The following is a 72,089-nucleotide window of genomic DNA, read 5'->3' on the forward strand; positions in this document are numbered from 1 at the left end:
TATTTACATAAGTATATGTGTTCTAAGATTTAAAATAATGTGATTATCTTTCAGATTAATTTAGGTGCTTTATTTATCAGATTTATTATTCCGTATACTTACAATTTCTTTTAAGATTTCTGTTTATAAACTTTTTATGACCTTTATATTTTTATAACTTTCTCAATTATTCTTAAGTATTCCTATTCTAATTTCCTTTCTTCCTTTATGTATTTTTCTTTATATTTCTTTTTATAATTTTTACTTCCTTAATTTTAGTTTTTCTTTACTTGTATAGACCCTCTCTAATTTTTATAATTTATACATACCTTTTGCAATTTACACATATTTTTTATAACTTATACATAACTTTTCAGCTTGTATACTTCACTTTTTTCCCTTTAACTCATGCCTTCTATTACATGAAAACTATAAATTTCTTCTAACTAGTTATGATGAAAGGTTTGTGCTACACAGGTTCCTTAATTTCCAGCTTCAGAGTAGTTGGAGTGGTGAGAAGTATGTCTTAGAGTCTATCTCTCCTCTAGTTGGCCTATTGTCCTTGCTTTGCTCATGTCTGTCTAATTGTCTATTATATTCCCCTCAAGGATCCTGGCTCTGAATTTTTTTAGGAAAAGGGGACATTGGTTTCTTCTGTAGTGACTTCGTGCTAAGGCAGGTTGAAGGTTTTTCTCAGAGCCACGAGATCCTTGCTCTGTCAGAGGGACCATGAGGCCTGAGTAGAGAAGGAGGTGGTAATCGTGCCTAGAGGTATTATTCCCTAGTTGTAAGTAGAGTTTGTAATCTGGTGGAGACAAACTGTGTTATAAAATTTAGTATTATTGTCAAAAGTTAGAACAGTTTCTAATAATTTCCTGTTGAAACAATTTTTCTCCCTAAAATCATCCTCATTTTTATTAAAAACTAATTTTCTTATTGTATTAAGTCTAGTTATAATTTGGCCTGATAGTTTGTATGAACACAACAAGAATAACAGTTGATCATATAGGCTATTTAAAAAATATGCTTTGCTGGAATCTTATGAGAAAGTTTACTCCCAGGGCAAAGAAGCCAAGCTACACAGTTGTCATCAGGCTTTGCCTGCAATATCTACAGAATTGGGGTGCATTCCTCAAGCTGAGGTCCCTACAGGTGTCTTGAGGTTTCTTTCATGCAATCTTTCAGGAAAGCAACCTTTGTTCCTTATCTGGAAAGACTGCCATGAACTACGTGACCAACCAAGGTACTAGAAATATTTATCTAAGGGGCTTATCAGCTTCAAAGTTAATCTTTATTCTTTAGAGCTTTCTGGTGACATCCAGAGTCCTGGCATGTCTTTTTTTCAGACATGACATTCCAACAAAATTTTGGTTAATTAATCCTATATATTAAAAGGCTAATATGCAAATTGTCCCCTCGACCAGGGTTTCGACCAGGAGTTCAACCAGGGGTGGGGCCAGCCCACCAACTGCCCTCGGCCCCTCCCCACAGCCGGCCCTGCCCTGATTGGCCCCCCACCCCGATAGGGGGCGGGGCTGGCTGGCTAACCACCTATGGCCCCTCCCCCCAGCCAGCCCAGCCCGATCAGCCCCAATCGGGGCAGGCCAGCCAAACCCCACTCATGCATGAATTTGTGCACTGGGCCTCTAGTAAAACTATAATTGGAAACTGACTTATGTCCTATTATGAAGAAATCAGATTCTTATTGGATTCATGCAAATAAACACATTTCCATGAGAATAATAATTACCAAAATTATAATTATTGTTAGTTTATTTAGTCCTATAATTAAATTCTTTTTCTTCTGATTTTTCTTGCTAGTATTTTTATAAATTTAGATACTTTATAGTGTAACATAAATGACATGGAATCTTGTCCTTTTTGTAAAACACAATATTCCACAATATTATAACTTACAATAATTAGTTATAAATGAAAGCATATTAGAATCTATTTAACATGCATATATAAATAGAATATAATTATTATTTCCTTATTTGATAGAGCTTTCCATATGCCTTAAGTATAAAATTTTCCTTCACAAGGAGAGAAAGCAAATCCTAACATTTAAACCCTGGGACAGCAGTTAAATATGTTATACTAGGGGCCCAATGCATGAAATTCATGCACTCGGGGGGGGGGAGTCCCTCAGCCTGGCCTGCACCCTCTTACAATCCAGGAGCCCTGCGATCGATCTCCCCACAGAGGAAGGCCCTGCCCACCCGCTGCAGCGCCACCAGCCAGGTAGCCTGGGCCTCCCTTTTTAAGGCAATCAATCGCAAGGCTCCGCGATTGACCGCCCCAAAGAAGGAGGCCCTGCCCACCTGGCCAGGGCTCCATGATGGATCACCCCCACAGAGGGAGGCCCTGCCCACCCACTGCAGCCCGCCGGTCAGTGGCCTGGGCATCCCTCTGCAGGGTGATCATGGGGTGATGGCCAGGCCCCTGACCAATTGCGTTGCATCCGCCTTGGCTGGCCTGGCACCAGTGGTTGTCATAGTGTGGTCATCCGGAAGGTCGTTCCACTGTTCAGCCATTTGGTCGATTTGCATATTACCCTTTTATTATTATAGATTATTATATGTTTCTAGAGGCCCAGTATGCGATTCATGCACAGGTGGGGTCCAGCCAGCTGGGCCCCAATCGGGGCGGATTAGGGCCAGGCCTGTTGGGAGGAGGAGATGGCAGGAGGTTGACCAGCTGGCCTGCCCCAATCAGGCCTATCAGGGATGGGCCGGCTAGGGGGAGGGGCTCCGGGCCAATTGGGGTGGTGGGGGCCCATCAGGGGCGGGGCCAGCTGAGGGGAGGGGCCATGGAGGTTGGCCAGCTGGCCCCACCTCTTGATTGGCCGGTTCGCTGGCCATGGCGGGCATCATAGCAACCTGTCGTTCCAGTCATTATGGTGTTCCGGTCACTGGCTTTTTATACATATAGATATTATTAAACAGTATTAAATAATCTATTCATTTAAAGTAATCAACTTCCTGATTATCAACTTCCTAAATAACATAATCATTTTAATCCTACCTAATGAAAGAGTAATATGCAAATTGACCATCACTCCAACACGCAAGATGGCTGCCCCCATGTGGTCAAAGATGGCTGCCCCCATGTGGACACAAGATGGCTGCCACAAGATGGCCAGCAGGGGAGGGTAGTTGGGAGGGACCAGGCCTTCAATGGAAGGCAGTTGGGAGCGATCAAGCCTGCAGGGGAGGGCAGTTAGGGGTGACCAGGCTGGCAGAGGAGGGAAGTTGGGGGTGACCGGGCCTGCAGGGAAGGGCAGTTGGGGGGGACCCAGGCCTGCAGGGGAGGGCAGTTAGGGGCAAACAGGCTGGCAGGGGAGCAGTTAGGCATCAATCAGGCTGGCAGGGGAGTGGTTAGGGGGTGATCAGGCTGGCAGGCAGAAGCGGTTAGGGGCAATCAGGAAGGCAGGCAGGCGAGCAGTTGGGAGCCAGCAGTCCTGGATTGTGAGAGGGATGTCCGACTGCCCATTTAGGCACAATCCTAGTATGATCAGGCCTAAATGGGCAGTCGGACATCCCTTTGAGGGGTCCCAGATTGGAAAGGGTGCAGGCTGGGCTGAGGGACACACCCCCCCATGCATGAATTTTGTGCACCGGGCCTCTAGTAATATATATAAAACCTTTGCTTCCTAGGCAAATACAGGGAAAACCTTTTTTTCCTTACTTTCAGAAATAGGCTTATTTTTCCAATGGAAAACATACTTACATTCTTAAGAAGCATAACAGAGCTAGTGAATTCCTTAGTTGAGAAACAGTTCCCTCGAACTTGGAAATCCCAAGTGGGTCCAATGACGTACTGAGCAGTTACTTTCATTTTCTTACTCTTCCTTTTAGAGGGTTTGGTCGCATTTCGTTGCGTTCTTCGGGCCTCACACAGGGGGCACCACTTGCCTCCTCACATGGGCCTCACTTTGCTGGGACTGACGGGCAGACCCTGATGACGGATGAATGATTACTCTGACACACATTTTTGTGAAAGAGAAGCTAAGGGGCTAGTTGGCATCAGGAGCCAAAAAAAAACCTCGATTATCTGCCTCCTTAGGTTTTTATTGTAACAACAGCTTGAACTAAAATTAACCTCAAGATACAATCAGCAGGTAAGTATTCTTGAGAAAGCACGCGTGTCCTTTAAGCAAGGACATGTCTAAGTAAATACCTGAGGGTTCAGACTTGTTTGGAAAAGGTAGGGGCTGCCACCTTTGTCAAGGTCCCCCCAGAGGCCCCTGACCTTTCTGAGAATCCTCCTTACAGACATTCCAACCAAGTCCCATGCTTCCCCACAAAAATTTAGTGTTTTCATTTTATTTATGTCACCATATTTTACTTTATCTCTCCCGTACAATATTCAGGCATAATTAGTGTTCTGGTTGTATTAACATCACTTTTTCTCTCAATTTCTTTTGCTTCATCTCTGACAAGTCAGCCAAAAATTAGCATTATAATTCTATTCACATTTCTTTTTTCACTTTCCTGTAATTCTTGTGTACTTCTCAATGCCATTTCCCTCATATGTCCCTTTAGTCACCTTTTCTTTTCTCTGCTCTCACTCTTCCATTCAACTCAGCTTACTGATTCTCCTACCAATCCGATGTTATCATCTAAAATACCATCACTTTTTTTTGCTAATAAATTTTCCTATACGGTTAACCTATTCCTAACAATCTTTATTTTTAAATGTACTTTTATAGATTTTAAAGAGGAAGGGAGAGGGAGAGACAGATAGAAACATCAATGATGAGAGAGAATCATTTATTGGCTCTCCTGAATGCCCATATCAGGAATTGGAAGATCAAGCCCACAACTAGGGCATGTGTCCTGACCAAGAATTGAAACATAACCTCCTGGTTCATAGGTCAATGCTCAACCATTGAACCACACCGGCTGGGCTCCCTAACAATATTTTGATCTTATCCTATATAATAAAACCCTAATATGCAAATCAACTGAATGGCAGAATGACCAGTTGCTATGATGCTCACTGACCATTAGGGGGCAGACGTTCAATGCAGGAGCTGCTCCTGGGGGCAGCTCCTGTGTTGAGCATCTGCCCCCAGAGAGGGAGGCAACCAGCGGCGGCTATTGGGGGGCAGGACCAGCCATCGGGCAATGCCAGGCCGCCAGCCAAGGTGGGTGCCAGCGGGGGCTCCCTGATCGCCCTGCCCACTGGTTGCCCCACAGATGGCCCTGATCTCTGGCCAGGCCTAGGGACCCTACCCTATATATTGGGAACAGTCTCTTAGATTTAAAAATTAAAACCTGGCAAGGCTACTCTAACACTGAAAAACCAGGATGATGCAGCGATGACATGCATGGACTCTGGCTCGCACATTTTGTGGTCAGCCCTGATTCTGACACTTATAACTATGTGACAAAGCCAATTTACTTAACTTCTCTCTGCTTCAGTTTTTCCACCCATAAGCTGGGGAAAATGGTACTACTGCCTCAGCAGGATCATGTTATGTACTATTTTTTATAATCAGGGCAAAAAAAAAATGTAGCTGCCCATATAACAGCAAGATGCCTTTCACCTGTATGAAAAGTATGGTCACTGATGCATGCAGTGTCCCGGATTTAGAGAGGGACTGCCAGTTTAGGCCTGACATCCCCCAAGGGGTCCTGGATTGCAAGAGAATGCAAGCTGGGCTGAGGGGCCCCATCCCTCCCCCCATTGCCCTGTGCACGAATTTCGTGCACCAGGCTTCTAGTTGCCATAATAAAAACCCAACTTCCTCCTGACCACACTGCTCCTATTAAGTGAAGGTTATTCCTATATCATGACATTCATGGTTTTGAGACTATGGTTCTTTGCCCCTCCTCTGAAGTTCACATGCTCTCGAAACATTACTCTCTCACCATCCACAACTCTACCTTTTGCTGACCTTCATATCACACTTTCACAGTGATTAAAGATTTGAGTACAGGGTTATGGATTATTTCTCTGTTATGAGTCTTATCATTTTGGGTTACCTTTATTGTCAAAATAGGGTAGTCATACAACACTAGTTTTTTTTTTTAAATATATTTTTATTGATTTCAGAGAGAAAGGGAGAGGGTGAGAGAGATAGAAACATCCATGATGAGAGAGAATCATTGGCTGCCTCCTGTACGCCCCATACTGGAGATAGCCCACAACTGGGGCACGTGCCCTGACCTGGAATCAAACTATGACCTCCTGGTTTATAGGTTGATGCTCAGCCACTGAGCCACACTGCCCAGGCAACACACTAGTTTTTAAATTCCTTGACACCCACCACTGCAGCTACACATTCCCATGGCCTCATACTAGATCTTCTTTTCACTCATAATGGCTCTACTCACATATTTCATACTATGACCAGTCCCAAAATCTTCCCACATCTCCTATTCTAATTCTCTTTGAACGTGTCCTTACAACTTCTAAAAAGAACTTGTCTTCTTGACCTCATCCCTCATCTAGTTTGTTAGCTCCTTGCTCATTTTGTTTTATCCTTTTCTTGTCCAGTTTGTTTATGAGGTCAGTTGTTTCAGTCACTTTCTCCTTAACATTCCTTCCACTCTATGACCTTATTACACAGCATCTCTTGTGCCAATTTCTGAATGTGGATCAACTCAACCATCTGCTTTTTCCGATCTGCTCTTGGGCAGCCAAGAAAATTGTGTAACTGTACTTTCTAATTTGCTGCATGATTTCTAACCTCAGCTAGTTGGCTCACATACCCATATCCTAAGTGGCTATGTCAGACATTTACTACTGTCTTCCAGTCACTACTCCACGCCATTTTCCTCTCTCCCAGATGATCAAGTCCTATGTTTTATTGCAAAAGTATAGGGCGATGTCTGAAGTCCATTACAGATCTCCTTTTCATTCTACACTCAGCAATCTTTTCTTCTTATCTCAGTGGATAACCAAAGTTTCCCAAAAGCAAACCTAGGATTTTGCTCCTTAGGTTTGTTTCAGAGGCCTCTCTTCTTTCCTCAATATTTCGCTATACTTCTTCTTCCTCGGAAAACATGCTCAGATTTTCTGCATTAAAAAAAAAAAAAGAAATATCCCTTAATACTGCCTTCCTACAAAACTACAGCTCTTTGATTTCCTTCATCCTCAACTTCCTGAAAGAGTCTGCTACCTTTACTATATTTCTTAAGTCCCATTCAAGCCTCAAGGTATTTGGCTTACATGATAACAAAGAACCTGTCTGTACTCAATAATGTTCATAGTGGCCTCCTAACTGTTAATCCCAATGGCTTTTTAAAAGTTCTTTCCTATTTGAACTCTCTAGTATATTGGATATTGTTCACCACAACCTACTTGAATAGAAATCCTCCCTTCCCTTGGATTACATGACACCATTATCTTCTGATTTTATGCTTCCTCTCTCCCCTTGCTTTGTCAGCCTCTTGAATGCATCTCTTAACCTGCCTGTTTCTTTAAATATTCAACTTCCTACTGTTTCTTGACAACTTTCCACACATTCTCTTAGAAAATATCATCTACTCTGATGACTTTTTAAAAAATACATACTTCAGTAGTTTAAGTATACTTTCATTGTTGTGTGACAGATCTTCAGAACTTTTTTTTTTAATCTTTCATGACTTAAACTCTATACCCTTTAAATAACAAGACCCCATTTTCCCTTCCCTCGGCCCTTGCAACCACCATCCTACTTTCTGTTTCTATAAATTTGACTACTCTATATATCTCATGTAAGTGGGATCATACAGTATTTTTCTTTTTGTGACCAGTTCACTTCGCCTAGCATAATGTCCTCAAGGTTTACTCATGTTGCACGTAACAGGATTTCCCTTTATTTCTAAGGCTGAATAATATTCCCCTGTACGCATATACATTTTGTTTTCATAATTTTTGGATGGACATTTGGGCTATGTCCACTACTTGGCTATTGTGAATAATGCTGCTATAAACATGAGTGTGCAAATATCTCTTTGAGATCCTGCCTTCAATTCTTTTGGCTATATACCCAGAAGTGGAATTGCTAGATCATATGGTAGTTCCATTATTAATTTTTGAGGAACAACCATACTATTAACTTCGGTGACTTTTGCTACCACATATATGCAGCTAACTTCCAAATCTATATTCCCTGCCCCAATCTCTATATCTCCTGAACTATATAAAGATATGGACTTATAAACAAAGGAACATATTTCATCTTTCTATTTCCTGTTTCCTAGTACTGGGCGTATACTTGATTCTAAATAAATTCTTATTTAAAGACTGTGTCTTTTCAATTCTGGCTGTGTCTAATAAAGAACTCCTAGGAGAGCTAAAGTCCAATATTTTTTTCTATTAATTATTGTAGAAAATTACAACAGGATGAATCACTGTTGTGAACTTAATAGTAGCCACCTTGCAATATACTTATCTGTTTGCTTATAATGTCTACCACTGCTTTGCACATATTAGGTAGTAAGTATCTGGTTAATTAAATAATCTCAAATATTAATTAAGCTGAGAGTAGCAATGGCCCAAATTGAAATGCTTGCATGATTTTTCTTATTTCTAAATTAGAATATCAAGGAAAAAAGAGGAGAAAATAAGAAGTTAATATGTCTTTACTATACTTCTACACATATTTTAGGATAAATGATAATTATGGGATATATACTGATGAACTTTATTCTGATAATATGACTTCAATAAATAAGAATCTGCCAACAACAAATTTTTTGGAAAAGTTTAGCAAATTTATAATACCACCGAAAAGAAAAATGTTTTTAAAAAAATCTTTGAGGATACCCATCATTATTATTTATGAGATGACAGAAAGAACACCGAGTAACACTTAAGATAATATTCTGAAATCATCTTGAAACTAAAATTAGGCTCAGTTTTATAATGGAAAAAACCACTAACAAAAACCAAGGTGATTGAAGGCACAGAATTTAATCATTACTTAAGACAATAAGACTATCTTGCTAGTAAATACAGCTTTAAAACTTGCAGTAACTTCTGCCAACTCAGAACCCTGAGAAAATAAGTCACTTTCTTTATAGTAGGGGGAAGAAGAAAAAAGGATATTATCAACAATGTAAAAGGAATGCAGAGTGGCAATGGCTCCAAGTGGACCTGGCAGACTATGAACACTGGGATCACCAAGGAAACATGGAGCTATGGAATGGCAAAGGGCTGAGTGAAATGTCTGAAGCTCATTCTAACTTTTAAAAAACCGAAATCTAAGCTTTTAAAATTCTAAGTTTTTAAAAACCAAATGAAAACTCATGAGATGCAGAAAGAATTTAGTTATTTTGAAGAGTAACTCACAAGCTGGTTGAATTAAAAGAGACAATTGTAGCTTACATGAATACAAACCTAAACATTTTTTTCCAGTTCTTCTGATTAAAGTTTAAACAACTCCTTCTAATTTACAGGGTTCAGTTTTCAGAGTTCCACAAAATGATCGTGCTGAGCAGGATCTTAGAACTGTCAAGTACAAATCCCCCCCTTTTGGGATGAATCCTGGAGGGTTTGAGATAACATACGGTAGTATAACCCACAATCCATGGGGAAAACTGAAACTACAACAGAGGCCTCTTGACACTTGGTTCAGTTCTCAGATGCTAAAAGTGCCTGTTAAAATGCAGGTTTTCAGGCCCCTTCTCAGAAATTCCGATTCAGTAGGTCAAGGGTAAAATGCAGGAATACAATCTTTATGTGGAGGGCAACTATCTATGATGCAGTAAAAAGCAAATGTCAGAACATTTTCAACATCTGGCTTACGAAAGATAAGTATGCATATAATGAAAATAAATCAAAGCCATGAGAACTATCTGAATGCAATCAGGAGAGAGGATAACCCAGGCACTGAACAAACTAAACTCTGAAGATGATTACATCTACTCATGGGGCTGCACAGTAAGTTAAAAGTGCCTTGTCTGGCCGACGTGACTTAGCAGTGGAGCATCAACCCAGGAACCGGTTTGATTCCTGGTCAGGGCACATGCCCAGGTGGTGAGCTCTTGCAGGAGGCAGCTGATCGATGATGTTTCTCTCTCATCAGTGTTTCTATTTCTCCATTCCTCTCCCTTCCTCTCTCTAAAAATCAATAAAAATATTCTTAAAAGAAGTGCCTGGAGTACAGAGTGTGTCTTAGTTTATCTATGTTAGTACAAAACCAAGTGAAGAGTATCTCAAAGTTGGATCCAAGGATGGCATTTTTGCTAGCATGGTCAGACATTCACTAAAAATCTCCTACAATTTCAGACTAAAAAAAGTCTGCTATTACTTTACCAACCTCAACTGTTTATGACAGTATTAGCTAATGGTTCTCAGATACTGTTAGATAGGGTGTGGTGCATTTTCAACATACATTGCTCTTTTCACATTCAGATAAAAAGCTGATGCAATAGGTCAAATTTTATTAAGCTTAAGAAAAAAATGCTGGCTAACTCAATACAAATAATTCATTCAATGGAAAAGCCCAGTAAAAGGAAGTAGGGTCATATTTATCACGAAGTTGACTATTTGTGATGCAGCCCACAGAATTGCTTTATTTTGTATTAAATATAGAGGAATCTAATAGAGCTTGTTTCATAAAAATTCAGATTTACAAATAACATAAAGACATTTTTATCTGGTTCACAAGGTTTGTTTTACAAAGGACTCAGTTCAGGTTTTCTTAGATGAAGTGGTTTTTCCCTTCTGTATTTTAAGAATGACTTGTCTTCTATATACCTTTTTAAGGTACAGAGCTATTACATAAAAATTATACTGTATTAGAAAGATACTATAAAGTGAACCTTAAGATAACATAAAGTGACTATCCTATTTAATAAAGAGCTAATATGCTAATTAGACCAAATGGCAGAACGACTGCCTGGACGACCTTCTGGATGAATCCAGGGCTGAGAGGGCCAAGCCCCTTGCACAAATTTCGTGCATCGGACCTCAAGTTCTAATATAATAAAACAGAACCAGCAATGCCCACATTTGTGTTGAATAACAAAAACCTGTTTTAGTTTGTTTCTAACTTTCCTGGTGCTATCTATTGTATTAAAGCAAGGGGTAGGTGTATAAAACTTGCTTCCTGCACATTCCAACTTCTCTTTATTTCTAACAGCAAAGAAATCTATATGTGAAGACTGGTATAACCGAATCAAAGTTAAGGGTACTCTGGCCACTGACATATCTCCATATTAACTCGGATAATACTTAGAGAATTATTGAGCGTGGATAACATACACAGTGCTATGGGAGTACCGTGGATGATAAAAAAATTATACTATCTATATATTGTCTCTGCTTAATATTATTTACTAGAGGCCTGGTGTACGAAATTCATGCATAGGGGTGTGTGTCCCTCAGCCCAGCCTGCACCCTCTCCAATCTGGGACATCCCTCTCACAATCTAAGGCCTGCTGGCTCCCAACTGCTCGCCTGCCTGCCTTCCGGATTGCCCCTAACTGCTTCTGCCTGCCAGCCTGATCACCCCCTAACCACTCCCCTGCCAGCTTGATTGATGCCTAACTGCTCCCCTGCCAGCCTGTTTGCCCCTAATGGCCCTCCCCTGCAGGCCTGATCACCCCTAACTGCCCTCCCCTGCAGGCTTGATCACCCCTAACTGCTCTCCCCTGCAGGCCTGGTTCCCCCCCCCCCCAACTGCCCTTCCCTGCAGGCCTGGTCGCACCCAACTTCCCTCCTCTGCCGGCCTAGTCACCCCTAACTGCCCTTCCCTGCAGGCTTGATCGCCCCCAACTGCCCTCCCTTGCAGGCCTGGTCCCTCCCAACTGCCCTCCCCTGCTGGCCTGATCGCCCACAACTGCCCTCCCTTGCAGGCCTGGTCGCTCCCAACTGTCCTCCCCTGCTGGCCATCTTGTGTCCACATGGGGGCAGGATCTTTGACCACATGGGGGCAGCCATCTTGTGTGTTGGAGTGATGGTCAATTTGCATATTACTCTTTTATTAGATAGGATAATATAGCAGTCAAGATACACAAACATAAAAAAATTAAAGCTGAAAATGAAGTTCTCAGTCTCATTGCAAGTGTCAAGAATGGGACAACCACAGTACTGAGGAAGTTAGAAGCAGGAGAAGTTACTGTGGGGTCAGAAGAGATTGACTTGAGTTAGATACTGAATGATGATGGATTTAGAGGAGAGCAGAGGGCAACTTAGGCAGAGGCATGATCTAAGGAAAATATGAAGAGCTATATTGGAGAATATCTACGGGGAGTAGTGGGAGAAAGGGTTACAAAGTAGAGCTGTGATACCAGCATTAGAAGTCTGGCCTTCCTTTTGAGTAACAGTGATTCTGGAATTCTGGTGTACACAAGAATCACCTGGGGGAGACTGGTGACTAGATAGGTTTTTAACTCTGGAGATTCTAATTCAGTAAGTTTGGGATGGTCCCAGAAAAGTGCATTTGCTTAAACTGTTAGGCTCCTCAGGGGACTCCTGTAGAGGTGGTTCACTGGCATACTTTGAGACACACTGCCCTAAAGCAAAAGAGTAAGAGTCTTTATTTCTATAACTTGAAATATTACCCCAACTCCCCTTAATCTCAAAAACACCTAACTGTGGCCCTAGCTGGTTTGGCTCAGTGGATAGAGCGTCAGCCTGAGAACTGAAAGGTCCCAGGTTCGATTCCGGTCAAGGGCACATGCCCAGGTTGTGGGCTCGATCCCCAGTGGGGGACTTGCAGGAGGCAGCAGATCCATGATTCTCTCTCATCATGGATGTTTCTATTTCTCTCTCCCTCTTCCTTCCTCTCTGAATCAATAAAAATATATTTAAAACAAAACAAAACAAACAAACAAACAAAAAACAAACAAACAAAAAAACACCTAACTGCGGAGCCCAGAGATCTCTCCTCAGTCTTTGTGTTATGCAGTCTTTCTTCAGTATTTGGCACTGACTTTGTGACTGCTTACATCTTGAAAACAATCTTCTGTTAACAATGCATTTTTCTGGTTCTTTCTGCCTCTGATATCTACTATAGTAGTTCCCCCTTATCTGTGGGAGATATGTTCCAAGACCCGCAGTGGATGCCTGAAAGTTCAAAAACACTGTTCTTCCCCCTATGCATACATCCTGTAATAAAGTTTAATTTATAAATTAGGCACAGTAAGAGAGTAATAACAGCTAACAATAAAATAGAACAATTATAACATATACTGTAATAAAAGTTAAGTGAATGTGGTCTCTTCCTTTCTCTATCTGATAACTGATTTGATAACAGAGATGAAGGGTTATTCGAGATGGCTACTAAGTGACTAAGGGACAGGTAATGTATACAGCTTAGATATGCTGGACAAAGGATGATTTATGTTGCAGGTGGGATAAAGTGGGATGGCACGAGATTTCATCACACTAAGATTTCACCACATTAAGAATGGCACGCAATTTAAAACTTACAGATTGCTTACTTATGAAAATTCCATTTAATGTTGTTGGCCTGTAGTTGGTTGTGGGTAACTGAAACAGTGGACAGTGAAACAGTGGACTGTGAATAAGGGGGGCTACTGTAGTGACCTTCAGCCTCTGATTACTAGTATGTTGCCCTTTCCTTACGTTTTCTCAAAAGTCTGACTTTGGTCTTCTACAGTTTTCTCTGCAGGATTTCATTCACTCCTGGAGTGTGAAGAACCTTTATGCCAACCTCAGAAGTTTAGACTTTGCCCTGAAGATAAAAAAAAAAAAAAGATTTATAAGTTTCTGAACAGTAGAATATCATAGGGAAAGGAATGTTCTAGGAATATTACCTTGAAGATTGTCTGTAAGAAAGAATTAGAGATAGGAGAAATAGGAGGAAGAATAATTAGGGGATTATCAAAATGGACATTTAAAGTCATCACGGTGTCACTTCAAATGAAAATGTTAGTTTTCTAGTTTTTCAGAAACTAGTCTTATTTCAGTAAATTAATAGGTAAGGACTCTGAGATCTATTCTTTTATCATGTGGGCTTTTAAAAATATTTTTCTTGATTTTCTTGAGAGAAAGGGAGAGAGATAGAAACATCAATGATGAGAGAAAATCATTGATTGGTTGCCTCCTGCACGCACCCTACTCAGGATGGAGCCTGCAACCCAGTCATGTGCCATGACCAGGATTTCATAGGTCGAGGCTTAACCACTGAACCACACCAGCCGGGCATGTGGATTTTTCCCCTCCCCGCCCCAATTTAATTATATCAGTTCCTCTACAATGTTAATCAGAGTAAAAATTTGGCATGTCATCATTCTTTTATAATACCAACATGAGTTCTTATTCTCTAAAGCAAGTGGCACAGGATTCTATAGTATTTTATCCTTATATTTGAAGAGTTTCATATTTTCATTATGGAGTCAATGAATCATCACAATACAGGCATTATTTATGGATGGCAAACTTTCTTTAGTCTTGAACTAATGAACGAATGGTAAAAATATGTTTGATTTTAGTTTGTATGAGTATATTCAAGATATTAAAACCATACTCATTGGTAGTCTGTCTTATACACAGTATTTTCTATAATTAAATCTATTAAGTCTCTAAATGGATAGATAACATAGCAATGAGAAATAAATTGTATTCTAATTGAAAATTTCTAGAATCTTAGAAAACCAGTGGCAGAAGGCATCTAAATTAGGTGCAACCCTACCATCTTTATTTTAAAATTATAGGTGGTTTTTTTAGATAAAGTTCCTTTATTTTATTTTTTGCAGTTTTAAACAAATTCATTGAATTTTTGGGGATAACATTGGTTTGTAAAACCATACAGGTTTCAAGTGTACAATTCAATAAAACATCATCTGCACACTGCATTGTGCGCCCATTGCCCCACGCAAAGTCTCTTTCAGTCCCTATTTTCCCACCCTTTGCCCACCTCCACCAAGCCCCCAGCTCCCTTCTCTCTGGCTATCACTACACTGTTGTCTGTGTCTGTGGGTTATATATATATTTTTGGTTATTCCCTTCACCTTCTTTCATCCAGTCCCCCCTACCCAGCTCCCCTCTGACAGCTGTCAGTCTGTTCTGTGCTTCCATGTCTTTTGACCTATTTTGTTGGTCAGTTTATTTTGTTCATTAGATTCCAAATATAAGTGAGATCATATTTGTCTTTTTCTGACTGGCTTATTTCACTTAGCATAATAATCTCCAGGTCCATCAATGCTGTTGCAAAAGCTATGGTGGCCCTTTTAAGGCTGCATAGTATTCCATTATGTAGATGTACCACAGTTTTTTAATCTACTCATCTACTAATGGGAACTTGGGCTATTTCCAGATCTTGGCTATTGTAAATAATGCTCCAATGAACATAGGAGTGGATATATTATTTCAAATTAGTGTTTTGGGATTCTTAGGATATATTCCCAGAAGTGGGATCATTGGGTCAAAAGGCAGTTCCATTTTAAATTTTTTTAGGAAACGCCATACTGTTTTCCACAGTGGCTGCACCAATCTGTATTCCCACCTACAGTGCATGAGGGTTCCCTTTTCTCCACATCCTCAACAGCACTTGTTTGTTGATTTATCTATGATAGTCATTCTGGCAGATGTGAGGTGATATCTCATTGTGGTTTTAATTTTCATCTCTCTGATGATTAGAGATGTTGAGTGTCTATTCATCTTTTTGGAGAAATGTTTATTCAGGTCATTTGCTCGCTTTTAATTGGATTGTTTGTCTTCCTGTTGTTGAGTTGTATAAATTCTTTATATATTTTGGAGATTAACCCCTTATCAGGTGTATTGTTGGCAAATATGTTCTCCCATTCAGTGGGTTCTCTTTTCATTTTGTTGATAGTTTCCTTTGTTGTGCAAAAGCTTTTTAATTTGATATAGTCCCATTTGTTTATTTTTCCTCTGTGTCCCTTACCTGAGGAGATATATTGGCAAAAAATATTGCTACAAGATGTTTGAGATTTTACTGCCTATGTTTTCTTCTAGGATTTTTGTGGTTTCATGACTTATATTTGCCTTCTATCCATTTTGAGTTTATTCTTGTGTATGGTGCAAGTTGGTGGTCTAATTCATTTTTTTTTTTTTTTGCATGTATCTGTCCAATTTTCCCAATTCAATGTCTTGAAGCGACTGTCTTTACTCCGTTGTATGCTCTTGCCTCCTTTGTCAAAATATTCATTGACCATAAAATCATGTGTTTATTTCTGGGCTCTATGCTCTCTCCCATTGAACTATATGCCTGTTCTTATGCCAGTACCAGGCTCCGTGTAACCGAGTATGGCAGAATGGCCTCCCAGCAGTCGGGACCTGCTGGTGCACTCCTCAGGCTGGTGCTGTAACTACAGGAGTGCTCATCCCTGGGAAGGTGGTGTCTGGGTCTCCCAGGCAACTGAATCCCCACTGACCTTCACCAACCGATGCTTTTCGGGCTCCTCTTCCTCCCTCTGTTGCTCTGAATTGGGGGTCCCTGTATGGGGTTGAGACCCCATGCTCAGGGGAAGGGGGCGTTTTACAGCCAATATCCTTCCAGCTCTTCAGCTGCCACACCGGGGCTTGGCGGCTAGCCCTTCCCTATCTCCGCCCTTCTTACCAGTCTCTATCCTTGGATAGGATATTCCGGTTCAGCTAGGCTTCAGTTAGTTATTCAGGTTGATTGCTCTGTAATTTAGTTGTAAATCTCGTTTGGGGCCAGGAGCGGGTGAGTGTAGCTTCCACCTACTCGGTAGACATCTTGGAATCCTTCTAAAATTATAGTTGACATACAATATTATATTAGTTTCAGGTGCACAATATTGTGGTAATATTGTGATTGTTCACGATAAGTTTAGTACATGCCTGACACCATACATAGTTATTACAATTTATTGTCTATATTCCATCCTTGTCTTATTCCATAACTCTGCCACCTAATTTAGAAAATAAACCAATTTATTGGCTATTCTTTATCAAATGACCAATACTGAGAGATGCTAAACTTTTATCAAGATCAATTTCAATAATTCTTACCAGAAAAACCAGGAAAATAGAAATTATTACTCCCTATTGTGTGATCTTGAGAAAATTATTTAAGCATTGTCTTCGTTTCTACAGCACTATCCTCATTATATACTGGGAAGATAAAATGAGATATTTATCGAAGGTTTTTAGAAGAGCTACAGAAAACCAAGGTCTAATTATTTTCATATCCACGATTTCTCTTGCCATTTGCCTCTTGTTCTAGTCTCCTTGGAAATAAAACAAAGTTGGTCATCACTTTCTGCTTAATAAGCTTTCATGTGGTTGAAATTGCTATTCTCTAGCAAATTTTTTCTTTTAAAGAAGAATTGCCTGAACTATAAAATAGCAATCTAGGGCTGTGAGTCAGCATTTTACCTACACACAAAATCAAAATGATTTAAAATAGGAAACACATAATCTTTTTGAAAGATATATATACCTCCTTGTAGAAACTTTGAGAAAACTGGAGTTTGCAAGTTTATGAATAGTTTATTATATTTCAATAAATGTATTTTGAATCAATAAAGCAAAAGTTAAGGACAAAGAGCTCATTACCAAGCCAGTTATTGATTCTCAACTTCCAAAATAAAATAGTAGAGGAAGAATATAGAGAAATATGGTTTTGTGTGTGTGTGATAAAAATGTTAAGTGTCTTAGGAACACTGGCCTAAAGAACTGGTAAGACTAAGAATTTTCAGCAGCTACTTAAGTTTATTCAAGTTAATTTCTTCATCTTTTTGGTGACTAGAATTATTTGGTTGTTACTTTTTACTATTTAAAATATCTTTTTAAATCATATCATAGGAGCTTGCAAAAACAGACTATTACATTTTATTGATTTATTCTTCCAGTTTCTTATAGATCTTCCTCTCTTGCCTTTAGCTGTCTGTCTTAGCTTGGGCTGTCATATCAAAATACTACAGACTAGATGACCTAAACAGAAATTTATTTTCTCATGGTTCTGAAGGTTAGAAGTTTGAGACCAAGGTGGCATGATGGTTAGTTTCTGGTAAGGGTTCTTCCTAGCTTATAAATGGCTCTCTTCTCACTGAATCCTCACATGGTGGGGAGACAAGGAGCTAGTTCTCTGGTGTCTCTTCTCATCAGGGTGCTAATCCCTCATGAAGGCTCTACTCTTATGACCTCATTAACCCTAATTACTCCCAAAGGGCCCCGTCTCCTAATACCATCATATTGGGGAACTTCAAAATACAAATTTTGTTGGGGGTGGAGGTGGAGGAGGGAGAACAGAAACATTCACTAATAGAAAAAATTACACGGGCTTCAAATAATTTAGATAATAGAGAAATGAACAAGTGAACTTGTTTTCCAAAAATTCCAGTAGAAAGCTTCCCTTTGTCTTCCTTTTATAGCTATCTAATTCAATAAGAAAGGAACTTCCTTAAAAATTATAAACTAACAATACTTTCATGAAGCATACACTTTTTAAAATGAAAGAGAAAAAATGAGACATACATTGTATTGGAAAAAACTGAGAAAGAGAATAGTAACCCATTGATATAGTAAATAAAAACAACTTTTAATTCCCCATACCTTGTTCCTATATCAAATAAAGATTCTTACAATAATTTAAAAACACTTGAATACCCTTGGAAAGTAATATTATAAAACACAGTAACATTTCTATATTACATTTTCATAGGTATTAAAAAGAATAGTAAATTGCATATTCTTTCATTCAAAATATAGAAAACTGAATAGTAAAACAAAACTGACAAGATTATAATTGGTTTGTGCTGGGTTTTAACTAATTTTAATAGTTATTTTTATTACATACTACATAAATTTGAGGGTGTAAGAAATATATTTTTCTTGATTGCACAAAATTCTTCATTTGCAAAACACATACAGCTAAGAACATTTCCACAATGACCATAAAGTGAATAGAAAGCATTTCTCAAAGTTTCAAGTCGAAGTGTAGGGGAAAGCAGAATGAAAGGTGACTGAGATCCAGAGTACAAGTGATTGGCAAGTTCATTCAATTAGCAAGTTGCAGAGTTATGGATGGGACCCGGGATTTTCTTGTCTAAAAATGCTTCAGATTATCATATTCAAGAAGAAGGTGGGCAAGGGGAATCTAATTATAGTCCAGATCATCTCATACCAGAAAACAACTGTAGAAACTTTTAATTTCTCAAAACTCAATCAGGTGTGTGTATGGTCCATTGGTATCCAGCTTTAACACCTGCTTGTTCCCGTAAGTGCCATGTTCCACCACAACCCCAGCTTCAGCACACTTGCTGTTCGCAGCCAATTCTTTTTCACAGAGAATCACAAATTGGGAATAGAGTTCTAACCCTTCTTCTTTCCCAGAGTTAGAGTGATACTGCATGCTTCTTCCTTTCACTTTCCCCCCAAGGGTGGCTTGAGGAATGATGAGAATGTTGCCAGGTAGATCCAATATAGAGACGAGCTTGCCATTTTCGGTTTCACTTAATTTCACATTTAACAGTGTATTAACTGGGTGGGGAAGAAAGGAAAAATGTTTAGAAGTGAAAAACAAATGGAGAAACGAAAACCAACAATTCTCTGGTCAGCAAATCTCATTATTTAAAACCCAGTTTTTCAGTTCATGCTTTTTACCCAAAGTCTCTATTTACTAGTAGATTTTAAAAAGTGCTTCACTAAGCTAAAAGATCAAAGAATGAAAAACAAGGCAAATTTCATGCAGAAAATGGCATAATGCTTTAAATGTGACTTGGCAGTTAAGATTTCCTAACAATAAGTTCATCCAAAAAGAACTAAAATAACTGTATACTGAAACCTCAAAATACAGAGTGGCCCAAAAAAATGTGTAACACATTTGGAATGATTATAAAGTCAGTTTATTTACATACGGTTTATTTTAAAATTTAAAAGAATCTACAAAGATGAATACTTTTTTTTTTTGGTCAATGCCTGTTTTCAAACTGATGACCGTTCTGGTCCAGGCACTGCTGATAACTCGAAGCACTGGAATAAAAAACATCAAGAATCATTTCATTCAATGTTTGTGTGCCCTAAATTCGTCAACTGTTGCCAGGTTTTGTACTATAAACTTTATCTTTTATGTATCCCCATACAAAAAGTATAGTGACGCTTTAGGATAAATTCTCTTTGTTCAAAGCTTAATCTGGCTTCCTGCATTATTTCAAATCACTTAAATCTGAAAAGAAGTGAAAATTAAGTGCGTTGTCAGCTGATAAAGTGTGTATACATTTTTTTAGAACACCCTATATTGTTGCCCCAGGGGGATAAATGAGAAGATTTTGCCTTCTTGTTCCTTTTTACATTTCATAAGCAAATAGCATTAGAAAAACACAGTGATAAATCCTCCTCTATAAAGCGCCAAATTCTGCTAGAGGCCTGATGCACGAAATGCATGCAAGAGTAGGCCTTCCTTCTCCCGGCTGCCAGCACCGGTTTCCCTCTGGCACCCAAAACCCAGGCTTCCCTCATAGCCCCAGCTTCATCCAGAAGGTTGTCCGGAAGGACAACTGGTCTAATTAGCATATTTTGCTTTTATTATTATAGATAGTAGCCCTGGCCAGGTAGCTCAGTTGTTTAGAGTGTTGTTCCGATATGCCAATGTTGCAGGTTCAATCCCAGGTCAGGGCACATATAAGAATCAACCAATGAATGCATAAATAAGTGGATCAACAAATCGATGTTTCTCTCTCCTCTCTCTAAAATCAATCAATAAATTAAAAAATTTTTAAAGAATCCTATATAATAAAAGCCTAATATGCTAAGTGCTGGTCGTCTGTTCAACCAATCAAAGCATAGTCTGCTAATGATGTGCTAAGGCCGCTCAACTGCTCGCTATGACATGTACTGACCACCAGGAGGCAGAGAGTTGACCGGTCGACCAGTAGCTATGATGTGCACTGACCACCAGGGGGCAGATGCTCTGACAAGTAGGTTAGCTTGCTTCTGGGGTACGGCCAATCGGGACTGAGTGAGAAGGGCTGGACATGCCCTGGAGCCCTCCCGCGGTCCCTCCCCGGCTGGCCAACCTCCCACGTCCCTCCCGGCCCCGACCGTGCTCTGGTGGGGTCCCTCGGCCTGGCCTGTGCCCTCTTGCAATCTGGGACCCCTCGGGGGATGTCGGAGAGCAGGTTTTGGCCCAATCCCGCATGCCACGATGAGGGACCCCACTGGTGCATGAATTCGTATACCGGGCCTCTAGTATTAAATAAAAAACTTAGTGCATTTATTATTTTAAACTTAGTTGCCTAGAGTTCTAAGCTGAAACAAAGGTACCAGTTTCAATTTCATTATAAACCAGCTGATTGACAATTATTTCATAATCTCAAAGGCCTATTAATATGGACTAACCATTTTACAAATATAACCCATGGGAGAAGAATAAAGGTGAAAGCAAGAATCATCAGAAATTCATTGTTACAAATGAAAAATAAATCAAAAGGTTTAGAGTTACTGGCATATCTTTATTTACATACAAGATTATTTTTACGGCACTTACGCATTTAATACTCCTAGCTAATAAGAAGTATCACAATTGCCATAAATATTGATGTGTACCAAAAATTCTAAACTTACAAAATTGTTTTATCTCAACATTAGCTATTTTAAAAACAATAAACAAAAGAGATGCCTAATATACATAGCCTTAGGATCTTCCTATCTCTATCTATCTATATATAAAAGCCTAAGTGACCGTTATGACCAAACAACTGGAACGACCGATCGACCAGTCGCTATGACACGCACTGACCACCAGGGGGCAGATGCTAAACACAGGAGCTGCCCCCTGGTGGTCAGTGCGCTCCCACAGCCAACCTCCCATGTCCCCTTCCCCCGGCCAACCTCCCGTGATCCCTCCCCTCTGGGTTCCAATCAGGGGGGCCGCCAGGCCAACCTCCCATAGTTCCTCCCCCTGGCCAGCAGGCCAAGCTCCCATGATCCCTACCCCCGGCCGGCTGGCCAACCTCCACGGCCCCTCCCCCTGGCTGCCCCCCTACCCCCCCGATGGCCCCGATCGCTGGCCAGGCCGAGGGACCCCACCAGTGCACGAATTTGTGCACAGGGCCTCTAGTAAAGTATAAATAGCTTCTGCTTGTAAACAATAGTTTTGAGAGGACAAATGGTAAAATAAACTATATAAAACTCATACTCCAATAATTAGGCTTGAAAAAGTATGCTTTCTGGTGGGCTAGTCAATGTTTTCAATATCATGGGGTCTGTAGTAAATATTAGTAAGGATTCAGTATGATTGCCCCACTTGACAAGTCAGGAAATTAACCTGGTAAAAACCTGCCAAGGTGACCATCTAAATGAATTCCTATCAATTTTCTTTTCTTTTTTTTTTTTAAATCCTCACTGGAGGATATGTGTGTTTTTTAAAATTGATTTTAGAGAGAGAGAAGGAAGAGAGGGAGAGGGAGAAACATGGATGTGAGAGAGAAACAATGACTGGTTGCCTCCCGTACACACCCCGACAGGGGATGGAACCCACAACCTAGGTCTGTGCCCTGACCAGCAATCGAACCTGCAACCTTTTGGTGCCTGGGATGATGCTCCAACCAACTGTGCACCTGGCCAGGGCAAGCACTATCAATTTTCACTTAACTTACATCTATTTGAAAATATCACTACTATTCTCCATTACAAATAGGACTTTGCTGCATAGCCAGCAGTCCTGACTGACGGCTTCTAAGGAAACTGTAACACTCCAGAGCACTTCATTCCAGTGGAACGCACCACCTCGCTATCCAGGCCTCAGGCTAGTAACAGAGTAGGGAGGTAATTTTGGAATACAAGGCCAGAGAGGTTAGTACAATTTTTTTTGAGGTAAGTACAATTTATTATACTTCTACACACCTACCTCTGTAGGCTATAATTGCGAATTCAATTAATGCTATTGGTATACAAATATCAGTATGCAGAAATAAATACAAATACAAACTGTCAGTAAGTAGAATTAAAATGAGGTAATGAATTAATGGCATGTTGGAAACTCAACGATCCCAAGACAGGTTATCAATCAAGTATCTCTAATGATGTATACAGAAAGTTCAGTTTTGACAGGTCCCTGGATCTCAGGCCAATTATATTGAAGATGAATTGAGGAAGATTTGGCACATCTGTTAGCCATGCTATTTCAGACTTTATGGATATAACTGGTTGTTATGTCCCCAAGGGCACATGATTTGATTGGAGAGATCTGAATCCATGTAGTAAGTATGAGGTGGGGTTTAAGAGAATCCCATCATACGGGCTTACTTTGCCTCCTGGAATAGAGGGAAATACAAGCTAATGCTATCCATAATAGATGGACTTACTTTGCTTATAACTGACACCAGCAGAATGTGATTCTTACAGTCATAGTTCTTTATTGAGAATCATGATATATAGAGCTTTGTGTTAAACTATTCATTAAAAGACTTAGGCGAACCTCCTCAGTGTTTGTAATTCACCACAATTTATACATGTATTCAAAGTGAACTCAGGAAGATATTTTTGGAAGCATACAGGATTTGACTACCATAAAACAAAATGCAGCTTGGATGTGGTTGGTTCATTTCATCTTATAACTAAGATCCATTTAAAAATGTATAAAAACAACTTTAGGACATAAATCTTACATCACAATGACAAAAATTCTCTTCCTGTTCTTGAAGATTTCTACTATACTATTTTATGATTAATAAAGATTTAATTCAAGGCAAAATATTAACTCAGGAAAATGGACACAATGTGCAATTCCCAAGCATCAGGTACTGGTAAATAACCCTCTATAAGAGGAGCCCTCATTTCATGTTCTCTAAGCTCCCTATTATCCTCCAGATTCAAATTTTAAACCATTACAGTTACTGGCTTTCCATTCTCACCTATTGTAGGTCCCTTAAGTCTAGTTTTAATCCTTGGACAAATTGTCAAACATGTTCGATGTCTCAGTATAAAATTCCCTCTAGGGGTTTTAGCCGTTAGTTTAAGCTGTTCTTCATTGAGCTATTTACCCTGGAGTTCCACTACTTGAAGCTCTTTTAGGTTAACTTCTGAATGCTTCAACTACCCATTTGTATAATTTATGTCTTATTAATCGAACTAATGGGTACTGTCCTTCATTCATCAAGAGAATATAACCTGTCCCCAATTTAGGGATAGTACCATTATTTTAGGGTTTTGGGGGGCATAATTATTATATCAAATACTGTCTTGAGACTGTATGTATGTAAATATCACAAAGAATGGGCAGTGCTATGGACCATCCAGTACACTGGAAGGCTGCAGGCAGGTCGATTATTGTTCAGAGATGCTTAAACATTGCCTCTGCATTCTCTGCCCCTGGATGATGTGGATGTAACAACACTGAGCTCGGTTCAAGAATCAGAGAACCTTATATTTATACACATTTTCTACAAATAGATGAATAAAGGGTTAATATAAATTCTCCCATAATAATGATGCCAACCTGAGCTGTCCAGATTTGAAGGGGCCACATGTTATGCATCCCAGGTCACCTACATACTCCTGATAGGGATTCTGGGAGATAAAAAACTATTATTAAGAAATGCAGCATCTGTTTCTCTCTATACGTGGCCACCCTGCTTCCAACAAGTTTCTGTATCCCTGGCTGAATCTCAGTGTGTGTGTGTGTGTGTGTGTGTGTGTGTGTGTGTGTGTGTGTGTACACCATTCTATAAGCCATCTGAAATGCTGCAGATGTTTGAAAAGAATTCCATCACACTTCTTTACTTTAAACTTTGAAATAGGCAAACAGCTAAAGTCAACAACAGTACAGAATTAAGTCATTTACAACTTGCCAGTAAATTTCAGATTGTGCCTTTTGCCCCATCTGGAAACTTATCTATCTATTGCTACACATTCTCACTCAAAAAAGAAACAACATCAAAACGTACCCATTTTTGGAAGAAGTCCTTTATCAGCTCCCTTGAAAAAGCACACGTAGATCACTAATCCTCTCTGAATCTACGAGAAATCACCACAATAAACGAAGATTAGAAAGAAACTTCTAGGTAGAGATAAAGAGGTGAGTGGATAAAATTTCACAACTGTTACAGATGTAAAGTTTAAAGGCAAAAGAGAAGTAAGTTTTTACAATATTGATTTCTTAAAAATGTTGAGAAAACAAAATCTTTCCAATATTCAATCTCCTCAATTATCATTTCTTTCAGAAAATTAAGCTTAAAATGCAGCCAACATAGTGAAGAACACAAGTTTTACCTTCAAACATGTACTTCTCATCAAAATCATTAGACTATGAATTAGTTCCCCCCCCTAAGCAAGACTGACAGACTTAGGCACATTTAGTTTGCAGGCCCCCCCCCCCCATTTATTCAACACCAAATGAATTTGCATTATATCTCAGATAGCTTATGACATCATCACCCTATTCCTCCTGAAGAGATCATGAAATTACTTGCAGATCATAAAAATAAGGGTCTGATTTTATTTCAATAAATTCCAAGAAACCTTCCAACCATTTCTTGTTACTGTTAATGCTTTAAACCAGTGATTCTCAACCTTTCTAATGCCGCGACCCTTTAATACAGTTCCTCATGTTGTGGTGACCCCAACCATAAACTTATTTTCGTTACTACTTCATAACTGTAATTTTGCTACTGTTATGAATCGTAATGTAAATATCTGTGTTTTCCGATGGTCTTAGGCGACCCTGCTAGCGGTTCTCAACCTGTGGGTGGCGACCCACAGGTTGAGAACCACTGCTGTAGAGGCTAAGTCTAAGACCATCGGAAAACACAGATATTTACATTACGATTCATAACAGTAGCAAAATTACAGTTATGAAGTAGCAACGAAAATAATTTTATGGTTGGGGGTCACCACAACATGAGGAACTGTATTAAAGGGTCGCGGCCTTAGAAAGGTTGAGAACCACTGGTTTAAACAAACATCGTTATTAAGCTTTGGAAACTGCATTTATGATACTAAGTTCTACATCATGAGGTTGTTACAAAGAATGTAAGCTTATTTGTTTTATATAATGACTTGGATATTTCTTTATTAGCTCTTGTAGAATAGAGACTATATGGGAAAGATACACTTGATGAATGAATTTGATTTTGCTGCTGAGTAAATCATTAAATTTTTTTTTTAGTTTAAAAATAGTGCTATAGCCCTAACTGGTTTGGCTCAGTGGATAGAGCGATGGCCTGCGGACTCGGGGGTCCCAGGTTCAATTCCGGTCAAGGGAATGTACCTTGGTTGCGGGCACATCCCCAGTGGGGGATGTGCAGGAGGCAGCTGATTGATGTTTCTCTCTCATCGATGATTCTAACTCTCTCTCCCTCTCCCTTCCTCTCTGTAAAAAATCAATAAAATATATTAAACAAAATAAAAATAAAAAATAAAAATAGTGCTATAATTTATACTGTGATTTTGATATCACTTTCTCATCTACCTTATGTTCTGAGATTTTTATTTATTTTTTTTATAATCTTTATTGTTCAGATTATTACAGTTGTTCCTCTTTTTTCACCCCATAGTTCCCCTCCACCTGGTTCCCACCCTACCCTCTGCCCTTACCTCCCCCCCACTGTCCTCATCCATAGGTGTATGATTTTTGTCCAGTCTCTTCCTGCATCCCCCACACCCCTTTCCCCCCGAGGATTGTCAGTCCACTCCCTTTCTATGCCCTGATTCTATTATATTCACCAGTTTATTCTGTTCATCAGATTTTTTATTCACTTGATTTTTAGATTCACTTGTTGATAGATATGTATTTGTTGTTCATAATTTTTATCTTTACCTTTTTCTTCTTCTTTCTTCTTCCTCTTCTTAAAGAATACCTTTCAGCATTTCATATAATACTGGTTTGGCAGTGATGAACTCCTTTAGCTTTTTCTTATCTGTGAAGCTCTTTATCTGCCCTTCAATTCTGAATGATAGCTTTGCTGGGTAGAGTAATCTTGGTTGTAGGTTCTTGCTATTTATCACTTTGAATATTTCTTGCCACTCCCGTCTGGCCTGCATAGTTTCTATTGAGAAATCAGCTGACAGTCATATGGGTGCTCCCTTGTAAGTAACTAACTGTTTTTCTCTTGCTGCTTTAAATATTCTCTCTGTCTCTTGCTCTTGGCATTTTAATTATGATGTGTCTTGGTGTGGGCCTCTTTGGATTCCTTTTGTATGGGGTTCTCTGCAATTCCTGGACTTGTAAGTCTATTTCTTTCACCAGGTGGGGGAAGTTTTCGGTCATTATTTCTTCAAATAGGTTTTCAGTATCTTGCTCTCTCTCTTCTTCTGGCAACCCCATAATTCGGATGTTGGTACGCTTGAAGTTGTCCCAGAGGCTCCTTACACTATCTTCATATTTTTTTATTCTTTTTTCTTTTTGCTTTTCCAGTTGGGTGTTTTTTGCTTCTTTGTATTTCACATCTTTGACTTGATTCTTGCCATCTTCTAGTCTGCTGTTAGTTCTCTGTATAATATTTTTTATTTCAGTCAGTGTATGCTTAATTTCTAGTTGGTCCTTTTTCATATCCTCGAGGGTCTTGCTAAATTTATCGGCCTTTTCTAGAAAATACTTGAAAAACCTTATAACCGTGGTTTTGAACTCTATATCCAGTTGTTTGCTTTCCTCCATTTCTTTCATTTGTGACCTGTTTCTTTGTCTCCGCATTTTGGTTGCTTCCCTGAGTTGATAGAGTGGCTTTGTGTGCTAGCTGTCCTATAGGGCCCAGTGGCTCAGCCTACCCAGTTACCTGAGGTGGACACTCTTGGTGCACCCCTTTGTGGGCTGTGTGCACAGTCTTGTTGTAGTTAAGCCTTGATTGTTGTTGGTATCACTGGGAGGAATTGACCTCCAGGCCAATTGGCTGTGGGGATCAGCTGTGTCTATGATGGGAGATCTTCTGCTGGAGACACCCTTATGAAGCAAGACTTGCTTCAGTGGGGCTTTGGTGCTCACTGACTCTGTACCCTGAGTGTGTCCCTTATGGATCTGAGGAGTTGTAATCTGGATGGTCCTACTCTGACCCCTGGGTACACTGGCTCTTAGATCTCCAAGGAGGTGCTAATTTAGCCTCTGCCTGAGGCCACCCAGCAGGAGCTACAGAGAGATCTGCAGATTCCTCTTCTTTGTTTGGGTTTTGGAGGTGCCCAGATGAGGCCCAGCTGTGAAGCAATGCAAGCTGCTGTGGGGCCTTGGGCCTTCTTTTGTATGTTCTGGGTCTCCCTGACTCAGCTACAGTTTGATAGGTAAGTTTAGATTTCAAAGGACCAGGCCATTCATATGCAAAAGCCTCTGCCCACAGCTTGGATGGGGCGGAGTCTCAGGGCAGAGCAAACAGCAATGGTTTCCCGTCAGCCCTGCCCTAAGAGGCCCCTGGGTCTCCGTGTCATGCAGTAATCGCTGCAAGCACCTCTGAGAGAAAGCCACCCTCAAGTTCTGCCCATTTCCAGACAGTCCAGTTTCTCCCCGTATGAGTCTGGGTCCCCAGATTCTCACCTGAAACTGGAGTTCAGAGCAGTTGGGAGCTTGTGTCTCCCTCCGGCTTGAAAAAGCCAGCCGCGTACTCAGTTGCCAGCCCTCTCCGCGCGCGCCTCCATACCTCTGCCTTCTGTACCTCCTCTGAGTCTCAGTGTGCTTTTTCCTTCTAGTTGTAGAATTTCCACTCAGCCAGTCTTGCTGTGGTTCTGGATGATATCCGTTTTGTCTTTTAGTTGTAGTTTTGAAGTTGTTGTGCAAGGTGGCAAGTTCAGGTGTTTACCTATGCCGCCATCTTGGTTTCTCTCAATCATTAAATTTTTTATTCTGTAGATTAACCCTGTTTTATCCAAGAGCTATTATGAAGATTAAATAAGTTAATATTTGTAAGGTGCTTAAAACACTGCCTGGTTCATAATAGAAGCTATATACGTATTTATAAAGTGAGGCTATAGGGATAAATTTAAGGGATGGAACACAATTTATTTAACATTTAGCTCCCAAAGCACCTCACAGACTGTTTTTTATACAATAGGAACTGAACTGATCTGTTGATTGCATTTAAGTTCAACTTTACCTTACGGGATCTATGTATTATCTAAATTGTCTTCTATGTAAATATAAATGCAGTTCTGATCTCACACCTGATTTACCTGCAAAAGAAGTACAGTCATTTTTTAAAGGCACAGTTGTGCTCTGGAACAAGCCAGGGCCTCCAATGTATACTCACAACAAGGAGCTGAATGAGTCATCTGCACCAGTGTCACAGGCCTCCCCCTGGGGTTGTTTTAGCATGATCCCAAATCTCAAGCATATCATCATGTTTGCACATTTGCAATGTCAGAATTAAATGTCTAAATATTTGCAGAAATAGACACCTGTTCTTTCCACATCCCACACTACCTCCTCATAAGGGTATTTTCTTTTAGTTTAGTCCAATAATAGATCTTAAATTGTGACCTACAAATTCCCCTGTTCAAGTCAGAATCACTTGCCTTGTAGCTTCTTTCAGTATAAACATATTAAATATATAGAAAAGTATAGATATTTCTCACTGTAGCTTAAAAAAAGTTCACCTCCTAAGAAGGAAAACATTAGTTCGTGACAGCAAAGCTCTAAATAAATGAAACTAAAAATGCAAAATAACCTTCAAATCTTTTGACAATTAAAACAAGTTTTTAAAAAATTAGAACTTTTGATAATAGAATAGGGGAGAGGATGCTTGAGAAAGAGAATATGCTTTTCACTATCTCTTTATACTAATTTAACCATGTGTAGGAGTGAAAAAGAAAGGTTTAAAATAGATTTAAACTTAATAAGTGCAAACTGATAGTTTGGAAGGCTGCTAAAATATTTGTGATTTTGCATAAGGCGATGTGGCATGAAGAATATAAAAAGATAAAGAAGCGAGACCAAGGTGAAGATGGCGGCGTAGGTAAACACCTAAACTGCTGCCTCGCACAACAATTTCAAAACTACAACTAAAAGACAAAACGTCTATCACCCAGAACCACGGGAATGCTGGCTGAGTGGAAGTTCTACAACTAGAAGGAAAGAGCAAACAGCATTGAGGGGTGCACAAGCACTGAAAAGCTGAGGTACGGAGACGCGCGAATCGGGCTGGCGACGGGCATCTGGGAGCGCTGCTGTTTTCAACCCGAAGGGAGATAAGCTCCCGATTACTCCAAACTCCAGTTTCTGGGGAGACGCAGGGGACCCAAACTCCTACGGGGAGAAGCTGGACTGTCTGCCGTGGGGTGGGAAAGTGAGGGAGGCTTGCTTGCAGGGCTGCACGCAGGAATAATTGTTTATTGTGCTGGGGTGCGGGACATGGGGACACGGTCCGGAGACGCAGAGCCAGCTTACTGGCAGCCATCGCTGTTTGCCACACCCTAGCCTGGTCACGCCCTGAGACCCCGCCCCCACAACCTACAAACCCACCCAAGCTCCAAGCAGCGGCTTTAGCATATGAATGGCCTGCCCTATCGCAGCTTAACCTAGCAAACTTGCAGCCCGGGTCAGACAGCTCCAAAATCTCCAAACCCCAAGCAAAAAGGAGAAAACTGTAGTTCTCGCTGTAGCTCCTGCTGGGTGGCCTCAGACAGTAGCTGACCTGCACCCCATTGGAGATCCAGAAGCCAGTGTACCTAGTGGTCAGTGTGAGACACCAGATTTCAACTCCTCACATCCATAAGTGACACATTCAAGAGGCAGACTCAGTGAGCACCAAAGCCCCACTGAAACAAGTCTTGCACCATAAGCGTGTCTCCAGCGCAGCAGTTCTTCCATTATAGACACAGCGGGTCCTCACAGCCAATTGGCCTGGAGGTCAATTCCTCCCAGTGTACCAACAGCAATCAAGGCTTAACTACACCAAGACTTTGCACTCAGCCCACAAAGGGGTGTACCAAAGGCGTCCACCTCAGGTGATTGGGGAGGCTGAGCTACTGGCCCCTATAGGTCACCTACCACACAAAGCCACTCCATCAACACAAGGAAACAACAAAATGCGGAGACAAAGAAACATGTCACGAATGAGAGAAATGGAGGAAAGCAAACTACTGGACGACATAGAGTTCAGAACCACATTTATAAGATTACTCAAGAATCTTCTAAAAATCGCTGAGGAACTTAGTGAGACCTTTAAGGATCTTAATGAGAATGCCAAAAAAATGGAAAAGGACCAGTCAGAAATTAAGCATACACTGTCTGAAATAAAGAATATACAGAAACTCAACTGTAGATCAAAGGACCCCAAGAATCAAACCAAAGATTTGAAACATGAGGAAACAAAAAACACCCAACCAGAAAAACAAAAAGAAAAAAGAATCCAAAAATATGAAGATAGTGTAAGGAGCCTCTGGGACAACTTTAAGCGTACCAACATCCGAATTTTTGGGGTGCCAGAAGAAGAGAGAGAGCAAAATATTGAAAACATATTAGAAGAAATAATGACAGAAAACTTTCCTTACCTGGTGAAAGAAATAGACTTACAAGTTCAGGAAGCACACAGAACCCCATACAAGAGGAATCCAAAGAGGACCACACCAAGACACATCATAATTAAAATGCCAAGGGCAAAAGACAAAGAGAGAATCTTGAAAGCAGCAAGAGAAAAACGGTTAGTTACCTACAAGGGAGCACCCATACGACTGTCAGCTGATTTCTCGGCAGAAACTATGCAGGCCAGAAGGGAATGGCAAGAAATATTCAAAGTGATGAACAGCAAGAACCTACAACCAAGATTACTCTACCCAGCAAAACTATCATTCAGAGTTGAAGGTCAGATAAAGAGCTTCACAGACAAGAAAAAGCTAAAGGAGTTCATCACCACCAAACCAGGATTACATGAAATGCTGAAGGGTGTTCTTTAAGAAGAGGAAGAAGAAGAAAAAGGTAAAGATAAAAATTATGAACAACAAAATGACATCAAATACATACCTACCAACAAGTGAATCTAAAAATCAAGTGAATAAAAAAATCTGAAGAACAGAATGGACTGGTGAATATAATAGAATCAGGGACATAGAAAGGGAGTGGACTGACAATTCTCTGAGGGGTGCGGGAAGAGATTGGACAAAAAGCTTACACCTATGGATGAAGACAGTGTCGGGGGCTAAGGGCATGGGGTGGGGTGGGAATCAGGTGGAGGGGAGCTATGGGGGGAAAAAGAGGAACACCTGTAATAATCTGAACAATAAAGATTTATTAAAAAAAAAAAAAGATAACGAAGCATGGCAGAAATCTAAAGGATTAACAGTTTGGGATTTACTGTCCCATTAGGCAACTATAAAAATAGGCAATTCTCTGGATAAGATGGCAAATATCCATCTATCTATATAAAACCCTAATATGCAAATTGACCGACCAGCAGAATGACTGATTGCTATGATGCACACTGACCACCAGGGGACAGATGCTCAACGCAGGAGCTGCCCCCAGCCCACAGGTCCTTACTGGCCGCGGTGGGGGGGGGGGGGGAGGGCCGGTGAGAGGGTGGTGCCATGCCAGCCAAGGCAGGTGCAAGCGGGGGGCCCAATCACCCCACCGGTTGCCCCACAGATCAGCCCTGATTGCCAGCCAGGCCAAGGGACCCTACTCGTGCACGAATTTTGTGTACTGGGCCTCTAGTAAAGAGAATAAAATTTCAATATATGGAAGAGAAATCAAGATCTCAGAAAAGGCCGTAACAAAAACGAGTAAGAAACATGAATGTTTGAGAAAGGAAAAGGGAGAGGAAAATATAGGAATGTTTATGCTTATAAGTATTTCCAACTTGGCAGAGGGTAACAGATTCTGATTTAAGAATAATCAGCCACATATCATAGTTTATGGGCAGTATTTAAAATAATGACTTCGATTGTGTTAAGCCAGGGGCTTAATCACAAGGAACAATAGCAGCCTGTAATTACTGGAATGGAGAGTCTAGGTCTAGGACCTAACAGTTAAGGAATGCTAGATCTGGGACCAATTCAGCAGGAAATGAGATACTCCTATATTAAAGTTTCTGAGTACCTCTATAAAGTCTTCATTATAAACTAATATTTCTCTCATTTCATCTTACTCCCAAAATAACTTTCTTGGAAAAATCTCACTTCTATGTTGACCCACCTGCTGTCAACATAAAGGGAAAATCAAGTCAAAACGGACCTTTAATATTTGCAACAAATTTAACAAACAAGCTCGGACCATCTCAGCACAGCAATGCCAAGGGCTTGACAAGGCTCTTTTAAAGCAAGAGGTCTGGGACAAATAGGTCTCAAGTCCACCGAGGCGGCCGGTGAGTGGAGTTCAAATATCCGCGGGCCTAAGCGGGGGACAGGCTCCTCCTCCCCCGGAGGCGCAAGGGCCTAAGAGGGAAGGAGCAGGTGCAGGGCTGAGGCGAGGGGCGGAGCCAGGCAGGCCAATGAGGGCAGGTTGGGCAGACCCGCCGGAAGTTCCGAGCCGGCCCGAGGAAGACATGGGGGAGAGGGGACGGACCAGGCGCCGAGACAGCGCGCGGAAACAACCGCCCCTGCGCGCCCGGGGATAATGGGAGCAGCTGGGCTCACTTTACCTCCACCCACTGGGCCGCGGAGTCCCCCTCGGCGGGGCGCACTTGCAGCCGGGCGTGCAGGCACTGCTGCAGGAGCGCCCGGGCCTGCGGCGTCCGGCCGCTTTCAGCCATGGCTGGGGCCCGCGCGGCGACCCCACGGGTTCAGGCCGCGCGCCTCGCAGGCCGTGCCCTCAGCGCGCTGGGAAGGCGGCGAGAGTGGCGTCCTGATCGCTCGGGGCCCCGCCCTCACAGGGGTGGGGCCTCTGCCTGGCCCTGGGCTGACTCCGGTGTGCGGTCTTCTAAGACTATGTACGCTCTTACCTGCTTCTCTAGTAGTGCCCAGTGTATATTTTTAAACAGTGAAAAGACTTACTGGATCTGTTCCCTAAATTTTCAGACATCGAAAAATATTAAATCTGCTTAAGTCCATATTATGCCCATATTATGCCATGAAGATAAGTAAATAGAATCAGTTGAATCACAAAATGTAAGTGGAGATGAAACTAAAAGCTATAACTGTTTCAAAAAAAAATTTTTTTTTTTAACCCGAACAATAAAACAACGCTGCCTCCTCTGTAAGGAATGCTATAAATCATTCTGAAGCTGCAGTTGTGGAAAAGTTTTGGTATGCTATGTGAATACACATTTGGAGATCAATCCTTTATTTTTTTTATTTTAAATGTTTTTAAGTCCTCAACCGAGGATATTTTTTCCATTGATTCTTAGAGAAACATCGATGTACATGCCCTTGAGCAAAATTGAGCCCGGGACCCTTCAGTCCGCAGGCTAAGGCTCCATCCACTGCGTCAAACTGCCTAGGGCTGGAGATCAATCCTTTAGAAAACATCCTTGCTAAAAATATTCTTACCCAAGAATGTGTGGGATTGTTAATAAACGTTTTAACCTGCTACTAATACAAAAATAAAACGACATACAGGCACACACTGATATTCAATTCTGTGATGTGTTTCCTGTAAGCAGACATTAGAATTTAAATGAAATTAACCAAGGGCTTGATTTTCTTTCCCACATAACATATTCCTTGAACATCCATCAGATTAGCATTATTTTTCAATGGACTTGGAGGATTTATATGAGAAATAATAGTGTTACCCTGATTGCATTACCCAGGTCATTGATTTGGGCTGTTGGCACAATGTGCCTATACATTCGGGTCTGTTGTTTTTTAGAAGGTGACATCACTGATAGTGTTGCTATCCATACAAAGTAGTGTGGTGGAAGAAAATAATCCATGCATAATCAACAGTCGTTTCTACACCAAATTGAAGCTGTTTGCTGGTTATCTTGCAGCTGCCTCACACTTTTTGCAGAAAACGAAGAGCAAAATCTCACATTATCTCTGATTGCTGCATTGCAGGGGTTGACATTTTAAAACATTCATTGACATTTGGAAAGCACAGACAAGTTACATTGTCTGCACCTTTTTTTAATTGTTTAAAGTATTACATGTCTCACTCACCCCCTCAAACACTCCCACCCCCGAGGGCAAACCCCCACTGCCCCAGTGTCTGTGTCCATTGGTTATGTTAATATGCATGCATACAAGTCCTTTGGTTGATCTCTACCCTCCTCTCCCCCCCACTCCCCTGCCTTCTCTCTGAGGTTGACAGTGTCTGCACCTTTAGTCTCTTTTCTTTTTCACTTCCAGACTCAAGTTTCCCAGGGCATAAGGAATTTTCACATAGAGGCCCTTAGCATTGACCTATAGTCAGAAAGGACTTTGATGTCTGTTTGTATATGGGTACAGGAGTTAGGGAGGTCTTTTGAAAATAGGGTATGTAGTTACCAGAGATCTTTCCATAGTGAAGGGACTTTAGCAAAGTGGAAAATCTTTCCCGTGAATAGATGGAGTCTGGTTAGTAATGGTTAGCATCTTAAAGATCACCAGTTACTTTAAACATTCCTTCCTGTTGGGTAGGGATCTCTGGGACACTACTATAGGTAGTACAGTAATAGGTTGTGGCTCACTTATTTTTCCTTCTACCTGCAGAGGGCAGTAGATAGTAGGCACCAAAGAGAAAGTATTTATTTTCTCTATTTTCTTTATTTTTTTGAACATCTAGCCTCATTCCACAAAGAATTTAAGAAGGCAAGAAATACATACACTAAAATAGTAAAATGTTAGGAGTAAACAAAATGGAATTTTCTAAGTAAGTCATAATGGAGGAAATAAAAAACAAATAAGATCAGTTCTTGACTATAGTACTGAGATAATAAAGTATGTAGCAAAGTTTTCACAGAAACATAACTTTAATTTTTGTTACAAAACATTATGTCCATAGTATGTAATGTCATGAAGGAGCATGTTGTATAATTTCCTTCATGTTAGAAGTCAAAGGCAAAGCATAGCATTAAGAAAGGAAGAAGTGATTCACTGGAACATAGAGAGCTCTGCCTCCTGAGTATATAAAAAATCAGCCTGGGTAGGAATAGATCTCACAGCTCTACAATGCTGAAAAGGGACCATATGGATAGTGGGTTAATAATTAATGCATTCTAGACCCCCCTGCGATGGTAGAATAACTTACTTCGAGGTGTTTTTTCCAAATTAATTAATTAATTTTTGGTGTTAATCCTAACCAGAGGATATTTTTCCCATTGATTTTTTTTTTTTTTAAGAGAGAGTAGAAGGGAGGGAGGTGTGGAGAGAGAGAGAGAGAGAAACATTGATGTGAGAGACATATCAATTGGTTGCCTCCTGCATGCACCCCAACTAGGGTGAGGGTATAACTTGCAACTCAAGTTATATGCCCTTGACTGGGTGACGCAGGAGACCCTTCAGTGTGCGGCCCACGCTCAAACCACTAAGCAACACCTGCCAGGACTATTTAGAGGTTTTAAGTTGTTTAATCCAAGTTGGCTGTCCCAAATTTTAATATTCAAAAGTATTTCACAAATATGAAAGATTTGAGAACAATTTCTAAAAGATCCTTTACAATTGATGCTAAGCTTCCTGATTGTAAAGAGGAAAGGAAAGAGAAAGGAACAGTATTGTTTCATAGTCTTCAAAATAAGCGGAGCTTTTCCTAAGAGTTAGCTCTAAAATGAGCCTCTTATCTGAGACCTGACCTAGGGGTATGCTAATCAGTAGAAGTGCTACTGGAAGAGGTAGATGTTTCACAATAGGGGAGGCTGGATGAAATCTAGCCCCCCACTTCAAAGCTCAGAGATTTATTTTTTCAGTGCTCAGGGAGGTGATGAGGATCTTAGAAATTGGTTCACACTAACTAACGTGCACATGAATTGGGGTAGGACCAGATTCATTATAAATTTATTCATTTGTAAGAAATGTTGCTGTGACTGGAGCAGAAGTTCTCTCATAGGGTGTGATCAGAACATTTCCCCCTGTGGTATCTTTACTAATTTATATGAGAGAGAGATGCTCTTTTACTGAAACTGAGGTGAGAAAGACCCATGTTAAAGTTGGCTTCAACCCACTTGCCACATGCATTAAGACTGAGGAAAGAGGAAACAAACAGATTTAAATAAGAGCCTGAAATAAAAAGTCTAAGGGCAAGTATTCCAGACCACAACCATATATTTGTCATGGAGCCTCTTCTTACAGAGGCAGAAACTGGGGCCACAAGGGTTAATACAGTTGAATCCCCTTCGTATAGAAATGTGAGGCTTGGAAAAATGAGAGTTTCCACCTAAAAGCTGAGTCTGTCTTCAACATGAATAGTTTGTGCAACCAGGTGGGGGATGGAATTTAGTTTGGAACTTTGTATTGATTGCTCTTTTGTTCAGCTGACTTTTTAAAAAATTCCTATTTCATTACTGCACCATAAGCTGGTGTGTTGCCTAGGTAACATAATATAGCAAGGGCTTTTTACTCTAAGGCAATGATGTATATCTTTGGCAGTCTGTAGGACTTCCTCAGGGTAGGCTGATGAATTATCTTGACATTTGAGTTATTTTTCAGTTCATAGTATTGTGATAACTTAGCAAAGCGTTGCATAACCTTTTGAATATTTGCCTACTTCTGTTGGTTGTTTTATCAAGTTAGGCCATCCTGTTGTGAGGCCTTTTTATAATTTTGCGTGCTCTGAAAGAAAAAAATTGTGAAATATTTTGAAATGGGCAAGAGATTTCCAGATATCCTTTGACTGGAATGCTAGAGCCTCTGGGGATTACCTGCTAGCCATATAGGGCTTCATAGGATCTGTCTTTGACTAGGCTGTCTTACAACTTGTAGAGATAGAAGTTAACTTTTTAAACATTGATAGTAAGCAAATTGTTTCTGTCATAAACATGTAAAATTTGACTATTACCCAGTGCATATTGACCAGTTTTGCATTTATTTGTAAATTCATTTCAGCATTCCTTACTTGACTATAAATGTATAGCACCTTGAGTTCTCTCTTTTTAAATAAACTTCAAATTTTAGAATAGATTGAGATTTCCAGAAAAGATACAAAGGTAGTACAGAGAATTTCCATTTACCCCTCACCCAATTCCCCCTATTATTAACATTTCAAATTCCTCTGGTATGTGTTTGTCACATCTATGGAACCATCACTGATACATTAATTAAACTTTATACTTTATTCAGATTTTATTAGTTTTTCTTGAAATTTTTTTTCTGGATCCCATCCAGAATACCATATTACAATTAGTCATCAAGTTTCCTTAGACTGTGATAGTTCCTCAGACTTTCCTTCTTTTTAATGACCTTGACAGTTTTGAGGAGTATTGATTGGTCAGGTATATTGCAGATGCCCTTCTGCTGGAATTCGCTGTTTTTCTCAAGATTAGCCTGAAGGGAGAAAGGGATGAAGTCTGGCATCCGCAGGTAGAGACTTACATAGATCCTTAGATGGAGGCATTGACCTGCCAAGAAGCACGGCCAATTCCAGGTGACCCTTTAGGAAGGGAACTAGGGAAATAAATACCTGACCCCATCCTCCATCTTTCTTCCATTTCCTGCCAGAGCTCCCCATTGGCAAAACCCAACCAGAAATCAGAACACATGCCCCAGTCTACAGGCAGAAAGCAGGGTGCAGAATGCTTGAATGTGGATCTGAAAGACAAGCAAAAGATATCTAGCACACTAATTGAAGAGGTCTTTGGGTACTCCTTTGTCATCTTTTTGTGGGAAGATAGCAGCTGGGAAGACAAAGAGAGAAATAGCTGCAGTTAATATTTCTAATGAAACTCTATAATTTCTCCAAGAGTTTATACAGGTGAAGTTTGACTTTGTGAGTTATTAGTGTGAGATGAGTCAAGGTCCATGACCCCCCTTCCTCCTCTTTTTTTTTTTTCCATTCACTGGGAATATTGCAAGACATCAGAGCAGAATGGTTTCTGGGATCCTACCTGTAGTGAAAATGCCCCTACCCAGTTCAACTTGCATGGCAGGAAAGGATGGAGCCACTGACTTTCAGGGGACTCGCGGACTGTAATAAGAGGCATGTTAGAAGGGGCCACTAAGGACCTACATCCTTGCAGCTTCCTGGGACCTTTTGTACTGTGGGGGAAGAGACTTGGAATCACATTTGATTTGCTACAGAAAAAAATAAAAAAAGAACCATTTTTATTGTCTTTGAGTGTTGTAACTAAGTTCACACCGACTCCAGTAGGAAGTAAATAAATATTTCAATCATGAATTGTTTATATACACCCCACTCTTCCATTTCTTTTACTTGAGAAGAAAAGGGAAAGCAGTATTATCAGATGGCAGCCTCCTGGTTGTTTGCTTCTTTTTGGCAAATGAAGCAAAAGAAATACAGTATCTGATCGGCATGCTTGAGTAAGGACATTCTAAAGATCTCACAAATAGAGAAAATTCCAACTCTAGAATTAATAATGGCATTACTGTATTTGTCCAATTGTTGACAAACATTTGTTTATCATGCCAAACACTGAACTAGGTGTTGGAAATATATGAGGAATAAAATGCTCTCGGGGAGCTCAGAATTTAGTGAAGAGACAAGGAAAACAACGAGGAGCATTACTTTCTCCCATTGTGATCTTTCCCTCTCCCAGCGGAAGGACAGGACTTGAAGGGGAGCCACCTCCTGGAAAGCCTGATCTAAACAAAACAGGTGACCGGCTTTTACTGGAGGGATGATAAGATCTGTGGCCTAAACCAGATTTTCGGGGCCATACCACTTCTAAGCAATTATTTTCTTAGACATCAATTGACTCTCTCTTCAGAATACCTCTCTGTTTATCTCTTTTACAGCACTTCCCCATACAGTTAAGTCCTAACTTAACTAACTTAACTGTATGGGGATAGGTTCTGCAACTTTAAGCGAAATGATGCTTAAAGAAATCAATTTTACCCTAAACCCATGGTCGGCAAACTGCGGCTCGTGAGCCACATGCGGCTCTTTGGCCCCTTGAGTGTGGCTCTTCCACAAAATACCACGGCCTGGGCAAGTCTATTTTGAAGAAGTGGAGTTAGAAGAAGTTTAAGTTGAAAAAATTTGGCTCTCAAAAGAAATTTCAATCGTTGTACTGTTGATATTTGGCTCTGTTGACTAATGAGTTTGCCGACCACTGCTAAGCTAACTGACATAAACAAGAGTTAAATTCCTACAGCATCTCATCAATGTTATAATGAAATGATGTTGAATGAAATGATGTTTTTGGAGGGTCTGTTGTACACACATGCTGACTTCAGGGTCTCCAAAATTCACTTCAGGCCTGACCTCCAACTCAGAAGGTTTCCTCCCTCTAGGCCACAATCAAAAGTAAAGTCCTAAGTACTGTGTTTAGCTGCACTCCGCTGGGTGTGAAGCTGATTAAAGTAATTCCCATTAACTTGTGAATGAAACTTAACCGTCTTAAAAGGTATATTTGCATTTTAATAGCAGCCCCTGAACACAAATTAATCTCTAATTGGTAGAATGTGTGAGAGTTACGTTTTGTGGAAAGAAGCAGGGGGAATTTCTCCTTAATTCTCTAAATTTAAAATACTTGCTGCTTTCAGAGCCCTTGGATTCTCACCTCTCAGTCACTCCTCACACAATGCAATTTTGCTTCTCTTTCCGAAGCTAATTATTCTGGAAAGCTTGGTTAAATTCAATGGACAACATCATCTTCTGAATAGCTTTTCCATTTGGGGAAATTCCCACATTGTGAGTATCCTTTTTCCTCCCATTTAGAATTCAGAACTCAGCTAACCAGCCTCCTGTGCAGCTGAGATTCCGGCTTGCCTGTTAGATACCCTCATGCAAGATTAAATGAGCAATGTGAATAAACGAGCTCTGTGTGAGGCTCCCATTTCCCTGATTTGGTGTTGGCAGAGCTTCCAGGCACAGGAGGGTTCCAGACCTGATGCACAAGTGGCATTGGTTGGCAGTAGCAGCTGCATAAAACCAAATTGCTGGTATTTTGGGTTCAGCAGCAGCAGTGCTACCATTTATTAAAACAGAGAACATCAGCCATAGACTCCTGATCTAGAAAGTTTTGAGGCATGTCTTGGGCACTGTTCCTGGGAGCCTTGAATGCTTGTCCAGCCATCCTAATAATTCTGAAACTACTTAACACCCTTTAATAAATCAGTTTTTGGTTAAACCAGCCAGAATGAAATCTCTTTACAACCAAGACATATTCTTCTTCCTTTTTTTTGTTTTGTTAATCCTCATTCAAGGATATTTTTTTTTCATTGATTTTTAGAGAGAGTGGAAGGGAGGGGGGAGAGACAAAGAGAGAGAAACATCGACGTGAGAGAGAAACATTGATTGGTAGCCTCCCACATACACTCCAACCAGGGCTGGGAATTGAGCCTGCAGTCGTGCCCTTGACCAGAATAGCACGTGGGACCCTTCAGTCCTCAGGCCGACGCTCTAACCGCTGAGCCAAACAAGCTAAAGCTATGACTTCTAATTGATACAGGAGTCCCCCTAAACTTTCCCCTCTTCCTCTGTTTCTGAACCAACAGAATTTATAGGACAAGACTCTCTACTTTTCTCCATCCCCACTGCTACTCTCCTGGTTCAGGCCACATCATCTGTTAACTGGATGACGGCAAAACCACCCAGTTTGACCACTCACCTTCGGTTTTAACCTCTCCATGACAGCAGACAGAGTGATCTTTCTAAAATGCAAGTTTAATCCTCCAGTGGCTCCCTAATGCCCTCAGGATAGAGTCTAGGATCAAGTCCGAACTTCTTAGTAGGGTTTTCCAAAATACAGGGCTGGCTGACTTTCCTAGCTCATCTTGGCTCTGCCTGTTTCTTGCACCTATGCTTCAGTCATAATCTTTTCTTGCTCTGTACCGGCAGCAATGGATCCTCTGGGGTACTGTTAGAAATGCAGAATCTCCGTCCTACTCCAGACTTATTGAACCAGAATCAGCATTTTACTTTGTAAGTGGATCTTGACATTTTCTAGGCACTTCTGTTTGAGTTTTTGCAGCCAAGAAGGTGACTTCTGATTAAATAAACAGACTAGGTGGATCTGGGCTGACAGCCAAGTCTCACTGCCTCCTGGCAGTGGCCTCAGACACAGAGTATAATAGTTAAGAGCCTGGATTCCAGCACCAGACTGCCTATTGCATAATACTGTCTCTTCCAATTGCTTCCTGAATGTCCTTGGGCAAGTGCTTTCGTTTCATAGTTTGTAAAATAGGGATAATAATATGACCTACTTCACAGAATTGCTGTAGGATTAAGTGAGTTACAATTTGTAAAGCACTTAGAATCATGCCTGGGTACAAGGTAGATGTGATGTAAACCTTTTTAATCCTATTATTTTAACCTAAAGTCGTTTTTCAAGTCCCATAATGTGCTTACCCATATTCAACTTTCATTGCATAGCTTTTACTGGATGTCAATTGCATATAATATTATAGAAAAGAAATACTGTGATTGGTAGGCTTTTTTCTGTTCTTGAGAACTTTACAATCTATAGAGATATGGAAGAAAGGACTGTGTATAGGAGAACCTTGAAACAGCATGTCTTTGTTATCGCAGCAGGTCTGAGGGACACAAAAGGCTCTCTCTGTAGCTGCTGGGTTTCCAAAGCACAATCTTGTTTCAAAAAACATCCTGTGTTCTTTCCAGTAACTTTCTTCTTAATCCTGCATCACAAACGCTGCAGGCTTGTCAGGACCTGGGAGAGTGTGGGGCGGAAGGAGCACCGGCCCTTCCCGCTGCAGCGACACTCAGAGCCACGGCCTGGTCATCAATCTTCCTCCTCCCTCTCTGGGAAACTGTCCAGGCTCCAAAAGCCTGAAATAGGGGCCAACAATGAAAGTTTTCATCTACTCACAGCTTATGGTCCCTCATATTTAAAGTGAGAGACCCAAGCCCCCAGTTGTCGGGCAACAGTGATACCGAGTCAATTAGCAGGATTCCTAGGGCATCAAACTATCACTTTCCCTCTGTAGGAAGCTAGTAATGAAGGTTAATTTCCCTTCCTTTCGATAGCCCATTCGTAAGTAGTATCCTCCATTTTGGGGATTACTGAATATGATACATAACCTGTGGTTTGGAATGGTTTGTGCAAAGTTAGCTGGAATATTTAGGGACTGAGCATGCATTATGGCCTAAATATCTTTATTCTGTATCAATGGAAATATCTCTTTATTGCTATCTATTGACTGGTAGAACTAACTAAAGGTAATAAATAGGTCAGTGATACTACATGGTCCTAGATAACTGAGGTGCTGTAATGTGTTGCAAAAACTTGAAGCAAAATTTGAATACCTGAGAAGACAAATTAATATTGTCATTGCTGTTCTAAAATTAAATATACTATGACATTACTCAGATGGATTCTTAAACATTTATAATTGTCTTAACCCCATATTTCTGAGACAGCTCAATCTCTAGGTATTAAAAGGAGACACTTAAGATTTCTTTATACTTAAACATTGAAGTATAAATGTCTTTATATTTTAACATGGATATGACAAGCTGAGTGCCTTGTCATCTCCATGTTAACTTTTGTTCCTATCTATATTATAAAAAGCCAGACCGTAACGCTGGAACACCGGAATGACCGAACAACCGGTCACCAGGAGGTGCATGGAGCACCTCTCAATCCCACCCGTGAGCCGCTCGTGGCAGTGGGGGGTGGGGCTCGCGGCTCAGGTGGCACGGCAGGACTCGTGGCTCTCACGGCTTGCGTGGTGCAGAAGGGCTCGCTCGGGGCTCACGGCTCGTGCAGCGCGAAGGGGCTTGTGGCTCACGCAGCGAGGCAGGGCTCATGGGTGAGTTACTCGCACACCTCGGGTCTGGGTCTCGCACGATTTTGCGTGCTGGGCCTCTAGTTAATTAAATAACTTAAATGATATCTAAATGAAGATGCATCCTGTCCAAAAGTCTATTTATAAAAGATTCTCTGATAGAGAATTCAGATCAATGAAAACTACTGATATTTAGAAATTGATATTCCTATAGCCTTAAAAGTCAGAGGCCAATCCCTAACCGGTTTGGCTCAGTGGATAGAGCATTGGTCGGTGGACTGAAGGGTCCCAGGTTCGGTTCCGGTCAAGGGCATGTACCTTGGTTGCAGGCACATCCCCAGTAGGAGGTGTGCAAGAGGCAGCTGATCAATGTTTCTCTCCCATCAATGTTTCTAACTCTCTATCGCTCTTCCTTCCTCTCTGTAACAAACCATTAAAATATATTTAAAAAAAAAAAAAGTCAGAGGCCAAGACTCACATGTGTACCACCTCACACTGACTAGGATGGCTATAAACTACAAAAGGAAAATAATAAGTGAAGAATAATACCACAGCAATAATAAAATATAATATGAAAATAATGTGAAGAAACTGGAACTTTTGTACATTGCTGGTATTAATGTAACATAGTACAGCTTCTCTAGAAACATTTGGTGAGGCCTCAAAAAGTTGAACAGAACTACCCAGAAATTAAAAATAATCCAAAATAATTGAAAACAAGGACTGAAACAGTACGGCAGTGTTCATAGTAGCATTCTTTACAATAGTCAAAAGGTGGAAACAACTTAATGTTCCTTAAGAGAAGAATGGATTAACAAAACATAGTATTTACATACAATGGAATATTACATAGCCATAAAGAGAATGAAGTTTTGATACATGTTACAACATGGATGAACATTGAAAACATGCTAAATAAGATAAACCAAACACAAAAGGAGAAATATTATATGACTGAACTTATATGGAATATCTAGAATAGGCAAATTCATAGAGACATATAATAGATTAGAGGTTATGAAAGGGGTTGGGGGTTGGAAAGAATGAGGAATTATTGCTTAATGGGCATAGGGTTTCTCTTTGGGGTGATAAAATGTTCTGGAAATAGTGATGATGGTTGTAAACATTGTGAATGTAGTTAATGCCATTGAAATTTATACTTAAAATGGTGAAAATGAAAAATTTTGGGTTATACAGTGGACCCTTGAACAATATGGTATAAGGGACTCCCACCCCTCACATAGTCAAAAATGTATAACTTTTGACTCCCTAAAAACTTAACTAGTAATAGCCTACTGTTGACTGGAAACCTCACCAGTAACATCAAGTTGATTAATACATATTTGCATGTTATATGTATTATAAAATGTATTCATTTAAAAATTTTTTATTTTTCAATTACAGTTTACATTCAATATTATTTTGTATTAGTTTCAGGTGTACAGCATAATGGTTAGACAATCACATACTTTACAAAGAGATCCCCTCGATATTTCATGTACCTACCTGGCACTGTACACATAGTTATTACAATATTACTGACTATATTCCCTGGGCTGTACTTTACATCCCTGTGACTATTTTGTGACTACCAATTTGTACTTTTTAATCCCATCACTATTTTTAACCAAGCCCTCCAATCCTCTATTACTGTATTAATACAATAAAATGAGCTAGAGAAAATAAAATGTTATTGTGAAAGTCCAAATCCATGTTGTTCAAGGGTCAGTATTTTACCACAATAAGAAAGGAGAAAATTACATTCAGAACATGACCTATTGCTTACTTTCTTATAGCTTTTTTAATGCTCACAATCTAATAACAATACAGCCTAGATGTCTCTCTAATATAGAACTATATTGTACAGAAGTAGAGGGTATATCTCTGGTTGTGTAATTAACTAAGAGTTCATGGGACCTTGAATTTAAATGTAGGTTTCCGAATTTAGGTTTTGTGTTCTTTCTGGAGAAGAATCCTCACTGAATGTTGACTCAAACAGAGCAAGAATGGATTTCTTGAAAACCTTTTTGAAGTTCTCCCCTATAAACAGGTAGAGTATGGGAGAAAAGATAGCATTGAAAGAAGTGGTAATCACTGCAAGTAACAGAGTCAACTGTAAAAGTAGAGGTTGGGTCTTAGTGAGAAGTAAGCCCTTGTATACATAGTAGGGTATCCAACACACAAAGAAAGAGATAATGGCAGTCATCATGACTTTGAAAGGCTTGTTGGATTTAAACAGGCTCCTCTTTTTCATCTTGTTGGCTATTCTTCCGTAACAAAAGGTGATGATCAAGAACGGCAGAAGGAAGCCTAGCAAGAACCGGCTGGTGAAACAGGCTACATGAATCCGTTTTTTTAATGTTTGCATCCTTTTGCTTTCCCAGTCAGTGGACACAGCATAGCTATTTTGGCAGGTCACCCTTGCTTCATGGTCATCATACGTCTCCCTGAAAACCAAATAGGGCATGCCAAGGACAGTGGCAGAGATCCAGACTACCAGGATTATGCTGGAAGCCCAGCGTGGGGTTCGGTGCAGCTGTGACCACACCGGGTGCAGAGTGAAAAGGTAACGATCAACACTGATGGCGGAGAGGAAGAAGCTGGAGGCGAATATTCCCACATATAAAATGCTGTTGAGGACCTTGCACATGGCAGTTCCAAAGCTCCAGTGATTCTGAAGGTAGGAGATGGTTATAAATGGCACAATTAATGTTGAAATAAAATATGAGAGAATGAGATGAAAATATAAAAGAGTATTGACAGTTCTTTTCATCTTGAATTTCAGTACCCATAGATAGAGACCATTGCTGATAATACCAATTATCGATGTCATGGACAAAAAAAGGACAATGATTGTTTTTGAGGCAGGAGCTGGGAAGTGAGTGCTATTTCTTATTAATGTAGAGACAGTGACCTGGTAATCAGAAGAGTTGATCAGATCCATAATTACTGGTGGGATAAGAAACTGAAAATGAGAACAAAAAAGAAGCAAAAGAAAAGATTAAATATAGAAATTAAAATATCAACAGACAAATTAACAATATATTTTAAATGGCAAACCTAATATTTCTACAATAACACAAATCAGATATTTTTCCTGAGGCCTTTACTTTGTTTTGTATGAAGAATTAAGATCAAATTAATTTGAGCATCAAAAATGAAAATACTACAAATGATATGAAATTAATGTGAAATCGATATTTTGACTTTGCTAAGTAATTCATTTAGGTAGCTAAAAATCTTCTGTTTAGACATTAACAAGAACTCTGATCCTCCTTGATAAGCACAACTTCTTGAATAAGGCAACATAGAATCAGTTTTACTTGACTAAGACTTGGTCAGGGCAAATGTTGCTAATGAAGTTGAATAACAAAAATGCTGCAAATTAGTAATCATGGAGAGCTACAATTAGATTTCTCCCATGAGCTAATAATCTCTATATATAAAAGCCTAATATGCAAATTGTCCCCTCAGGAGTTCGACTGGGAGACCAGGAGTTCCATCACTCGCTATTACATGTGCTGACCACCAGGGGGTGGCATGGAATGAAGGAAGGCCCCAGCTGGCAGCTGGTGGCTGGGGAAGGAAAGCTCTGGCTGGCAGCCAGAAGGTCCCCGATCGGCCCTGATCACCGGCCAGGCCTAGGGACCCTACCCGTGCACAAATTTCATGCACCGGACCTCTAGTATATAATAAATGCTATTATCTAGTATTCTAACACTGAGCACACAACAGTAAGAACTGATATTCATATGGGAGCCCTAGGGCACTATTAAGATTGTGAAGAGTCTTCAGAATCATCAGTGAAACAGGAAAGTGTGTTATAGAATATAGCAGTAGTTCTTCCTTAATTGGGGAGGGGAAAGGAGGAGAAGCCAAGGCACTGATATTTATTCAATACTTGTTATATGCCAGGAGCATTTTATGAAAATCACTTATTTTTTTTCTCCCACAAAGGCAATATTTAAACAGAGGCTTAAAAGTATTAAATTTCTTATTAATTATCATCTCCTACCAATCTTCCATTGTGGCAGGTTGGGAATTCTACTAGTGTTTTGTGCTACTTCTTTGAAAGTTGGTATTTCATGTCTAGTGTTTTGATAATGATCCATGAATCAGAATATTTGATTATTCAAAATATCCCATTTCTTGGATAATGGTCCCTATGGTATTGAAAATACAAATCTGCGAATATTTGAGAAAATACCTATTATAACAGAATCATATCATCAAATTGGTTTTTGATAAATTGTATAAGTCAATTGAAATTACTAATGATTTTTTTTTTACTAAGCAAAAACATTCTAAGAAAGAAGAAATAAAAGTAATTGTTATTAAAACCACAACTGCGTTAACTTAATTCTGCCATCTAAGGGAGTTGCAAAGTTTTCATCCGAAGTAGAAAAATGATTCTCTTCAGGAAAATACCCTAGTAGTGCACTTGGGAAATAAAAAGTGAAGTCTAAGGACCTGGAATGGATTGGCAATGGTGAGTGCAAGAGTGGGAACCCGTGAAGGTCCTGAGACCCTGAGAAGAGGGTGGAGGAGTAAGGATGATCTTCAGAGAGGGGAGCACAGGAAAAACACAGCAGGAGGTCAGGAGGCTGCAGAGCACAAAGGTCAGTGAGATATTTAGAAGTGCAGAAATTACACAGGGGCTTTAAAATGAGGGGTGTCTAATACTCAGTGTTAATCCATTTGCTATGCTTTGACATGGTATAATGTCCCTTTTCATTAGTTACAACTGTCTTATGTTGGTGATTGCTCTGGGGAATGGAAGAAAAAGAGCTATTTGGGATGGAGTGGATGGAGAGAAGAGACCAGTAGCAGGAGGTAAGATGTAAATGAGATGATAAATATGGTGGAGACTGGACATAAATTAGGGTATAGTAGACACGGAGAAACAAAATCCCATGAAGAATTTCTGACTCTGTGTGTACGGCATGTGGGTATCTGTGGTCTGTCTGTATACCTGCAGTGTGTTTGTATGTATGTATGCGGCTATATGCTCTCTGTGTGTTTCTCTGTGATATATTTTGGATCCACGGAGTATGTGTGGAGCTGTGTGTGTGTGAGATCTGTGCATCTGTGTTGTATTTGTGTATGGTCTCTGTGTGTATGGTCTCTATGTGGTGTTTGTGTTCTGTGTGTATTTATCTGGATAGTGTGTGTTCAGGTGGTGTTTGCATGTCTGGTATGTGTATGTGTGTGCAGTCTCTGTGTATGTGCATTTGAGAAAACTTCTGAATTATAGGGAAGATTTTAAAAATGTGTTGCTGAACTCTAGAAGGGCATCTGAAAGTAATGTAAAATTTGAACAAAATAAATGTTGGTAGTGGTTGTGAATATCATATAAAGTATCCTAGGAGCTTTCATTTATTATTGTGCATAACCAGGAGATTTCATCATACTTAAACATCTTTTAAAGTGGTTTTTAAGTACTTGAGTATAAATTAGTGGACAGAGCTGGGGCTCTGACATCCCACAGAACTGGGTTTCAATTCTACCTCTACCACTTACCACTCTACGACCTTGGATTCTTAACTCTGAGCCTCTTTACCTTCTAAACCACAATGAGTTTTTATAAGGACTAAATGAGATAATGCATATGAATCACATAGCTCCCTTCATGGCACATATTCAGCACTCAAAAACTTTTTACCTATATTTTTACTCAACTTGTTATATTAAGGTTAGCAAGAGCCTCATTTTGCCCTTTTAATACTGCAGGCCACATTTTTTATTTCCTCCTCAAAGCTTCTCTGCTGAATTCTAGGGTATCATCAGATTTATAGTCATTTTGAGGCCTTGCTATTGTGATAGCTTTGGCACAAGTGGCTTTCAGGAAGAGCCAACCCGCTCTGCTTGTGCAGGGGAGGGCATGCGGATCTCAAGAAGCTGTTCTGGATTTAGCCTAGATGGTCTATTCAGATACTAGCACTAGGGTCCTCCTGCTGGCCCAGGGAATCGTACCTTGGAGTTATGTCTTCATGTCAGATGGTCTTGGGCAGGCAGAGTGACTCCAAGTCAGCAATCTTGTCTCCAGGGACATAGGAAAAATCATTGACCCTTGGACTTCCTCTGCCTTTCTTCTTGCTAATGCTACTTCCCAACTTAGAACCTATCTATATATTCAGTGAGAACTTCCTGTTCTTTCCAAGTTCCTTTTTCTGTGGAATACTTTCTACAGAGGTGGAGGTGGAGAGATTAGTATTTCTTCAAATCATTTCTCCTTTTTAAGGGGAGATTTTAAAAATCCCACAGAGTTCTTCTATTTAAGGCTAATAAGTTTGTCTTGGCTGTAAAAACACTGATTAAAAATTAACTTTTCATATACAGTCATCCCACCAGGCACCCACTCTGCTTCAATTGTAGGGTGTGCATTGACATATGGATGCATGATGTTGGATACAAAGGGAGGTGGTAAATAGCAGGCACGGGAATATAGAATCTGGACATGAGCTACCTAATTGTGCTGGAGAGAAAATGGTCAGAAAGGAAAACTTAAACACTGATTTCACATTAAAATTGGGCGTATGAGGACAGGCCAAAGATTATTATTATTTCGTTTGGAAAGACAGAGACTGACAGGCAGATCCATGTGCGCTTGTTAGTACAATCGTTGAGAATGGTTGGAAAGAACACAGTGTGTTACCATATCCTGGAAGACGATCTCGTTATAAAAACATTCTATCACACAGGTAATACATGTATGAACTGACTGAATCCTACATTTTCTATTTTCCTCTCTCAAATTCATCTCTGACATTTTTAAGGATCAGCCTGTGTGCTGCCCTCGGTGTCCTGATTCCATTCCAGTTTGCTTTCCTCTTCATCTCTTCACTGCCAGTGGAGAAAATACATCAAAACAGCCTTGTAGCTTCAGTGGTGAAGCTTGGGAATCAGTTACCCAGCGTGTGTCAGATTTAGAATTGTAAAGCTTTCACTGGTACTGTAGCCTTATTAAAAACAGACTTCAATTTTTTTTTCTTAATTTCCTGGGGCTGTCACCTTCAGCCTAAGAATTGATCTTTGCTTCAGGATAAGGATATGATTTCAAACTTGCTATTGCATTTAGAAGTGACTTCCTTCCAGGTTTCTGTACTTTTTGGGTTAATTCACAGGTCTGGAAGTAACCTGAGATATTATTTGCTCTAAACCGAGTGATTCTGAAGCTCAGCAAACGGAGACACAGAGAGGTTGATTCATAATGGGTTTTCACCAAGAAAGAAACCGAGGGCTCCTCCGACTGCCCTATATTATTTCATTAATAACAATAATAAAAAATGGATTTAGACTAGGTTCTTCCACTTCTATCCTCCACTCTATATTTCCAAATTTTACAATTAGAAAAATTCAAAAATAAACATGTCAGAGACTAGTGTTTAATTGCATCCTCCCAACCCAAACATGCACAAGGGCTAGTACCACCATTAAACAGCCTAAAATGTAATTCTTTTAAAAGAATTTTTATAAGGGATTTTATAAAACCTTTATAAAGAAAGTATTCCTCAGAAAAACTTTAATTAGTGAGTATTTTCTTCTAATAGATACTTAGACCAATGATATTAACTCTTGGGAAATACGCAGACAGTGTTTGAGGAAGTAACTTCTGTGCTTTAGTGATGTGACTCCATTTCATTTTTCATATTTCAAACTAAGTCGGATGGTTTCAAGAAAACAACTCATGGAAATGGAAACTGTTTTATGTTATTTTGATGTAAACACAGTATGAAATATGCAGAAATGCAGATGCAGGTGGTGTTTAGAACCAAATGCTTGAAAGTCTAGGAACTCATAAATGTATATGACGTTTAGAGTTGGAGGAGACTAAGGAGTTCACTTCATCTAATTCTCAATTCTATAGGTGAAGAGACTAAGAGATATTTGGGAACTTGTTCTAGATTCCATTATTTATAATAATAAAAGTGTAATATGCTAATTAGACCAGACATCCTTCTGGATGACCTTCCGGACGAAGCTGGGGCTGCAAGGGAAGCCTGGGTCCTGGGTGCTGGAGGAAAGCCTGGTTCCTGGGTGCCAGAGGGAAGCCAGTGCCGGCAGCCGGGGGAAGGAAGGCCTACTCCTGCCTGAATTTCATGCATCGGGCCTCTAGTTAGTTAATAAAATAGTTGGGGCAGGAATAACATACACTAAAAAATATAGATGCACTGCTTGTAGGCTATATAGTGATTGCACAAGACAGTGTAGGATAGAAAATAAAACCCTAAATATAAACCTCAATTCTACTACTTGGCATTTATATAATCTCTCAGGGTCTTAGTCTCCTCATTTGTTAGTTAAAAACAAAACCAAACCCTCTCTTGAAGTATTCTTTTGAGGATTTAATGAGATATTATAGATACTATGAGTAAGGGCTTAGCACAATACCTGGCACATGGCAAGTACTAAGTAAATGATAGCTAATCTATATGTATAAAAAGCCAGTGACCGTAACGGCCATAATGACCATAACAACCGTTGCTATGGCGCTCATTGTGGCCAGCGAACTGGCCTGATCAGGGTTGGGGCCGGCTGGCCAACCTTGAGGCCCCTCCCCGCCACCTGCCAAACGCTCCCTCCTTTCCCCCAGGCCAGCCTGTCCCTGATCAGCCCACCCCACCACGACAGGCCCACAACCCCTCCCCCCCAGCTGGCCCACCCCTGATCGTACCCTCCACCCCAATAGGGACAGGGCTGGCTGGCCAACCATCCATGGCCCCTCCCCCAGGCTACTGGCCCCCCCGATTGGCACCCCTTACCCCAGTGGTTCTCAACCTTTCTAATGCCGCGACCCTTTACTACAGTTCCTCATGTTGTGGTGACCCCCAACCATAAAATTATTTTCGTTGCTACTTCATAACTGTCATTTTGCTACTGTTAATGAATCGTAATGTAAATATCTGTGTTTTCCGATGATCTTAGGCTCTACAGCCGTGGTTCTCAACCTGTGGGTCGCTAGCAGGGTCACCTTAGACCATCGGAAAACACAAATATTTACATTATGATTCATTAACAGTAGCAAAATGACAGTTATGAAGTAGCAACGAAAATAACTTTAAGGTTGGGGGTCACCACAACATGAGGAACTGTATTAAAGGGTTGCGGCATTAGAAAGGTTGAGAACCACTGCCTTACCCCATTTGGGGGCAGGGCTGGCAGGCCCACCACCCACAGCCCCTCCCCATGGCCGGCCATGCCCCCAATTGGCCCCCCAACCTCAATCAGGGGTGGGGTCCGCTGGCCAATTGCCCATGGCCCCTTCCCCCAGCTGGCCTGGCCCTGATTGGGCCCCAATCGGGGCGGGCCAGCCAGCCAACCTCCCACCATCTCCTCCTCCCAACAGGCCCAGCCCCGATCTGCCCTTATTGGGGCTGGGCTGGCCGGACCCCACCCATGCATGAATTCATGCTCTGGGCCTCTAGTATTAATATATGAAAGCTGAGGCAGAGAACACCAACAAGCCCAGTGGGTTAGAGCAAATCTCTGAACAATGCAATTCAAGAAACATTTATTGAGTATCTAGCACATGCCAGACAGTATTTGAACTAATTGTCTTAGTATTTATAGTTATTAAAGAAGATGATACTTGAACTGAATGTGAGGAAAGCTTATTCAAGGCCTTGGAAAAAGAGAGCAATGCTTCATTTGTCTGGTCTGGTTCTGCATTTTTCAAGATCACTTCTCACCACCCTGCACATCTCAGCATCATGGGAACAACAATGCAGGTGTAGCCCAAAAGGTTGAAGTCAGAATCACTTGGAGGTCTTTAAAAAATGCAGCATATTCCTGAGCTTTAGTTCATCTATCTAGTATTTACCAAGTAGTTACTGTATTTGAAGAACTGTTCTTGCCACTGGGGATATAGAGTAAATGAGAAAGCTTTGTTTTCATGGAGCTTACATTCTAGTGGGGAGAAATAGACAACTGCTAAATAAAAAAATAGCTAGCACTACAGTACTACGCAGAGGATTAAAACATAGAAATGTGATGGGTAATTAAGTGGTTACTATAGAGAAGATAGTTGGAAAGGTCTTTCAATAGGTGACCTTTAATAGGATTGGAATGACACAAAGGAACCAACTATGCAGCAATTAAGAGGAAGAACATTACATAACCTGCACTTAACTCACATCATGTTCCATGTCTGTTTCTTCCATATTAACCCCTTTCTACCTGCAATCTGCTCTTGCTCTCCTAATTGGGTCTCCCCATTTATGGAAATTTTGGCTCATGACTTTTCAACCTCATTCCACTGTTCATGGCTTGCATTCTCCTCCTTGGCAGGGTGCTTGTTAAGATAGCATTCCTGTAAACAAGAATTCAGCTTTACTCCAGGCTTCTGCCCCCAGCCTGGTTGGATATGGTCCACTACATCAGGCTCCAGCTTCTCCCCAGGTCTGGATAGCATTCCCGGAACGGCAGGTAGAATGTTTCTGGAGGACAGGCAGAAGGTGAGGTGGGGACGTTGGCTCAGATCTTGATTATGAAAGGATTGGGATTCACAATCAGTCTTGGGAGAAAAAGGTTTGGGGTTTAGAGCACATGGAGAGATAGGCCTTCTACAGGAGTGAGAGAGTTAGGCCTTGGATAGGTTTGTTACTCTGCAAATTCAGACCTAAGGTAATCTGCTGAAAGTAAACAGAGGAAGGATTTTGGAAAGTGAGGAGGGTTTAGAATTTCCTATGAAAGTAATGAGACATATAAACAGTTATTGAGTGGTGTTAAGGGTTTCTTTGAGATTAGGGACCACTTCCTTGTGGGTCTTCTCTCCTGAAAAGTGGGAAAACACCCCATTGTGCTAATTTTAAGCTCTGAGCAGCTCACTGTGTTATATTTATTTCCAGCTTAGTCATAGAAACAGAAGCAGATTGTCAAAATATCCATGGTTTCTAAGCTAATACTACCAGAAGGGAAGGCCAGCAGAGTTGAGAGTAAGGGTAAGGGAGCTGTAGAAGCATGTTGCTGGGAATTTAGGTGGAATAGGAGTGTGCAAAGCCATGATTAGTTTGACAGATGGGAAGAAAGGGAGGAATTCAGGGACTGTGGGTCTGGTGCTAGCAGAGTAGTAGTGTCTGAATAAGTATAGAAGACTGTGGTCAGAATGTGGGAAATTGGAATTTTCAGTTTTCAAGATGCAGCAATTCTGTGTGATGGTGAGGTCTCTAGAGTGAGGTAAAGGAATTCAGGTAGTAAAGCCGTCATTGGAACTAGCATCAAGAAACTTGAAACTAAGGTATTTTGTGGTCTTTATCCTCAGAGCAGTGGGAAATCAATGAAAAGTTTTAGGTAAGAAGTGATATGGTCACAGTGGTAGTTTAAAAAGATAGCCCAGCTTTTGAGGTGGGGAATGGCTTGTTGAGAGGTAAGAGTGGAAGTGGGAAGACCAATTACCTTATTTTGGGTTCCTCTAGAAGCAGACCCTGAGACAAGGATACTAAGACAAGTAGTTCATTAACAAAATGATCCCAGGAAAGGGGTGGGGAAGGGAAACAGGGAAGGGCAGAAGCAAATAAAGGATGAATTATTAAACAATATACAGATATAGGTAATTAATGCTTAATCCTGCTGACAAACTGAATCCCACTGACAAACTGAATAATGGTGTAGAGCGCGTGCACTGGAGGGATAAGGAGTATTTGTACACTAACTCCTGCCTGTTTTTGGTTGAGAGATGCTCCAAGAAGGTGCTAATTTTTTTGGTACTTCCTCTGCCACATGAGCAAGAGAAAGCTGGAGAAAGCTTTTGGGGGAAAAATAAAGAAGATTCTGGCAGAAGGAAGTCTGGCTAGCAAGGACTGACATGGTAAAGACAAGAAGTATGTGTGGGCATCAAAGAGGATCTGCTACATCTGTTAAAAAGTGAAATAAGCCAGTCAGAGAAAGATAAATATCACATGATCTCACTCATTTGTGGAATATAAGGAACAACATAAAGTGTTGAACAAAAACAGATCCAGAGACAGAGAAACATTGATCAGACTGTCAAACCTCAGAGGGAAGGTAGGGGAGGGTGGGGGTAAGGGCGAGAGATCAACCAAAGGACTTGTATGCATGCATATAAGCCTAACCAATGGACACAGACACCAGGGGGGTGAGGGCATGAGTAGGGGGAGGGCAGTGGGAAGATAAGGACATATATGTAATACCTTAATCAATAAAGAAAAAAATTTTTAATAAAGGCTATGGTTTTTTAAAAGGCTATTTTATTAGTCCAAGCAAGAGACAAAGCTGGCTTGGAATAGGGGAGTGGTGATGAAGATGGAGACAAGTGATAAGATTTAAGAGGTACATATACACTACTTTTGTGCACATTAGTTTCATGTTTTCCATTTTGTTAACTGTATTGTAAAGGTTTTATATTTTTGATCCTCTTTTATTTTATTTTGATAGATACGGAAATTTATTTACAAAGATGTTCATTACCATATTATTTATCATACAATAATTGGTTAGAAATCTATACATTCAAGAGCTGATTGGGTTAAGTGGAATGTCTTTAAATAATTGAATTTTAACTGGCCATTATAATGAGATAGCAAAGCACTTTTCTTTTTTTTATTGATTTTTGGCTCATTAAACCATGACTCCTGGTTCATAGGTCGATGCTCAACCACTGAACCATCCCAGCCAGGCTGTTCAATTCATTTTCATAATGTATTTAATTTAACCCAATATACTCAAGTATTATCATTTCAACATGTAAACAATACAAAACTTATTAATAAAATAATTTATATCATTTTTTTGTGCTAAGTTTTAAAAATCTGATGTGTATTTTATACTTAAAGTCCATCTCAATTTGTACTAGCCACACTTCAAGTGCTCAATAGCTGCCATATTGGACAGTGCAGGTGTAGGTTTGTTTAAGAAATGTGTTCTTTGTCTGGCCGGTGTTGCTCAGTAGTTGAGCATTGACCTATTAACCAGGAGGTCAGGGTTCAATTATTGGTCAGCTCAGTCCCCAGTAGGGGGCATGCAGGAGGCAGCTGATCAATGATTCTCTCAACATTGACGTTTCTATCTCTCTCTCCCTCTCCCTTCCTCTCTGAAATAAATAAAAAAATATATATATATATAAAAGAAATGTGTTCTTTTACATAGCCACTGACTAGTGGAAGGAAAATATATATGTTTTCAAATTTCTTCTATTACAGTTTATATTCAATATCATTTTGTATTAGTTTCAGGTGTACAGCATAGTGGTTAGACAATTACGGTATATACTTTACAAAGTCTTCTCCCTGAAGGAAAATATTTTGCATTTAAGTATTGAATGTTAAAACTAAATGGAACAGGCAATATTAATATGGTTTATGACTTTCCTCCATATATATTACTTAGATATTTCCAAATCAAATGGGAGATATAACTTAGTTTAGGTTTCTACTAATGAGAACTAGACAACTAGAATGACAACTTTTAACAAACTTTTTGACCTTAAAATGATTAGTTAGGGTGGTTTCCTGAAGACAAATATTTTTTACTAGAGGCCTGGTGCATGAAATTTGTGCATGGGGGGAGGTCCCTCACCCTGGCCTGCACCCTCTCCAATTCAGGACCCTTCAGGGGATGTCCGACTGCCTCTCGCAATCCGGGACTGCTGGCTCCTAACCACTCTCCTGCCTGCCTGCCTGCCTGCCTGATTGCCCCTAACTGCTCCCCTGCTGGCCTGATCATCCCTAACTGCCTCTGCCTCACCCCGCACCTGGGACCCAGGCTTCCCTCCCTTTGGCCAGCCGCAGGCACTCAGGACTCAGGTTGGCTTTGCCTGGGCTGGCTGCAGCCGCAGGGGACTGTGAGCGGGTGGCTTCACCCTGGCTGCAGCCGCAGGTGCTGGCGTTCCGGGCCATGGGGCGGGAGGCTTGTCCCTCTCCCAGGCCGCAGGCTGGCTGGTCCTTATTCCTCTCTCCCCAGTGTTGAGTGTTTGAGCCATTATGGCATTACGGCGTGAGGGCATGGTGACCATTTGCATATTAGTTCTTTATTACATAGGATTATTTGCCAGTTGGATAAGAAGTCCTCTTTAAGTTTTTGATATCAGAGTCAGCCTTTTTATAGCTCACTTTATTTTTATGTCTCTTACGAAGCATCCCAATGCCCTCTATTCCTTTTCTTATTTCAAAAACACAATTATCAGCAGATAATATAAGACTGGAATTCAGAGCTCATTGTCTTATGAATCATGTCCCTTTTTTTTTCTCTGTCTTCATGATGGAAATGAGGAATTTCTATTGCCAGGGAAATGAAATAACTTAGGACAATATAAAATCGTTCTTGAAATTATGATCTCACTATCAAAGGTTCAGATATACTCAGATGAATGGAATTAAATATTTTAATATAATTATACTTCTAAAACTGCATCCTTTAAGATACTCTATGAAAGCATGGTCAAATGTGGCTCATTTATGTTTATCTCTCAATTTGTATAAACAGACAGTACAAAAAGTAAGGCAATTCAAGCCTACCATAGCTTAATCAATGTGAGTAAGGAGTCGTTACTGACATGCATAATTTAGAGATGAGGAGTTTACTGCTGGCTATCAGAATTTCATTTGTATGAACTCTTTAGGGCAGCGGTCGCTAACCTTTCGGACCTCACAGACCACCAGTGGTCTGTGGACCACTGGTTGGCGACCACTGCTTTAGGGAGTGTGGGATAGATTGCCTTACGTGGATGGACCTGGAGACTATTACGCTAAGTGAGATAAGCCAATCTGAGAAAGACAAATATCATATGATCTCATTTATTTGTGGAATCTAATGAACAAAATGAATTGACCAACAAAATAAAACCTGAAGCATGGAGGCATGGAATAGATTGACATAACTTGATATGGGGTTGGGTGGATGAGAAGAACTTATATACTAATATGCATAGTCCATGGACATGGGCAATAGGGTGGTGAAGACCTGGGAGAGGTGGGTAGGGGCTAGGATGAGGGGGGGAAAGGAGGGAGAAATAGGAGGCATCTGTAATACTATCAACAATAAAAAATACATATATAAAATAAAATAAACTATAAAAAAATATAGCATTCCCCTGAGAAGCCTGGGCCACCACTTAAAGGTGACCAAGGAAGCAAGCCAACAAAAGGTAAAAAAGGCTTTGGAGCTTTGGCTTCAGCTACCCTTGGATTCAAATCCTGGCTTTACTATTTGTTATAAGATGTGGTCTCAGTCCTATTAGATTCTCTAAGTTTCAGATGTCCCCTGTTTATTTTAAAGAGCTTTTTAAAAAAGTGTGTAACTCACTATATTTTTTTGCTATGGTGTATAGATTTAAATATGCATGCATAGTTCTATAAAAATGGACATTATGCATCCTGTTTGGTAGCGTCTTCCCTTTAATGATATACTAGAAATGTTTTCCATATTAATAAACTAGCATGCCATCCATGTTATCATGTTATTAAGTATTTAATATTCCATTGCATTTTATTTTCAGGATTAAATGAGATAAAATATGTGAACATAACTGCATATAGTAATTTAAAAACAACTGCAAAATATAAAAGGTACCGAAATTCAGACTTCATATGATCCGCCTGCTGGTTGACGTTTGCACGTTTATCTTTACGGGCTAGCCACCATCTTGCAGGCAGTCTCCAGCTGTCCTCAAGCCAGACCTCCGCACAGAATTGTTTCCTACATCAGGACAGCTTCCTATATCAGGACCACTTCACTCATCAGCGTCTCAGATATCACTGTGGGCACCAAAACAAAGGTGGCTCAGGGACCTGCATAGAAGGCTTTCTCTGATGATAGATAATAAAGCATGGAGGCTCTTTTGAGAGGGAAAATGTATACTAGACTGATTCCAGTCTTGGAAGGTCAGCAGACCCCTAGAGGAAAGAAAAACTTTTTTGAGATGGCTTCTCCAGAGCAGAAAGTTAATTTTCATCTCTGTGAAGCTCTTTATTTCTAGCACCCTGGAAGTATTTGTTCCTCTCCTTATGGAGCAAGCTCAGCTAATGACCTCCCATGTCAATAAGATTATCAGAACACAAGGAACACTCCAGATTCCTATTTGAAAATATGTGCTCCTCCTACTGTATTTCTAGTTTAAAAATACCCCTTTAACATTCCAAAAATTATTTTTGCAAGTGATCTTGGCTGCAATTCAAAACACTGTGTGTAGCATTTGCTAGGATAGCTCATGGTCCCTCTCTGAATACCAAGTTACAGAAGCACTCTCAGATGGTCTGGGAGAGAAACAGCTCCTAGGCAGCCGTGGGCAAACTATGGCCCGCGGGCCGGATCCGGCCCGTTCGGCTGTTCTATCCGGCCCGTGGAGCCGAAAGAGCGGAGGGTTCTCTTGCTCTCCCCTCCGCTCCTTTACTTTGAATTTATATTAGTTCACACAAACACTCCATCCATGCTTTTGTTCCGGCCCTCCGGTCCAGTTTAAGAACCCATTGTGGCCCTGGAGTCAAAAAGTTTGCCCACCCCTGTGAGGCTCAGCTTGCTAAGTCACATGGGGCAGCACCTAAGAGATGAACTCTGAGATGCATCGTTAGCCATTTGTCCTTTACACTATACCTCTTGGGAAGGATACTCTAAGCTGTGGGGGCTGGTGAAATAGAGCCCACTGGGAAGGAGAGCTACATATTTGAGATCTTATGATGCTGTCCCAATGGGTTTTCCAACTAAGCCACAGATGTCTCAATTCCTCAGCAGAGATAGCTGTAAATATTAAGAGAGCATCGGTCAAATGGCCAGCTAATAATTACTGAAGGCATGCTATGTGCCAAGTACTGTGTTGGCAACGTAGGTAGAGAAGTAAACAAGACAGGAGTGGTTCAGCTATTGTGGAGCTTTTGAATTAGTGGGGAAAAACAGAGACATGAAGTAAAAATAATGTTAACTGTGCTTAGGGAGAATTGACTTAGACCAGGAGTCAGGGAGATTTCATTGGAGATGAGACTTAAAGTTAGGTGGTAATAAGCGAGTGGGGGGCGGGGAGGGGCAAGACTGGCATTTCCAACAAAGGAAACACTCTGGGAGAAGGCCCTTCGTCTGGCTGAGAACTGAGAGAAGTTCAGAAAGTCTAGCGCGCAGCGAGCTAGGGTGAGGGATGGGGCAGGGGATGTGCATAGGGCCTCATTTTATTTTAAGGGTGCTGGGAAGGGAAGGGGGAAGATACCATATGTATCAGTTTGCTAGGACTGTCATCATGAAATACCACAGACTTGGTGGCTTAAACAACAGAAATTTATTTTCTCTCAGTTCTGGAAGCTGGAAGTCCAAGATCAAGGTGCTGACAGAGTTGGTTTCATCTGAGGCCTCTCTCTACATCTTGCAGATGGCCCCTTTCTTGTTGCCTCTTCATATGGTCTTTTCTCTGTGTGTATACGCCTCTAATGTCCCTTTGTGTGTCAAAGTTTCCTTTTCTTATAAGGACACCAGTCGATAACGACTTCATTTTAACTTAATTACCTCTTCAAAGTTTAAAGGCTTTATCTCCAAACGCAGTCACATTCTGAGGTATTGGGAGGTAGGGCTTCAATATATGAATTTTGGGAGGAAACCGTTCAGCCCATAATACCACTGGTGTGCGTGCAGTGTGGAAAATGGAATGGAGAGGGGCAATAGTGGAGACTCATAGGAGGCTGTAGAGAAAAATGATGGTGACCTACCAATGAAGATAGTGTTGTGAAGGTAGAGCAAGGGGAACGGGCTTGTAAAGCATTTTGATGGAGAATTCATGGGATCTGAGAGTGAGGAAGAGGGAGAAGACAAAGATGACTCCTAAATTTCTGGCTTTTGCATCTGGATGGAGGGTGATACAGTAAGTTTATTTAGATAGAGAAAAATGGAGAGGCCTGGCTGGTGTAGCTCAGTGATTAGAGCGTTGGCCCTCGAACTGAAGGGTCACAGGTTTGATTCTGATCAAGAGCACAAACCTGGGTTGCAGGTTAAGCCCCAGCCCCAGTTGGGGCAATGGGGGAGACAAGTGATGTGTCTTTCTCACATTGATATTCTCTCTCTCTCTCTCTTTCTCTCTCTCTCTCCCTTCCCTCCCTTTCACTCTTTCTAAAAAATCAATGGAAACAGGTCAAAGGGAGAAAAAAGGGGACTTATGTAATTCTTTCAACAAAAAGTTTTAAATAAAAATTTTAAAAAATCAGTGGAAAAAATATCCTCAGGTGAGGATTAACAACAACATTTTTTTTTTTTAAGAGAACAGTGGAGAAAGAGAAGAATAGTTTGTAGGGGAACATGATACGTTCCGTTCTGTTCATGTTGAATTTGAGGTGCCTGTCAGACATCAATTGCAGATTGTTTATTGGAGAAAAAATTAGCTCCATACCAGACTGAGCTGGTCATTATATAGATAAGCCTCTATATTAAAGCTGCTCTCACCTGGCCCTTATATTTTAATTTCTATTAAAAAATTCGGAGCCCTTTTCAAAATTGTGCCCTTGACATCCTTAGAAATTTGCTCTCAAATTTGTTAGACTAGGGAGGGTTCAACAGCTATTTACAGTTAACATTGCAGAATATTTCTTTAACAATTTTCCATGGCTTGACTTGTAACTTAATGTGCCTAAATAAATTACCTAATATTATTACCCTTTTCTTGAGGGTAAAACCACTCTTTTTTAAAAAAAGATTTTTAAAAAATTGATTTTTAGAGAAAGAGGAAGCGGGGAGAGAAAGAGCGAGAAGGGAGGGGGGAGAGAGAGAGAGAGAGAGAGAGAGAGAGAGAGAGAGAGAGATACGTAAACCCAAGAGCTAAACATCTATCAGCTGCCTCCTGCACGCACCCTTCCTGGGACCCTGGCATGTGCTCTGACCTGGAATCGAACCAGCAATCCTTCAGTGCATGGGGACAACACCCAAACAACTGAGCCACACAGGTCAGGGCTAAAACCACTCTTCATTTTCTTCCTGCATGCCAATGCTCAGTAAAGGTGAAGTCTTGCACTAAAAGTCTGTAGAATTCCTGATGTTGATGGTACAAAATCCCAGGCAGCACAGCCTTCTAGGAACTTGGTGGCACCTCAGAGGGAGCAAAGATGTTAATGGCAGATGGGGAGGAGAGAGGCAGTGCCAGGAGGCAGGGTATGCTGCAGCAGCAGGTCATGTCAGCGGTGTCCCTGGAATGAAGACTGAGCCCTGGGGTAGTTGGAGGCAGGTTTGGAACTAGGTCAGAGGGCTGGAAAGAGCTGGGTATTCCTGGTAAAAGAGAGGTTTGTACCACAGTACTTCAAGGGCCATGGAAGAGATGCCACTTTGCCAAAAGATAGCTGTAAGGAATTAAGGTGACTAATAACTGTCTTGGTTTGCCTGGGACTGTGGGATGGCTGGGAAGAAGGCCTTATGGTTTTAAAACTAGAAACAAAGTCCTGGGCAAACTGGGATGAGTTGGTTACCTTACGAAAAAATTCTAATAGGGTTCTCAAGTGGTCTTGAGTGGTCTCAAAAGAAGTAACTTTAGCTTTAAGCAAATAAAACTGCATGACTAACATGTCATAACCTTCTTAGTAAAAGGACTGTTACAATTTGCTTTATAGTTTAAATAAATTAATAATTTAGAAATCATTAGAGTAGCTGAATGCTCCAGTTTGCCTGGGATAGGCCTAGTTTATGCCTGTTGTCCTGCATTATTAATAGTGTTCTTGAGAGAAACCAAGATGGCGGCATAGATAAACACCTAAACTACTTCCTCACACAACAATTTCAAAACTACAACTAAAAGACAAAGCGGACATCATCAAGAACCACAGGAAGGCTGGCTGAGTGGAAATTCTACAACTAGAAGGAAAGAGAAAAGCACACTGAGACTCAGAGGAACTGCGGAAGGCAGAGGTACTGAGGCGCGTGCGCGGAGAGGGCGGGAAACTGAATACTCGGCTGGCTTTCTCAAGCGGGAGGGAGACAAAAGCTCCAGACTGCACTGAACTCCAGTTCCAGACAAGACTCTGGGGACCCAGACTCATTCGGGCAGAAACTGGACTGTCTGGCAGCGGGCGGAACTCGAGGGCAGCTTTCTCTCAGAGGTGCTTGCAGCAATTACCACGGGACACTGAGACACAGGGGCCTATTAGGGCAGGGCTGACAGGAAACCAATGCTGACTGCTCTGCCCTGAGACTCTGCCCCATCCAAGCTGAGCACAGAGGCTTTTGCAAGTCTTGTCTCATAAGGGTGTCTCCAGCACAGAAGTTCTCCCATCGTAGACACAGCTGATCTTCATAGCCAATTGGCCTGGAGGTCAATTCCTCCCAGTGATACCAACAACAATCAAGGCTTAACTACAACAGGGCTGTGCACACAGTCTACAAAGAGGGGCACCAAGAGTGTCCACCTCAGGTAACTGGGGAGGCTGAGCCACTGGGCCCTATAGGACAGCTAGCACACAAAGCCACTCTATCAACTCAGGGAAGCAGCCAAAATGCAGAGACAAAGAAACAGATCACAAATGAAAGAGATGGAGGAAAGCAAACGACTAGATATAGAGTTCAAAACCACAGTTGTAAGGTTTTTCAAGAATTTTCTAGAAAAGGCCAATAAATTTAGCAAGACCCTCGAGGATATGAAAAAGGAACAACTAGAAATTAAGCATACACTGACTGAAATAAAAAATATTATACAGAGAACTAACAGCAGACTAGAGGATGGCAAGAATCAAGTCAAAGATTTGAAATACAAAGAAGCAAAACACACTCAACCGGAAAAGCAAAAAGAAAAAAGAATAAAAAAATATGAAGATAGTGTAAGAAGCCTCTGGGACAACTTCAAGCGTACCAACATCTGAATTATGGGGGTGCCAGAAGAAGAGAGAGAGCAAGATACTGAAAATCTATTTGAAGAAATAATGACCGAAAACTTCCCCCACCTGATGAAAGAAATAGACTTACAAGTCCAGGAAGCGCACAGAACCCCAAACAAAAGGAATCCAAAGAGGACCACACCAAGACACATCATAATTAAAATGCCAAGAGCAAAAGACAAAGAGAGAATATTAAAAGCAGCAAGAGAAAAACAGTTAATTACCTACAAGGGAGCATCCATATGACTGTCAGCTGATTTCTCAACAGAAACTATGCAGGCCAGATGGGAGTGGCAAGAAATATTCAAAGTGATGAATAGCAAGAACCTACAACCAAGAGTACTCTACCCAGCAAAGCTATCATTCAGAATTGAAGGGCAGATAAAGAGCTTCACAGATAAGAAAAAGCTAAAGGAGTTCATCACCACCAAACCAGTATTATATGAAATGCTGAAAGGTATTCTTTAAGAGAGGAAGAAGAAGAAAAAGGTAAAGATAAAAATTATGAACAACCAATACATATCTATCAACAAGTGAATCTAAAAATCAAGTGAATAAAAAAAATCTGATGAACAGAAAAAAAATAAATAAATAAAGTAAATTATGTAAACATTTATGAAAAATATAGCCATCTTTATAATCGTTTAACATAACATGTGAATAATGCTCATAGCAGTGTTAGTCTAATAGCCAAAAAGTGCAAGCAACCCGAATGTCCACCACTGATGAGTGGAGAAACGTGAGGCATCCATCACAGGCGACTCAGCAAAAAAAAAGGACTGAAGCATTGATTCGTGCAATGAAGTGGATGAACTTAAAATCCTTAGGAGCCCTGGCTGGGAGGTCAGCTGGTTAGTGTCGGACGCGAACTTAAAGCAGCCAGATAAAAAGGTCCCATGCAAACAATTCCTATGTATGACATGCCCAGATCAGGGAAACCCAGAGACCGAGCAGCCCATTGCCCATCCAGGGAGGGGAAGGGGCTGAGCAGTGATGAGAAGATTCTGGAATTTGAATGTGTTGGTGGGTGTGTGACTGTGAATACAGTAAAATCACTGAGTTGTACACTGAAAAATAATAGTGTTATTTTTTAAAAAATTTAATAAATCTTTATTGTTCAGATTATTACAATTGTTCCTCTTTTTTCCCCCATAACTCCCCTCCACCCAGTTCCCACCCCACCCTCTGCCTTTACCCCCCTCTCCCCGCACTCTCCTCATCCATAGGTGTACGATTTTTGTCCAGTCTCTTCCTGCACCCCCACACCTCTTTCCCCCCAAGAATTGTCAGTCCACTCCCTTTCTATGCCCCTGATTCTATTATATTCACCAGTTTATTCTGTTCATCAGATTTTTTTATTCACTTAATTTTTAGATTCACTTGTTGATAGATATGTATTGGTTGTTCATAATTTTTATCTTTACCTTTTTCTTCTTCTTCCTCTCTTAAAGAATATCTTTCAGTATTTCATATAATACTAGTTTGGTGTTGATGAACTCCTTTAGCTTTTTCTTATCTGTGAAGCTCTTTATCTGCCCTTCAATTCTGAATGATAGCTTTGCTGGGTAGAGTACTCTTGGTTGTAGGTTCTTGCTATTCATCACTTTGAATATTTCTTGCCACTCCCATCTGGCCTGCATAGTTTCTGTTGAGAAATCAGCTGACAGTCATATGGATGCTCCCTTGTAGGTAATTAACTGTTCTTCTCTTGCTGCTTTTAATATTCTCTCTTTGTCTTTTGCCTTGGCATTTTAATTATGATGTGTCTTGGTGTGGTCCTCTTTGGATTCCTTTTGTTTGGGGTTCTGTGCGCTTCCTGGACTTGTAAGTCTATTTCTTTCATCAGGTGGGGGAAGTTTTCGGTCATTATTTCTTCAAATAGATTTTCAGTATCTTGCTCTCTCTCTTCTTCTGGCACCCCCATAATTCAGATGTTGGTACGCTTGAAGTTGTCCCAGAGGCTTCTTACACTATCTTCATATTTTTTTATTCTTTTTTCTTTTTGCTTTTCCGGTTGAGTGTGTTTTGCTTCTTTGTATTTCAAATCTTTGACTTGATTCTTGCCATCCTCTAGTCTGCTGTTAGTTCTCTGTATAATATTTTTTATTTCAGTCAGTGTATGCTTAATTTCTAGTTGTTCCTTTTTCATATCCTCGAGGGTCTTGCTAAATTTATTGGCCTTTTCTAGAAAATTCTTGAAAAACCTTACAACTGTGGTTTTGAACTCTATATCTAGTCGTTTGCTTTCCTCCATCTCTTTCATTTGTGATCTGTTTCTTTGTCTCTGCATTTTGGCTGCTTCCCTGAGTTGATAGAGTGGCTTTGTGTGCTAGCTGTCCTATAGGGCCCAGTGGCTCAGCCTCCCCAGTTACCTGAGGTGGACACTCTTGGTGCCCCTCTTTGTGGACTGTGTGCACAGCCCTGTTGTAGTTAAGCCTTGATTGTTGTTGGTATCACTGGGAGGAATTGACCTCCAGGCCAATTGGCTATGAAGATCAGCTGTGTCTACGATGGGAGAACTTCTGTGCTGGAGACACCCTTATGAGACAAGACTTGCAAAAGCCTCTGTGCTCAGCTTGGATGGGGCAGAGTCTCAGGGCAGAGCAGACAGCATTGGTTTCCTGTCAGCCCTGCCCTAATAGGCCCCTGTGTCTCAGTGTCCCGTGGTAATTGCTGCAAGCACCTCTGAGAGAAAGCCGCCCTCGAGTTCCGCCCGCTGCCAGACAGTCCAGTTTCTCCCCGAATGAGTCTGGGTCCCCAGAGTCTTGTCTGGAACTGGAGTTCAGTGCAGTCTGGAGCTTTTGTCTCCCTCCCGCTTGAGAAAGCCAGCCGTGTATTCAGTTTCCTGCCCTCTCCGCATGCGCGCCTCGGTACCTCTGCCTTCCACAGTTCATCTGAGTCTCCGTGTGCTTTTCTCTTTCCTGACAGTCCAGTTTCACCCCGTATGGTCTGGGTCCCAGAGTCTCGCCCAGAACTGGAGTTCAGCACAGTTGGGAGCTTTTGTCTCCCTCCTGCTTGAGAAAGCCAGCGCGCACTCAGTTGCTAGTCCTCTCCATGTTTGTGTCTCAGTACTTCTGCCTCCTGCAGCTCCTCTGAATCTCAGTGTGTTTTTCTCTTTCCTTCTAGTTGTAGAATTTCCACTCAGCCAGCCTTCCTGTGGTTCTGGATGATGTCCGTTTTGTCTTTTAGTTGTAGTTTTGAAATTGTTGTGCGAGGTAGCATTTTAGGTGTTTACCTATGCCGCCATCTTGGTTTCCTCAATAGTGTTCTTTTCATTCTCAAAAGTATCCTATTTGAATGACAAATTATATGATAACCCTCTCTTCAATAAAATAATCTTTCTAATTCTTGAACTAGAGTACTATTTTGTGAATGTTGGCAAAGCAGGCCAATTTTTATACCACAGTGTTTGACAGTGTTCCTTCTAAGATGGATTCACTACTTATTATATTTAATAAATAAAATGTTTAAAATCAAAAGTTTTAGCCCGGCTGGTATGGCTAAGTGGTTGAGTGTCAACCTATGAAACAAGAGGTCACGGTTCAATTCCTGGTCAGGGCACATGCCTGGGTTGTGGGCTCGATCCCCAGTAGGGGATGTGCAGGAGGCAGCCCATTAATGATTCTCTCTCATCATTGATGTTTCTCTCTCTCTCCCTCTCCTTTCCTCTCTGAAATAAATAAAAATATGTTTAAATAAGTAAATAAATAAAACATTTTATATTCAGAAATACTTCACAGTTCTACACCTGAAAGCAGACTTTATTCCATCTATTCTCTCTTAGTGTTAGTATACAACAAAATATCTATTATTCAGAGAATAAATATAGAATATTTATGTGTGGTATCGAAAGAAATTGTATTCTAAATAAACATCATTTCAAATTATGAGACAGATTTGAAAACATTTCACATTTATGTACACCAAAATTGTTTTATCACCTTTCCCTCACATTTAAGATCACTCTTGCCTGGTTTTCCATTTCATTGAATGTTATTGACCACTAGAGGGAGAAACAAGAAAAGCATTGAAAATTTTGACAAATCAAAACTAGTCCAATGCCAGTAGTAAATCGTACTAATTGTATGGATTCAAGGAAGGCACTTGCAGATAGCTATTGTTGGTTGTTGGTCTGTCAATTTTATGAAATCCTGTAGGAATAATGTAACAGAAAGATGGTGTGAGTTCTCTAAGCATGAGAAAGAACGTGTTCTATGGTTGACTAAATTATAGTTTTTTTGTTCAATTTGTTTGCCCAAAGAGTAAGTACAATAAACATATCCAATAAGGATGAATGACAAAAGGATGAGCTTCAGACTCAAAGGTGAGAAAAGTGGCAGTAAATGAAAAATACTATCATAAAACAATTTCTCTATACTTTGCATTGAATGAATTTGACAATTAATACTTACATATTATAGTTAAATACATAGACTATACTTGTTATAAAGTGACTCAAAATTCTAACCAGTTACAGATGTGTTTATCTTAAACTGCTCAATATGTGAATTTATCAAGAGAAAATTTCTTGAACTCTATTATTTTGTTAGAAAATGTCTGAATTATTTCTTACCCAAAAAATCACTGACTCCTTTAGTTGTAAGAAAAATATATAAAATACATTAATTCAACAAATAAATGTTGACCATCTACTCAGTGTAATATACTCAGGAGATTTAAGACTGAATTGGACAGGGATTTTTTTCTCAAGAAATTTATTGTCTAAATAAAAAACCTACTTACAAAAATCGGTAAAACAAGGTAGATGTGGGACATGCCATTAGAGAAGCAGAGTCGGGACTCTATGGCTGTTCAGAAGCAAAGGTTACTTCTAGTTTGATGTGTCTGTGGGGAGTGTTCAGGGGTGACGATTCATGAAAGATTTGAGCAGGGTCTGAGATATTTAGGATTTAGAAATGTGGCAATTACAGGATAAATATTTTAGGTGCAAGGAGCAGAATGCGCAGGTGCATGGAGGCAAAGTCCCGCTGAGCAAAAGCAAAATGTATGAACAGAAAAATAAAACAGAGAAAAGGATGTATGTAAAATAAAGGAAACAATTAAAATTGTAATCTAAGTGAAAGAAGAAGCATAAATTATAACCCCAATAGCCTGTTATAACCAATTTTAGAATTTGGGAGTATTTTCTTTCAGTAACTTTTCCCTTTGTAATTTTTAATGTGTGTGAAACTTTAGTGCATATAAAATTATGTAGTCTATTTTTTCCTTAACATTCTACCATAAACACACCCCCATATTGTTTCATAGTTTTAGGAACTATAATTTTTAATGCCTGTACACTATATAATCTGTAAACTTACTATAATTTTCATAGTCATTTTTTATTTTTGGATATTAAGGTTGTTATACACATTTTTCTCTATTTTTAAGATAACCAATGTAATTATAGGTTTTCCATATTTTGAATTATTTCAGAATAAATTCTCAGGTATGAATATTTTTATAGTTAGTCTAAATTGCTTTTCACAAATGCAGTAGCAAGTTATAAGGACATTGAAATAAAACCGTGAATTTGCCCACTCAATATTCACCCTCATAGTTATTAATAAAAGATTTTCTTTTGTAGGAATGTCACTTGTTATAAAAATCTCACTACCCCATCCATACTCCCTTGTGGTGAGCATGTCCATATGATGATTGTGGTCTATGAAGTTTGCTGGGGTGAGCTTCTAGAAATACTTTTGTTTTGATAATTAAAAGGAAGCAGCTGGCACATACCCTTTCCTATTTTCCCTTCCTTACTTACAGGTGAAACTAAGTCATCACTATGGACAGCTTTGCCCACATAATACCACCAAACTGGATTTAAATGTCCTTCAAAAGAGGAGAGATTGAGACATAAAAGCAAGTGATGTATTGATTGTACCATGTACCCAACATATTAAATCAGTTCGATTCCCCTCTTCCTTCCAGAGAAAGATCTGGCAAGGTAAATAAAAGGAAATCTTTTCTCTGCCCTCCGTATCCGCTGCAGTGTCTGGCTTCTCCACACCAGCTGCCACCTGCAGTCAAGCACCCTGAAAGGTTATTTGTGCTGAGGAATAGCTTAAAAAATTATTGTGAAATAAAAGAAATAGGTAAAAATACCCGAGGCATACTGGTCTGTTCATAAATATTAATTACATCTGGATTTACACAATAAAGGCTTGTTCAGGGAAGTTTGCAAACTTGCCATCTAGACAACTGCATTTTATTTTATTTTATTTATTTGGTATTTTTTCTTTATTAATTAAGGTATTACATATGTGTCCTTATCTCCCCCTCTCCCCCACTCATGCCCTCACTCCCCTGGTATCTGTGTCCATTGGCTAGGCTTATATGCATGCATACAAGTCCTTTGGTTGATCTCTCCCCCTTACCCCCACCCTCCCCTACCTTCCCTCTGAGGTTTGACAGTCTGATCAATGCTTCTCTGTCTCTGGATCTGTTTTTGTTCATCAGTTTATGTTGTTCATTATATTCCACAAATGAGTGAGATCATGTGATATTTATCTTTCTCCGACTGGCTTATTCCACTTAGCATAATGCTTTCCAGTTCCATACATGCTGTTGCATATGGTAAGAATTCCTTCTTTTTTATAGCAGCATAGTATTCCATTGTGTAGATGGACCACAGTTTTCTAATGTACTCATCTGCTGATGGGCACTTAGGCTGTTTCCAAATCTTAGCTATGGTGAATTGTGCTGCTATGAACATAGGGGTGCATATATCCTTTCTGATTGGTGTTTCTAGTTACTTGGGATATATTCCTAGAAGTGGGATCACTGGGTCAAATGGGAGCTCCATTTTTAGACAACTGCATTTTATACTGAGCCCAGAGCAACAGACATTAGCTTCCAACAGATAGTTAGGGCTATATGCAGCTAAACTCTCGATTCCAATAATTACAGGCTGTTGTTGTTCCTTGTGATTAAGCCCCTAGCCATGCGACTTCATGCTTCTGGACCTTGTTAATATTTTGTCTCACCTGCCTAGAATTCTGTACTTTGTCCGCATGAGTTTGTGTTCTCTTGGAAGCGTTTTCTGACCACTCCCATTCTTGTCTATTCTCCCAGAACATCTCATACAAAATCATATAATTGAGCTCTAGTGTAACTAATTGTTCTTGCTTGCCTGTTCCACTGTAATTTCAGGACAGGCTGCAACTATGTTTTATTCATCTTTGAAAAAAAATGGCCTAGCCAAATACCTGGCCCACACTCAGAAAGGACTTGTTGAAAGGATGAAAACAGGTAAGTTTAATCTTTGGGGGTCCCCTCATCTCCCTACTTGTTTCCCTTCTTCTCCTTTGTGGTGTCCTACCCTGCTTCACCCCATCTCACCATTTTTATGTCTTCATCCATTCTCCCCCTGACTTGCTGATGCCTCCTATTTCCAGCTCCCTTCTGGGTTTGGTAATAAGTTTACTTATGTCATAAATTACAAACCCCTGGAGAGTGGGAAAAGTGTTGATCCTCCATTAAAAAGTGTTGAATTCTTCAGAAATTAGCAGAGTGCTTTTCACTCATTAGGTGTTTGTTTAGATTTAAACATGTATTGCTTTTATCCATTTATAAAAGTAATACATATTCACTATAGAGATTTTTTTTTATAAACACAGAGTATCATTAATAATGTACCAACACTTATCCATCACTTATAGATGCACTATCAATATGTTGGTACATTGATACATATAACAAAATGTTGTTTTTTCCCCAAATTGGGATATTACTGTATAAACTCTTTTGTCCTGCCTTTTCCATTTAACATTCTATCATGAGCATTTTATCATGGCT

At 40.4% G+C, this 72,089-nt stretch overlaps 2 protein-coding genes across 2 annotated transcripts; both read right to left on the reverse strand.

Moving 5' to 3' along the window:
• Positions 1-17,350: 17,350 nt before the first annotated feature.
• On the reverse strand, positions 17,351-33,592 carry DTD2 (D-aminoacyl-tRNA deacylase 2). The gene is made up of 3 exons (XM_080688422.1): positions 33,372-33,592; positions 24,765-24,834; positions 17,351-19,359 (listed from the first exon to the last, which is right to left on the reverse strand). The coding sequence occupies exons 1-3, from the start codon at positions 33,480-33,482 to the stop codon at positions 19,034-19,036; spliced, it is 507 nt and encodes a 168-aa protein (XP_080544548.1). The 5' UTR covers positions 33,483-33,592; the 3' UTR covers positions 17,351-19,033.
• An 11,841-nt stretch (positions 33,593-45,433) lies between these two features.
• GPR33 (G protein-coupled receptor 33) lies at positions 45,434-46,453 on the reverse strand (the record flags this gene model as incomplete). Its single annotated transcript, XM_080673117.1, has 1 exon — positions 45,434-46,453. One exon carries the CDS (start codon positions 46,451-46,453, stop codon positions 45,434-45,436), a length of 1,020 nt encoding a protein of 339 aa, XP_080529243.1.
• Positions 46,454-72,089: the final 25,636 nt, after the last annotated feature.

This window comes from Plecotus auritus (assembly GCF_963455305.1).
Source record: "Plecotus auritus genome assembly, chromosome: 1".
Taxonomy (NCBI): domain Eukaryota; kingdom Metazoa; phylum Chordata; class Mammalia; order Chiroptera; family Vespertilionidae; genus Plecotus; species Plecotus auritus.

Coding starts and splice junctions, on each gene's coding strand:
- DTD2 (XM_080688422.1), bottom strand. CDS start 33,482: ATGGCTGAAAGCGGCCGGACGCCGCAGGCCCGGGCGCTCCTGCAGCAG. Junction 24,835..33,371: donor CCGCGGCCCAGTGGGTGGAG/GTAAAGTGAGCC, acceptor GATTTCTCGTAG/ATTCAGAGAGGATTAGTGAT. Junction 19,360..24,764: donor AGGACTTCTTCCAAAAATGG/GTACGTTTTGAT, acceptor TTCCCCACCCAG/TTAATACACTGTTAAATGTG.